Here is a 72,089-nt window from a genome sequence, read left to right as displayed (position 1 = left end):
GCGCGCAGCAGCACCTCGCGAGCCTAAGCACAAGCGCTCAAAGAACTCACAGGATGACAGGTGAGCCCAGACTGGTCCGGCTGGTCCAACAGTTTCCCATATACATACAGTACACAGCTAGTGCGTCTGTAAATTGGCTGATTATCTTCCTCAATGCACACACAACACATACGTTGCACCCACGCATGGGTATTTGAAAATGGTATGAAAATGTTATTATATTGAGGAAATTTGGAAAATACAGTTCTGTTTAATATCTCACTAATGCTGCGTTCACATGGAGTCCGGTAAACGTCAGACGGCATGCCGGACTCCATGTGAACGCAGCATTAGTAGTTAGTTAGTGGACGAGAGAACGCCGGTAAAACTTGGAGGAGCACGGAACCGCCCCGAGTTCAAGTATTTTAATTTTGCCATCTGCCGCGACGGTATCCTCAACCGAACGTGACGTGTGAGTACGAGTATGTTGACGTTGCTATAGCAACGTGGTGACGCGTCTTACCGTTGTGCTGTGCCGTCCGACTGTTTGTTTTTACCGTTCCGTCCAGCGGCATTTGCCGTTTACAGTCTGCCGTTTGCCGGACTCCATGTGAACGTAGCATAACTCTGTCCCTGAAGAGGATGTTAAAGCAGAAGTAAGTGGTCCGGTCGTTTTCGCTAATGCTGCATTCCAGGCAGGCTTTTGAAATCGTAAATTACATCTTCAAGTCACAACTTACGACTTTGTAGCGTTCCAGGCAACCCACTCGTGTTTTTCCGACCTGTTTTACCGGTGAAAGTCACTATAACGGCCACTCGTAACTTCCGACCGGTGAACTCGTACCAGATCGAACTGGTACCACTTCACGGTCGGAAAAATACGAGTTTCCTTGAACGCACCATAACAGTCCTCGTCCCTACGTCACCACATTCACGGCGTTCCTTGGCTGCACACACAGCCCTGCATGCCGTTCTCTCTCCTCATTGGATAAAAACTGTAGGATACGATAAATGTTTTCTCTTCGGCTCAGAGCAGAGCAGAGGGACTGACAGACCCGTGTTTCAGACCAAACACTCTATGTAAGTGATTGCTGTCGGAAGATATAACTATTTAAGACTTATATTAACACAAATATATCACTCACTTCTGCTTTAATGTTAGTCGAGGACATACTATGTTTTTAAATAACATGGTACAGACAAGAGTGCTTTGTTATTTCAAGGACCACATTGATAAGTAGTATTGATAAAAGTAGTAGTTACCATTAAAATCTTAAATATACCCGGCGTCCAGTAGTCTGAGCCTCCATAGCAGCAGGCTGGAGATGAGCACAGCTGGCGCTCAGACACCAGGATGTAGCAGGACAGGTGGAACCAGAGCGAGAGTTTAGGCCCATGGAGAAAGCAGCGTTCGTGGGGTAGAGAGGAAAGGAAATGGGAAGTAGATCAAATCCATTTTTAGTGGGTTAGACAGCCAGGTGTGCTGAAAGGGTGTCAGACAGCAGAGCTGCTGGGTGAGCTATTAGAGAGAGGGAAGCTCAGCAGGAGGCCACTGTGAAGGAAACAGACATGCTGCACTGGACTGGTCAGGGTGCAGCGTGTGATGTACTACGACTCTAAAATCCTGTAGTGCCCAGAGTGAATATCAGAAACAACTTCTGCATCGTGGAATTTTGATTCTGTGATGAAACGTAGAGGAAAATCATCTGTTCTGGCGTCAGGCTCTGCTACTGCTGATTGGTACCAGTGGTTATAATTCCTTTTCTCTTTTTTTTTACACATAATATTGTGAATAACTGAGGAGAATTTAATGGTGCAGCAGCCGAGTTTGGCATGGCGTGAGAGTGTGAAAAAACAAAGCTCAGTCGTGATAACAAACGATGTAACTGGAATAGACCAATATTGATCAAAATAATACTTTATACAATTTATAGGACGTCCTGTTTGCTGTGATAGTAAATAGTGATATCAGCACCACAAACCTTTTGTAACAGCGTGGGGGAGGGGAAACTAACATTCATTACTCTGTCAACAGTTGTCAGGGGACATTCCTGCGATCAATATGCCAGGAGCAGAATTTCTGGAATTTGAGGTTTAAAACAAAATAAGTCCTTTTTAAAGGGATATTTCAACATTTTGGCAAATTTGCCCATTGCCATAATCCCAATACTCTTAGGTGTAGGTTCATTACCTTTAATTGTCGGTGCAAGCTGTTTTTAGATCGGGGGGGGGCAGAGACGTGAGCTTTGCACGGTGTGCAATGTTACATAATTTATACGTTATTATTTCATAGCGTGGTGAATGTGCAGGTTACAACTTGTCCACGAGAGTGTTTTGGAGTTTTTGGATTGTGTGTTTAGTTTGATGAGGGAAACCCGGAAATACCATGCTCCTCCTCCGTTGCGTTAGCTGAGCAGCTTGTGTCGGTGCCCGACCGATCTAAAAATAGTTTGCACCAACAATTAAAGATAACGAATCTACTCTTAAAACTATAGGGATGTTAATAGGCGAATTTGCCAAAATGTTGAAATATCCCTTTAACACCAACAAGAACATACACCTGCACCGTGTTGGTGTTGTTTAATCAACATGTCATTATGTCACACCTGAGGGATTTACTTAAGAGACCATTTGTTTTGAAAACTCCATGAAAAACCCCTGTTTTCCTCTCCTTGTTAGAATAAATGGAGGTAGCACCAAATTCGTTGTTTTGTTTTTTGCTCAGGAGCTTATCAGTAGAAATCTAGGAGCAGTTCTTGGTTGCCACTTCCCCCACAGCTTGTTTGGTTTGTATTTGTTTAGCAAACGAAATGTACTGTAGATACAATCTGTGCCTTGATCCTGCTCTTCCAGACTGTCTTCACTCCAGTTGCTAAGACTTTGTGTGCTTTTCTTTTTTCTCTCTTCCAGTGAGGACTCTGATGAAAAGGTCACTAAACCCAAAAATGATTCAGCAGGTAAGCCAGGTCTGTTTTCTGGTTTAGTCGAGGCTGTTGGCTCAGGTTCTCTGTGAAAACAGCTGGATTTTCATTAGTGGAGACTGAACGTTTGAATGCCGGCTCCCTGACTTCCCTGTGTTATGCTGCCGCAGATGACTTTGGCAGCGATGAAGAAGACAATGACTTTGGAGAGGAGGAGGAGGAAGATGGAGGAAGCGACTATGAAGAAAAAAAGAAAAAGGGAAAGAAAGCCAAGGTGGAGAAGCCCACCAAGAGGGGGCCAAAGAGAAAACGGGCTGCAGGTAACAACACAGTGTCCTCCGTCTACTTGGTGATATGGTCATGTTTTAGCTGGATGAGTTCTGCATGAAACCATTGTGTTTGTGTAAATTGGTTATCTACTTTGACTCACATGTTCTATTCATGACATTTACATGAATCCAGTACTTGTACATTATTAGTGTGCACACATTGACTGAGCAGTTGGAGGACGGTGTCTTTAATCGTACTTTTCCCTGAGCAGTATCATAATTTAGATGGTTCTTTTGAAATTAAACTCCAGGCCAGAATTTGTCCTCTAGATAGTTTTACATTTTCATTCCAAACCTTGAATCCTGGACAACGGGAAGGGATTCTAATTTGATCGTCTTAAAGGGATGTGCATCAATTTTACACATCTTGGTTGGTTTCCAGCCCTTGGGGAGAACTAATGCATATGTTACAAAGTCTTTTGTGGAGCTGTGCAAAGGCTGATAGCTGCCTCAAGTGATGTCTCTCGACTCGAGTCACAGTGGGTCTGAGTGGAAGATACAAAAAAAAAAAAAAAAAATCTGGGAAGTTGAAATAAGTAAGCTAAGAAAACCTCTGCAGCCCACTGCTCATCTCCACTGCAGGCAAGATTCTGGGCTACATATGTGCTGCAAACATAATGCACCTGAATCCTTACTCAAACTGCTGGTGGTGCACTATGGGTAACACAGGTGTCAGGTTTTGACAAGCAAGAAGAAAGGATGAAATGAATCTATGAAGATTTTCCATTGCGAGGCCGTCAGTGTTATAGAAGTCCAAAGCTTAGTTACTGCAGCGATCATACTGTCGCCTCTCTATCATATCACAGTCGACAGCTGCCCCTCCTTTATCTTTGTTTCATTAAATGTGGACTTTTTTATTTTTATTAACAATTTTCTTTCCGTCAAAGAAAATATTTTTTTTTGAAGAATTTAGCTTATCCCATTAACAAAATCATTTTTCAATATAAATGTTGTCATGATTTGTGATTTCTCTAAGTAAGTTTAATTTAATGGGGGCCACAGTAATTAACTGCTAAGAGGAGAAGCTGTGTGGCTCCTCACTAGGGCTGGGCGATAAAACGATAACGATATATATCGCGATATAACTTTACTCAATAGCAATATGAAACATGGTCGATAGAAAGTCGATAGGTTTCATTCATTCATGTTTTGAAACAGCCAATGAAAACGAGAGTTGCGCCGCGCTGAACCAATGGCTGAGCCAGCCAGGTTAGGTTGACACAGCACAGGAAGACTGTACACAACAACATGTGGTGTGTTTGGGCTGCTGCAGCCTGGCGTCAGCAGCGGGGCATCGCCAGTAAAAAAGAGAGAGAGGATGAGTGTTGTCTCGAAAGAAAAAATGGAGGAGAATTAGGACGAGTGACCGCGAAAAGACGTGGTCCGTCATGTTTACATTAACCCCGAGATACAGTACTAGTCTGTAAACAACGCTAAACTTTAACCACGGAGACAGCAGGCAGTCGGAGCGGGTCGAGCTCCGGCCGCCGTCACACATCAAAGGGAGCGCAGTCACGGCGTGGCCGCTCTGCTGCTGCTGCTGCTGCTGCTCACACTGGAGCGACACACAGACAGACTCACCGCAACTGTTGTGCCGACCTAAACACTGGCCACTGGCGAAGCAAGCGCTAACCGCGGCGACTTCTCTTCCTTTTTCTTTTTCCGCCGGGTTTAGGCTGTGAATTATCGCTAATTAACGGGCCACGTCAGGTCCGGGTTTTAATTTTCAGGTCCGTTTATAACTGTAGCAGCAGCAGAGAGATGGAGCAGCTCCTGTATGGGGAGTGTGGCTCTGACCTAACTCCTGTCTGATGTAATGTTAAAGAACGCCTGAACAGTGGAGTGATAATGTCTGTAAAAGACCCAGTGCTGCCTACTGTATATCAGCACTCATGTAATGTCTCTTGTCCAATCAAATAATAATAATTATATTATTATTTATAACTGTATAAATATAATACCAGTTTTATTTATCTGAAACTGTTATTACTCATTGCTTTTATATGTTCATCATCATTACATCTGACATGTTCAATTTTTGACAGAAAATAAATATTTAAATCAGAAATAACCTTCTGATATCTTCAAATCTCACTTGTGAGTATGATGGAACATTTAGGCTTGACAAAAACAGTGACTTGAGTCATATCGTGATATATATCGATATCGACTGATATGAAAAAATGTATCGTGATAGGATTTTTTCTCATATCGCCCAGCCCTACTCCTCACTGTATTCACAACATCATAGCTGCCGTTAACGGTGATCTTTTGAGATATAAGCATCTAACTTGATCCTACACTGGCTTCTCCCACTTCTCCATCTGACTGTGACTGATTGAGTCGTTTGCCTCTTACACTCTCAGACACTGTGACATGCAGCTTTGATTTATTACTGTGCGCGACAGGTACAGCGATTCAGGCCGATCAGTCAATCACTGTCTGAGCAGAGCCAATAAATGTTGATGGCATTTTAACTTTTGTGATTAATCTCGTAATTAATGACAGTGTAAACAATATTTTCTCATTAGATATACATGTCTGCCCTTTAGTCCATGGAAGATTCAGACGGTTATTAATTGTGATTCTGAACTGTTCAACTAAAATTTTACCTTTTTTTTAAATCTGTTTTTATATTTATGAATGCAAATTGACAGACAGAAAATTAGTCTGTTTGCCTTATGATTAGTTCCATCATTTTCAAGCAAAACAGCCAAATATTTGCTCTTTCCAGCTACTTGATGTTGAGAATAACCTTCCTTTTTTTTGTTGGTTGAACAAAACATGGTTTGTTAAGATGTGTCCTTAAGCTCTCAAAACCTGCAGCGAGTATTTCTTACCATATCCTGACTTTTCATTGACTGAACATTTATTTAAAAATGTGATTATTGCTAAGGAAATGGCTGTAACTGTTGGCAAATGTATTATTATCCATGCCTTTTCCCAGCCCTTACATGAAGAAACTGACAAAGAAAAAAGACTTAGACTGTGTGACTGATAGACGTCTTTGTTCATTTTAAGCATAGAAAAGAAGTTAAAGAACAGAATTTTACTGATAGTTAATCACATTTGCATAAATTGATGGCAATGTCACCCACATAATTAACACATGGTTTCTAATACAGAAACCTGCCACAACAAGATGATATATTAACCTGCTTAATCCACAGGCGTTTCATGCTCTCTCTATACTGTTGTCCCGTTCCCCTTCGTCAGTAATGTTACAAAACATTGTGTGACTAATGTGTGCGTTTCGTTGTTTAGATGACAGCGATGACGAGAGGGAAGTGAGTCGAAAGCGTACAGTGCGCCAGGCGGCCTCCAAGGCTGTGTCTAAACAGAGGGAGATCCTGCTGGGCGACGGTGGCAGCGAGGATGAGGAGCATGAAGACCAAGAGGAATCCTACCTGGACCGTACGTACCCATACCCAGCTATCTGTACCTGTCTCCTTATAAAGCAACACTACCCTCAGCAGACACCTTTAGACAAGTTATATATATAGTTATTATATAGTTACACCAGCAGTGATGATGTTTCTGTGAAGCAGGCCACACTTTGAGCCACTTGTGGTGAGTGTTTGCAGGACCATGAATGAAAACATGAAATCCTTTTTGCACTAAAGGTCACTCTAAACCAGTGGTTCTGGACCTGAGTGTTGGGGTCTCAAATATGAAGGTCCTCCCCTCCCCTGAAAGGGGAGAGAAGCACACAGCGTTGATTTTTTTAAACTTTGATTTTTGCTTTTCCCCCCATATAACACAGCACAATTTAGTTCTCCAAAGTCCCTTCATATAAAACAGAATAAAAAAAACAAGTGAACACGTTTAAGAGCCGACAAGCCAGACAGGTAGGACCCACTGCTTCAGAGGAATAATTATAGTATTTGGGGTCCTGATAAAGTGCTCTGGTGAGCAGTTGAGAGCTGACAAAGCTGTCTGACAACATTATTTACACTCAACTGGAAACTGAGCATGACACAGAAACAGACTCACTTGACATGTTTTATCTCAAATTGCTCTACACTCAAGCCAGTGCTACAATTTTGTTGTCGCACAAGTTAATCAATAAGAACACTGTGCTTTTGGCTGCTGGACAGAAGAACGTCTTTGTTGAAATGATTATTATACACCTCCTCTGTGTGCACAGCCGACGAGTCCGGCAGTGATGAGGACTTCATGGTGGAGGACGATGATGACAGCGACTACGGTCGCTCCAAGAAGAGAAGCAAGAAGGTGATTCGACGGGGAAGGACAGACAAGAAAGAGAAGAAAAGCCCCAAACCCCGACTAAAGGCTACAGGTGAGACATCCAGCTATGAAGGAGAAACCCTGCAGTAATATCTACTGTACCTCCATGTCTTTGATTTTTGTCACGATCTTCTACGGAAACATTTTATTCAAAAAATATCAGTAATTTAGCTTGATCAACTTACTGCAGCGTGACATTCAGCAACGCTTCAGGTAGTCTGAGAGAAATAAGTGGAACAGCGTATCCCCAAAAGTAAACAAACAAGTATCAAATGTTCATTTTAGACATGGGGAGGTACGAGAAAGGGATAGTTAAACATTTTGGCAAATTTTCCTATTGCCATAATCCCTATAATCATTGGGGTAGGTTGGTTCATTACCTTTAATTATCGGTGCATGTTGTTTTGAGATCCGCGGAGCAGAGACGTGAGCTGCTCAGCGAACACAATGGAGGTGAACCACTTACGCAAAAATCACTACTCGCTGTCAAAGCTTCCCGGTTTTTCTCAGACGTTTGATTGACGGATGACGGATCCTGATATCATTGGCTAATGAATCGCCTGCATTATCCAATGCGAAAAAAAATCTACCTCACTTTCACCCTGGATTTACTCAAAAGTTGAATTTGCACAGTTGGGCTACATCGTCTGATAGATTAGTGATTACACTAATTGTAAGACCCATAGTGGGTACAATTTCAGTTTTCTTTTCTGAATACCTTTAAACCTTCTATGTCAAATTCAGATAGATTTGCACACTCATATCACTATTCAAGTAGATTGTAATAGTTTCACAGTCTGATTGTACCTATAACCAGCCCATCCATGAAAACCTACCTTTACCAGTGTTGCTAGACTCGAGATTTAAACCAGTATACTGCCGAGTGTAGAGAGAGTTACCTGTAGCAACTGGGTTAAATCAGTGTTGTGTGAACTGGTTTAACAAAGAGTCTGAATGTAGCAGATACTGATATTTAAAAACCCTGTGGCCCAACTTTAACTTGTGAATATAACAATAGGCTCAGTGATTCTTTAGATATTTTTAGTTCCAATGTTCACTTTTATTATCTTGACATTCAGTCAGGTTGATGATGACTGCACTTCAAGTTCAGATTGGTTTTTTTGATGAGGTGTATTAAAAGAATAGTTTGGTGTTTAGGGAAATAGTTTATTTGATTTTCTGTCAAGGGTTAGATGAGAAGATTGATACCACTCTTGAATATGAGGTCAGGTCACCAGCACCAACAAAGCTTAGTAGTCAACATACATACATGGTTTTGTACAGATTGGGAAAAAAAACTGTAAGTAGATAAAAATGAGAACTCACTGCTGTATGCTGTACCTGAGCTTTTCTTGTCAGGGACCAGTTGCCAGGCAACCTGGAGAAAGTTGCTAGCCTGGCTCTGCCTAAAGTTTAAATATACAGCAGCTCCGAAGTTCACCAAGTAACACATTATATCTTAGTGTCTTCTGCACACAAGCACAACTGTAAACATTCAGAGAAGTGTATTATTATATATATTTCTTTAATTAAGTTTTTATTTATTTAAAGAGGAGCTAACTGAGCCAATTGCAATGAGAACTGTTCAAAATCTCTTCAGGGTGATAACCAGTAAAACATGAGCCACCATATGGTTAGAACACAAAAGAGGCAAAATTATAATTTCTAAAAAAATTTTTTTAAAAAGATCATTTCTAAACTGTATAGAGGGTATGCACGTGACGTCACGGTACTCGGAAGTCGCTGCAGAACGCCCACTAAGTGGCAAAAAGACGAGTGGCAGAGCCGCCAAAGTTTAAAATCGACAAACGTAACAAAGCGATTCTCTCCGAGCCCATACCAGTCTGACATGTCTAACTTTGTCAGCATGTACATCATGCATGACCTAACAGAACTGCAAAAAATCTTGCGGGTACGTCTTACTTTGACCGAGTTACATTCAAGAACCTGTTTTTAATGACAGAAATTAAATTCACTCGAGCTGTAATTTTTTTCGATCGATCAGCTGTGTTTACCATTTCAGGTGTCATAGTTATGATGGTCAGACAGATGAATTAGTCCTCTAACACATCCTATGTTAGAGGTTTTTGAGAAAGAAGGAACTCAGGTTTACGTGTCGGGACTCACTGTCATTTCGTCCCTCTGCACAGTAAAAATGAGCCTGTCTGTCACCGTGCTGGTACCGCGGTAACACTGTGTGTGTGTTACAGGATTAGTTAAAACACACAACGTAAACAATGTGACTGTATATACATGTAGATACTGAAGTCGGAGGGCGGAGACCAGTGGTTAGCTTTAGTTTCTGTTAAAATCTAATGCCTGATGGAATAAATAGATTTTGAAATGATTCAATGATTTCTGGCAATGTGTCGGTGTCAGTGGACCAGATGGTTTTGGGGAACTGCTACGGATCATTGTCGAGTCCTTCTGACCTCAATTTTTTTTTGATACTACATGTTTTACCCAATTTCGCCACTCAGTCCAAATGAAAGGGGCGTGTCCCAGGGGACACCCTCTATTTGAGAGTCAAAATCCAACAAAACTCTTTATTTATGGTGTTAAATCTGCAGCATGAAACATCTGCCTCCCCCTGCTGGCAGTGAGAGTAATTACACAAATAGTCCATGCTTAATGACTGACGAGCTCTAGACAGTACCACACGCGTGTTTAGAAAGAGAAATAGTCTGATGATCACCAACTTATGCATGTGTTTGGTTTTGACAGTGACTCCCAGCCCAATGAAAGGAAAGGGGAAGGGCCGCCCCAGCGCCAAGGCCCTGGAGAAGAGCTCACCCAAAGAGGAGGAGGAGGAGGACCCCGAGAGCCCCCTAGAGGAGGAAGAGGAGGAGGCAGAGAAGAAAGAGACCTCCCCCGCCCCCAAGACAACGAAGGAGGCCGCAGGAGGAGAGGAGGAAGAGGAAGACGAGGAGGAGGAGGACGGCTCGGAAGAGGAGGCACCCTCTGGAGAAGACTAGAAGATGGTACCTGTTTGAAGCCCATCCTCCATGTCTCTCTCTCTGTCTCCTCTCTGTTTTTGTTTTCTTTTGTTGCCCTGCATTTAGTTTTTTTTTTTTTTTCCCTGTTTCTTTTTCTCTTTTTTTTCTCTCCCTGGTGGCCTGGCTCAATGGTTTGGACTTGGTGTGCTTTTTCTTGTCTCCCCTTCCCCCATTCCAACTAAGACATTGTGCTCATGTGATCATAGAGCGTAAGGAGTTTTTATTGTCAACATTCAGCCTCACCCACCCTCCTGTCTTCATCGTTTTCTAAAGGTTTCTGCCTTTTTCAAGAGCTCGCTGTGGGTGAGCATCCGTCCTGAGTGTGAACAGATGAGTTCTCTTTTTTCTTTTTTTTCTTTTTCCTCCTCTGGGATTATCAGTGATCTGACACTATTTTTCCCTGTTTACTTTACTGATATCTGTGATCACTGGGAGTGTTGTTCAGAGCGCCCCAGTATCAGTAACTAAAGCGCTGTAATCACAAAGCGATGTTAAGTTAACACATGCAGGATAAAGCCTATGTCCTCCCTCTCTCTCTCTCTGGCACACGTGCTTTTAAACCAGGAATGTGTTTTAACGGAGCTGCGTTACTTAGTTTTTTGTTTTTTTGTTTTGTTTTTTTAAAGAAAAACCTTGAAACGGTTTCAGTTAAGGCAGCATATTTTAAATTTTGTTTTTCAAAGCTTGCCCAACCTCTCTCAGACTGTATCTTGTCCTGACTTCGTGTGTGGCTGTGTGGAGACTGAAGTAAAGCGCATTATTTTGAAAAGTATTCCCCCTCGTAGCTGCTGCTTCTTAGATCAAACAGTCGGAGGTGTGTTACTGGCAGAGTGGTGGGTCACCGCTGAGTGTCCGCTACATGCCAGACTGCCACTGTCACACATTTCAAGCCAACAGGTGTGTGTTTTTATGTACTTGTATAATTTGTATGCCTGTGGGGTACTTCCTGTAAGAGGGTTGTGGCTTTTCTTTTGTCTCGGCCCATCGGCTGCCGATGTGTAACGGTTCCTGTTGTCATATGTTGGGCTTTCTAACGATGCTCCATGCTACGTGAAGCGACCCCTCCCCACCTCCTTTTCTGAACACACCAACACCCCTCCCTGCATGGCTACAGCATCTTCTCAACATTCAACCTGTTGTGCCAGGCACCCCTAAACCTTCGATTTTTGTTTTCTTTATTTTTATTTTATTTTATCTTTTTTTTTTTTTTTTTTCAAGGAATGCGAGATGATTTTTTTGTTTGTTTTCTTTATTGAGGGTTAAAAAAATGAATGTTGTTTTTTCTTGTTGGTTCATTGTTCTAATTCTCTATTCAGATTTTTTTTGTAATGTTTGTTTTTTAAGAAAAGAAATAAAATGTATCATGATTTTAAAGAAAAAATTGACCCTATCCAATCTGTTCTGCCTGATGGTTGCACCAACCATCCCTCCCTGATTTACTCCTGTCCTTACTCCTTTCTTTCTCTTGTCCCTCCCTTTTCTCCCAGTCCCATCAGCTTAATGGTTACTGTTGGTATCCATGTCCATTTGTTTCTTAGAGCTTTTTGTTGCTCACATAAGTACTTCACAAGCTGATACATTTTTAAATCTAGAGTTCAACAGTACTGATGCTAAGAAAAGATCGAAAACGATGAGGTGGGCAGCTCAGTATATATCTGGCATTCATTTGTCTATTAATGCCTTAATTTTCATTGAGTTGAGTTTCAGTAGTGGCTCTGATATTATCACTGGAGGCCTGAGAATGTAATCTGTCCTCATGTTTTAGGTCTTTGCTACAAGCAGCAAATTAGGCTTAGAACAAGTCAACAATTTGTATGATCAGCAGACCATCCAAAGCCATAAACGATCTCAAAACTAGTGACTCGGTGATCAGGTGCAGCACTTGTGAGATTGTCCTTTTTTGCGAAAAGTAGTGTTTGATGTCAAAGCAAAAAAAAAAAAAAAAAAATTGAAAAAGAGTTGCTATTAAGATCTTGGGAACTCAACCTCATTTATTAGACGTTGGTCAGGAGAAATTCTGATTGGTCCCAAGACTGCAACAGAAATCAGTCCTGGATGTGTTACAGGACACACTTGAACCTAGTCCTGGTTCAGAAGCACATTTGATTGTTTTACGACTGTCATTAGCAGGTTAGTGTGTTTTTCTACATTCAGGTCCTAAATTGGCACCCGGTCCTTAATTTCATTTTGAGACGATTGGATACAAATAAAATAAATAAGGAAAAAAATATTGTTTATACCGATTTAAAAGCTCTGAGAGCTCTGTTTGCAGTAGGGTCAGATAATGTCTTGTAGTTCACAGCACTGAGGGCTTGAATGAGGTTCCTCTCCATCATCCCGCAGGAGGCACATGGCATAAGGCTATGAATTTCTCCTTTTTCATCCATTCTACGATTTCTTCTGTTGTACTGTTTTTGATGTTTCTTTTCTATTTACCTTCAGTTGTACTGGCAATGTAAAAATGTAAGCCAAGTTGTGATTCTTACAGAAGACCAAGTGGAGAAGCTTTTGTCACTAGTGTGGAAAAGGAACGCTGAACTCTTGAATCTTTTTGCATGTTGTGGAAAAAGTGCGAACCGATGATGACGATGCTGGTAAATGCAATGGCAATATTGTGGTCTTACAAAAAAAAAAAAAAGTATTAACAACAATGTTGATAATGTTTTGGTTTCCCAGCTTCTAATAAAGGCAACCTACTTTTTATACGGATTTAACTACCTGTTTTGTGACGTTGAGCTCTGTGTGCTGTACGGGTGGCGAGGCAACTGGGAAAGAATTCTGTGCCACAGGTTTTGGTGTTTATTGATCAGCAGTGCTCGCTGTCTGCCACTCAGTGGCGCTGTGTGCAACAGCAACATGCTGAGTTTAACAATCAGTCATCGGATGTAATGAGCAGACTGCAGACATTAACTCAGGAAGTGTTAATACGGGTTTAAAAACAAACACTGCCAGCTGTGACTGGTAAGTGAAATATTTACAAAATTTAAAAAGCCAGTGCTCCCCATGAGAGCTGGGCAGTAGGACACACGTCTTTAAATCTGGACAAATACTCTAAAATTGTTAGGCAACAAGGATTTTCACAAACAAGGAAGGTCACAAACGACCAAAACTCACAGGTATAAAATGATATGAAAGCCCTCCTGTCATCAGTTGCAACAATAAATAATAAATAACAGTTTTGAAAGAGCTGTTTGTAGGTTTTGGCGGTGCTATATTGCCAACGTTAGCATTATTTAAAAGTAATTTAACAGTGCAAGGAGCTTCACCCTTTGTTGCATCCAAGTTAAAATTCATCCCCTAAATAGCTACTTTTTCACAGAAGACTGGATGATGCAGTATTATCAAGTGTCCAGGTATTTAAAGTCAAAGTAACAAGGCCAAAATAACATTTAGCCGACTGAAGTTGAAGTAGAAGAAGTAATAGAAATAGAAGCCTTAGAGACCGTTTTTAGAGAATAAAGGAATTCACTTTATTACTGAACTAATGAAGTTAAAGTAAAGCAGTATTTGGACCACTTTTTCATCTCCAGTACTCACAGGCTCATATTGCAGGGATTAGTCACTGTAATATCCTTTCCCCTCCAGAATTCAAAGGAATAATCAGGTTTTTTAAACGTGGATAAACTTGCTAAATGAGTCCACTCTTCCATTACCAGTTGAGCTTAGAGGGTGGAGCTGCTATATTTGTGGTTTAAAGGTATCACGGCGGGCAGTGTTGTATTTACATCAATGTCACTGGGACCCTATGAATACCCTTGTCTACTGCAGTCATCTATATCGATTATACCCTTTGCCATAGCCAATAAATGCCAGAAAAATCTGTTTTTTGACCAGTGGAAACGTTAGCGCTGCAGTCAGTCCTCAGATGCAGCCTCTAAAGGGGTCCGGCACCTGAATCGGGACATGGTTCATGATTAACTTCCATACTGGAGTTCATTCTTGTGTTTGGAGACTTATAATATCTTTTTGTTTGACCAACGCACAAAAGAGCACAACAGCAAATATCCGGTCTGTGAGATGATGCCTTTATTTACACTCAACTGGAGCTCATAGGAGAGGTGCCACTCTTACAAATGCACTGATCCTCCAACCTCAAACAACAACATTATACAGTTGGATATTTAGGAAACACTTATCTCAATTCACCTGATGACTGATTGTACATTGTTTATGTTAACCCAACAGCAAACAAATTTCAGAGTCAGTGGTGTGAAAGCAGCTGCTTTATTCTCTGTCATTCACTCACTGAAATCTAAAAGCTTATATTTTACAACCTGACTCACCTCATTACAGTGGTTTCCCTCCACAGCCTGTTTAATTAGCAGACTATGACTATGGTTTATGATGGCTTCATAAAACAATTTTCATCATTGTAGTTAGAGTGTGGCTTTTTGGTTCTATGATATATAGGCTATTGTATAGTTTCTGGCCATTAAGAAATGAACCTGGCTTAGATTTATGTTCATATGCTTTTTATAACACATCTATGTGCTGTTGTTCGAAGCAACAAGTGCATCCCACCAGGGTGCATCAGTGTTTGTCGTGACTAATATTAGAGCCACTTTAGTTATTCGTTTCAGACACTACTTTGGGCATTTTCTCCTCGGTCGTGTACACTCTTTTGCAGTGATGCATTGTGGGATATTACAAGTCCACTCTACAGGCTATAATAATTTTCACTATCCATTTCAACAGCACTGCAACTCAGGATACAGTATAGTGGACTAGTATAGTAGGGGGAGATTTTGGACATAGCCGCAAGTTCTTCTCTACCTGAGATCCATCGGCAGCTCAGTGATTTGAACTCACAACCATTCACACATTGGGGATATTATTTAGTGTGTGATACAAGGTGCTGCACACAATATTTCAGATTTTTCAGGCCATTTTAATGCATGAGGTCATAAACTTTGACAAACTGCTGTGACACTATGTGCGCAAGTCAGGGTTAATCTGAGGCCTGAGCTGTTTCTGCTTGCTCTGTGTGCACAGAAGTTATCACAGGAAATTCTCCTGATCAAGTTTTTTTTGGCCGTGATCTGCCTTCAGAGTCTTAGTCCATGAGACGTTTGTCATTTTAACCTCTGTTCTGATTGATCTGGTGATTTTCACAATCACACTCTTCACGCCATCTGGATGAGAAAATATTCCATCTGCAGCACAATAAAAATGTTTTTCACCAGTTTCCCAAGTTCAGACAGCTGCTTTCTTTTGATTCTGAAAGAGAAACAGCTTTGGAGATGGATTCAAAATCTTTCTTAGCAATATGAAGACAATACTCTTTTATCTGGATGGTTCAAGAGTCTGTGTCTCTGAAAATACCTCTAGAGGACTGTCTGTTTTCACAGGTGAATTATTACTTAAGTTATTATTGTCCAATTACTTTAGAGAAATTGATGGTTACCTTTTTGATTTGATTCTAATACACTACAGACACTGGGGCTGTTATCAGAGCAGGGGCATCTGTCTTTATGTGCCAGAGTCTCTCCTAACACCTCTCACACATTTTATACTTACGGCAACCTTTACTGTCCACACTCTTTTTTACATTTTATTTCATTTTTCATCAGATATCACATATATCTTTTTTTTTGTATTAGAGAGTGGTCTCTGGCGCAACTTCACCAACCCACAAGGTGCATGGAGAGTGGAAACACAGTGGAAAATGTTCAAAGGAGCTCCAGCAACACTTTAAAACAACTTTATTTGACCAATGCGTTTCGGCTTGTGGCCTTCATCAGGGCCACAAGCCGAAACGCGTTGGTCAAATAAAGTTGTTTTTTCCATATCACATGGGTCGTTTTTTTGTATTGACATGTATTGTCAAGAGCTGCTGACCCAGCCCCCACACACACTCCCACTGGCCTCCACACTTGAGAGAAAGTGGATGAAATCTCAGCAGAGAAAAAGAGTGACTTCATTCTGCAATGACGACCAAGGGTCACAAAACGAGTTGGGACACCGAATGGTCTGATTTAAACGACTGTTGGAAACCAAATCCTTGAAAATATTTTATTTTTTACAACACACTTTTTTACAGTGAGTTCTGGTGGAAACTGTGCGTGCGTGCGTGCGTGCGTGCGTGCGTGCGTGCGTGCGTGCGTGCGTGTGCGTGCATGTGTGTGTGTGTATAAGGAAAAAAATAATCGTCAGCACCTCTCTACAAATTCAATAAAAAATGTGCGTTATAAAATTCAAAATTTACAGCCGGACTGTTGGATTAGATTCAGTTCATTTTAACACCATGTACTTAACAAATTGCCAGCTGTATTTTCACCTTTTACACTAAATTAGTTCTTTTGCCTTATTACAATAATCAATACAGTTTTAAGTTCTGACACAGTGAATCTCATTCATCATCGATTTGACGAGGGACAGCCAAAAGCGACAAAAAACAACAAAAAAAAACCTTCTTTTTCTCTTTTATTTGCAGGTCTGGCAGCTCAACACATGGTCTCCAGCTCGGGTACCTGTGGAGGCTCAGCTGCTGCTTCAGCCTTCACTTTTTCCATATTAATTTCTTTCATCGTCTCCCCCAGATGTTGTCTGTCTTGTCTTTGGAGTTTGGAGACCCCTCTTGCAGAGCAGTGCTATCGTCCTGGTTCCTGTCAAATTCACAGTGCTGATAGTTTGGGACAACACCTGGTTGCTCTGACTTCCATGCAGTCTGATGGTCATTCAGGCCTTTAAGATCGATTTCTTGTGCTGAAGTTTTATCGTGTTCTTCTCATGATTCTCTTCATCTTGGAGGATTTAAGATGTAACCTCTCTTTGAGGAACACTTGAGCAATCCTCTATTTAAACTCTAACTAACTTAAAGAATTGTTTAGTTATTCCATACGTCACCAATTAAGATTATACTTTTCATCTGGGAGGTAAATTATCTTGTCACACTATTTTGTACTCCTTTATCCTTCTCTCTCAGTGTTTTATCACTTTATCCAGGAACTTGATTGTTCACTGAAGGTGATGACTCAACGCATAAAAGCCTCTCTGTGATCTGGCTAACCTTCATACTAATGAACAAGACTTTACCTGGGGGGAGACTTCAATGATGAGTTGCCTGACATTTTACAGTTTGTGGGTGGAAATCACAGATAAAGAAGTTGTATACTATACATAACAAAGAGTGGGAAAGTGGGTAAAAATAATACAGTTTTACAAATATAAAAGAACATCAGGCACAAACTCCTTTTACTTCTTTTGCATTATTGATCTGTTTACTTCCGAGTAAGTGCGTCTACCGGCCTGACAGTTGAGGACAAGACGACAGAAGTTGTGACTGAAGTTCTTGAATAGCCCAGCAGCCACACTTTTACCATTTACCAAGTATATATTCTACTTAAACTGTTTGTGTTGGGAAACATATTTTTGCATCTTAGTCATTGCACACATATTCACTCACTGCCAGAATCACGTGAACTCTTGCTCTGTAACCATGAAGCCTTTCTCCCAGCAGCAGGCACACAAGCTGTCTGCTGTTTGCCTGAAGCTTTCCGTTCAGTCTGACAGAGTGTCAATCACCTCTGCCCTAAAGATCTGAAATGACAGTGACATGTCACAGCCTCATACAGCTGTAGTACTGTGGTAAAATCTGAGGCATATGATGCGTATTCCAACTGCATGAAGTCAAGCATCTAGCATATTGCCTTTACTTTATTCACCCTGATCACCTCTGTTAATGAGAATTATGAAATAAATAAAAATGCACAATTTACAATTCAAACTTTTTAAAACTAGCATCCTAGCAGTTTACAATAAATGAAATGTATACGATGGCCACAAAGATTCACTGTGAACCAAGACAAAGTGAATCAGCCTGATTAGCAGGTCGGAAAAACTTAATAATTGTACAGAACTTTTGATTTTTATTCTTTGTATGAAAGGATTAGGGTTACTTAAAAAAATAATTAATTAATAATTGGATCCATAAACACATAGAAATGATCTCGGTCACCTATTTAAACTGTAACAATATCTCCTGCAGAAGCTGCTGCTGACAGTGTGGATGGAGGTTTACATGGCCTCCGCCCGCTGCTTCCGCCTGCTGGCATTATTCTGCTCCTCCAGGGTCACCTCCAGCCTCGCCATCCTCCTGCACTGACCATCGCTCCAGAAAGACCATCAGCTGAGAGCATAGCTACACCAGCGCCTACCCAGCGGTTTGCTGGTGTGGTCCCTGCATGGAGAAAAAAAAGCCCCCTGACTGACTGAGACGGAGCTGGTGTCAGAGGAGTGACTGCATTCCTTCAAGGTTTAAAGAGATTCAAGGATTTCCATCCGAGGACGGTAATGAGATGTTAATGGATTCTGTGCTTTCACATGTATTAATCAAACATCGCACAGAATCTACATCCATGTATAAAATTAGTTCCATTTTTTTTAAATACTCTTGTATAGGGAGTGGTGGGGAGAGATACCCTGCTGTGTACTGTTGCTAAGAAACCACACTGGTGTCTTGACACTCCTTGTGTGGTGCATTATGCTGCAGTCTTCTCATCCATATGCTCTGCTTGGCTTCTGGAGGATCATTTACAACCAGTCAGTGACTAAATGAAGCTAATGACCCACCAAAGATAAATCAAGGCATGTTTTCAGCAGTGTATTACATATGTTTACTGCTGCGGTGGTTTTACTGTCTAATTATACTTCATGATCTAAAATCAGTAATGTCATTAAGAAAGACATAAAAACAATACACACCTTGCTTTACTATTGTTGCACTTCTGTTCACAGCTGCCAGATGAATAAATAAGCACATTTATTGTCACCAAGGATGTTCAGACTCTACACGCATGTCAGTTTCTCTCACAAAAGTTGCTCAGAAACGTTGCAGTGGAGGGAAATGTGAGGTTTTATTGGCACTATTTTTGCACAAGCACATGTCTTTCCTAAAGCTTCAGGGTGGAAAATGCTTTACCATGTGGAATATGTCTCTTAAGTGTTGTGAAGGTTGTTGTTTAACATTCAGAAATCAAATACTCGGGGACAATCCAAGTGGTCTAATTCTGACACAATAAACACTAATATACAATTGACCTTGGAAATCGTGCTGTTAAGTTTCATTATGGAACCTGGAAAGATTTCAAAGTAATAACCATAATCAATGTATATATTATACTGTATATAAGAAATACAAAATAAGAAACGTATATTGCTTTGTATATTTTTACTTATAATAATTTGTGTGGGTATTAAGGTTATTAAGGCATGAAAATAATAACTAAAATAATAAAACGTAATGTAGTGTAGTAGAGTTGTAATATTGTTTGGTTTTGAACTGTTCAAATGATTTCTCCATCTCTTATTGGTGAAAAATTCCACCCAACTTTTTGTGGCTCTGATGAACCACCAGAGGGCCCCTGTGTACAACAGCACATCAAGTCAAAGCTTGATGAAGTACAGTAGTGTAAAAAATAAAGTTTCTCCATAAGAACAAGACATAAGGAAATTGTTTGTTTAAGACAATAATACTAATGTCCTCATGGCAATGTGATAATAACTAATTGCTGCTTTATTGAATGTTTCAGTCTGATTTTATCGAGGCAGACTTTTAATAGTATTAAACCACTCATTAAATAAGAGTTCAAGAAGCCTTACAAAGCTTTCTGCTTCATTCTCTCTGCTACATTAAACTCGTACTCTCCTTTAGATAGACAGCAGTTCTCATATATTCTAAAAGTTGGTTCCAATATACGTTTGTTACTTTTTTTCCCAGTGTGACACAACAGTTTCAGACTGTCATCAGCTGTCACCTATGATGACACTGTAAGTATTACCATCATTGTTGGTGTTGTTGTTGCTATTTTTTATTATTATCATAAAACTTAGACTTTTATTAAACTCACTCACTGTGGAGACACACTGTCCACAACATGTCTTAACAAACGCAATTATGGTATGTTTGTGTTTTTATGTCTCTTTGTCTGATAAAAAAAAAACAACCACACTAAAACAATGTTGAGCCACCAACAGTGGAACACCACTGAGCAAGAGCCTGCATGTAAATCAGCTGTCAAAGTCTCTGAGTGGAGGAAGCCAGGAGAAGATGAATACACAACTTGTGACCGCCAAGCCACACATGTTCCTCTTTATCTTGTTACCCCGACATGATCTGTCCCAACACAAATTACCATGTCACTGGGTTTTCTTATTGTCATTGGCAAACAGTGCAGAGTCTGTGGTGGCCCTACAGGCTCTACTCTAACCCTACATGTCAAGATGCCAGTTAGAAAAGGATATTTCACGTGTTAAGTGTTTCCACTGAGGGAAACTGTATCCATCGCACTAGGATTCGAGATTGGGAAGCATTGACTTCCTATAAAAATGTTCACAGTGTAAATTATGTAAACAAACAATTCTTAATGTTATATTACATCTTATGAAATACACACACATTTAAAAGCCTATACATTTTAGATAAACGTTGACAAATACTGCACATAATAAACAATTTTAAGTGTCCATGAAGGTGTATGCGACCAAGTCAAAGTGTAGTTTAAACCAATTTTGAGATATTTGTATATTGTTTCTGTACAGATTTTGAAGAAGGCCTCAGGGCTGAAACGTCATTCTGCATGCTAATGCGTCAGCTCATATGTGTCTCACACTTGGCCTGCTAAAGTGAAAACTAGACAATTATGTAGAGGTTTTTATTTTTACATGATTGTGATGGCTGCACTCGCTGCCACAGATTCATCTGTTTCATTTTCTTAATTAAGTATTATATTGTGCGAGATATAGGATTTGGTTTGACATATGCAGTTTTATTAGCAATCATTACAATTATCTATTTGGCTGCAGAATTTCAATCAACTTTCTTGGCTGGTTTTACTTTATTGGTTTCATATAGGCTAAGTTATTCAATTTCAATTAAGTCACTTCACTTTTCTTTATTTCTTTAGTTATCACTTCCTGAGTGGTGGTCCAGGAATTCCATTTCAATCAGGCATATGATCTGCTTTTAAGTTTCCTTCTGTTAATGCTTTTGTATTATTCCATTTTTATATTTATTTTACTGGCTCAGAATAAAGTATTATTGTGTAGCCTATTATACGGAAAGTATCAACATAAACACAATGCATACAAAAACTCTAAATATAAACATAATCATGAATATAAACACAACAACTCACTGTAACACGAAACTTGAACACAACATCACTTGACACTTTTTTTCTTGTTTGACTCAGCTAAGAAGGTTGTTGGGTGACTGTCCTGGATTTGCATTCACAAGCCTGGTGCTAACACAACAAAGCTGAGGTCTGATGAGTCATCTCTGCATTTATCATAACGTTTAGGTTTGAATGAGCAAAATACATCAACCCCAAAGGAAGAATTTGTGTAAGTCTGAATATTTCTCTGGATAACAGTAGCCTACATTTCAGGCGCTGGGGGAGTAGTGTAAACAGCCTCGTAAAGTAGAGTCTTTCCCAGCACACTGACACATTTCCTCTCCTTGCTGGACAACAGCAGGAAAGAGAAAGGCTGTTGTGACGGAAAGGCTACATATAGTTGTTACAGTAAAAGGTGTTTACATTATTTGGCACTCCCCACTCCCCTGTGTGCGCCATCAAAGGCCACATTTAAGTCGCGCCACAGTGCTCCCTCCATCAACACATGGCAGTCAGAATTTATCGAGCGGCAGCCAATCAGAGCGCTCCTTTTAGGGCGAGCCTCCGCAGCGGCCGGCCAATCAGGAAGGCGGAACAGGACCCGTGCCTCCGAGTTGTGCAGCGATGCAGTCACGTGACGTTAGGAAAAGGAATGCCAACATGGACCCGTGGCAAGGACGGGATGTGAGTGTGCTACGACAATAACACGACGGAAGAAAAAAAAAAAGGAAACACGAAGAAAATACACAAACCCATCGACGGCGCAGCTTCCCTTCACCGAGCCTCCCGCGAACTATACTCACGGTAGGTCGAGCCAAAATGTCCGGGATTCTCCTGCTCGGTTCATCCGGAGAGACGGAGGAGTATAAATAGAACATTTTTTTTTTGACCCAACCGAACTTGAGACTCGTGGATTCCGATGCAGGCGTAGTTGCACCCAGGCGGATTGCCATGTTGTCGACCGCTCCTCCGTTTACAAACACAGTTTTTTAGCTGCTTTCACGGGCCGATTGTTTTCTCGGGGTGACTTTTCTTCACCATATGGCTCTGGGCGCGTCTGCGTGAGCTGTGTTTTTTTTTCCTTTTTTTCTCCTTTCTTTCCTTCTTTTATTTTTTGTGTGCAGCGCCTTGTTCCTGCACTGTGTCAAGTCCGAGGCCCTGCTGCAACATGTGCCTGACGGTGTGACAGCAGCAACAAACATCCTTTACATAAGCGAAGGGGGATTATCTTCCCCTTGTGAGTGGAGGCTGTGTTTTTCAAATGTGGCATTCACGGACCCGATGGAGGCCTGGCTTAGACAGACTCCCTGGCCTATTTAAAGTTGAACTTTTTGCACATTAGAAATAAGCATACTCGAATCATAATCTTTAAATGTTTTCTTCTCATAGCCTTTGCTTCTGCCCCTGTTAATATAAACATATATGGCTAAACAACACATGGGGCCTAATAGTACCAGAGAACTGCTATTCATAAGGGCTCAAAGATCAAAATGACCTTATTATTAAGGTCTGCACTGTCAACAAAGGCTGGTTCTGTATGATTAACTTGATTTCTGCAGGATCTATATAAATGGCTCAGTAAAGGCCTAAGAGCTACATTTTCTTCTTGTGGCCCTCAGACAGGTTAATCTTTGCATGACTGATTGGCCATTCATTTTTGGGGTTGATGTTTTCCTCTTGTTAAAGAGAAAATCCAAGTCTCAATCCAGATTTTCTATTTGGCATGTACACACAGGAATTGAGTTTTGAGTAAAATATCTAAAAGTACAGAACCAAGGGGTTCATAGGGCCGAGCTATACAGTATATTCATGTTATCGTAGATCAAGTTGAGTCACTTTGGTGTCAACTTATTGTGTTATTCTTAGAATTTCTTAGTTCAAAGAAAAGGTGTTATTTATGGTTTGAATTAAGGACAGTGTTTTGTAACAGTAGAACCGTTCACTATTGAACAGTAATCTTATTATGAGGATGATTATGCTATATTTGCTGTATTATATTACTCAGTATCACCAGCGTTGAACCATACCACAAAGGGCAGGTTTATGGTATAGTTAGTGAAATTTTAGTGAAACTTTTTGGTTTAAAAGTGTAGAAGTTAAAAGTTGTCTGTTGCCTGACGAATTGTAAAATACACAGCAAATGAAATTGTCTCTAAGAATCCAACAAAGTAGTTTCCAGTGGGATACACTTGTTTATAGATTATCTCATGGAAGTGTACAGGTTGAGGTCAAGGCCTCACAATATTGTAGAGAGAAACTACCCATTAATGAGAATGAATGTTGTGGTGGCAGATCTGGATCACCTGGACACCTGCAGAATGAGTAGAGCGAGAGGAGAAGCCCAGACGATAAGAGAGACAAATTACAAAATGAATGACATGCCCTGGTGTGGAGAGAGAAACAGAAAGCAGAAGTGCTCAAAGCATCATGGGAGTTCCCCCAGCAGTCTAGACCCTTAGCAGCATGACTAGCGCTGGTTCAGCGTGCACCTGATCCAGCCTTACCCATCATCTTAAAAAAAGAGTGAAAACATGGCAAAAAAAAAAATCTGGGAACAGCAGTAGAGAACGAATCAATTTTACTTTCAGTTGTGAAATAAAATCTTGTTTCAATGTTGCCTCTCTCTGCAGGTTCTGCGATTTCCTCGACATCCTTTTCTGCCGCGCCATCGGGCCTGGATCAATGGTGTCTCTCAGCAGCAGAACGCTGAGTCTGGAGAACGACCTGTTCAGGGACAGCAGCAGCAGCAGCAGCCTCTTCTCCCTCAGCCTGGGAGATGGAGCCTGCAGCGAGCGGGCCAGTTTAGCCTCCTGCGACAGCCCCGAGGCGGGGGACTTGGGGGCCATACACAGCTCCAGCCCCGGGGTGGAGGAGGAGGAGGAAGAAGAGGAGGAAGAGGACGAGGAAGATGGGGCGCGACTGCACGTTTTTCTCGGAGCGGCGGCGGCAGAGGAGGAGGAACCCGCCAGCCAGGAGCCTACGCTGCCAGAGTTCCCCTTTCATCCCTCCTCCCCTTTCTCCCCGACCCTGGAGGACATCGAGGAGTTCTTGAGGGAAAAGATGGAACTGGTCAAAGAGGGGCTGACACCCCCGAAAGAGGAGGCCTCCCCTCTTCCATGCAGCTCCGGTGACTCCGCGTCTCCATCCTCCTCTGCGCTCCTGGCCTCTTCCTCCTCCTCCTCTTCCTCCTCCTCCTCAGAGACTTGCAGTGACCCCGGGACTAGTGCCTCTCAGTGCTCCCCCAGCCCAAACACTCCTCACAGCGAGCAGACCAGCCCCAGCCCGGCTGACTCGTCCCCTTCCGCCCAACTTACCCCTGCACCATCCACCGTAACCCCCCCGGTGCTCCTGGGCGCTCCGCTGGTCCTCCAGCTCCAGCCTCTTCCCGTGGCCCCGCCTCAGCCGCCAGCCGTCTCTCCTCCCGGGACACAAAACGGCATTTGGCTCACTCATCTCATCATGGGGCTCCAGGGTGCTACGGGACAAAATCTGACCCTACTGGCCCCCCAGGTGCCCTCCGCCTCCAACACCACCACCGCCACCATTTTATCCCTAAACAGCGGAGACGCCAAGTCGGCCGACCAGAAGTACGTGAAGATCGCACCTCTGCCCATCACAATGAGGACAGTAGAGATCACAGGTGTGACGGGGGTGGGGGCCCAGGGCAGCGGGCTGTTGAAGGCCATCGCCCCCCGGGTGACCAGAGTTCCACCGACAGAGAGGGTCCACAAGTGCTCCCACCCAGGCTGTGGGAAGATGTACACCAAAAGCAGCCACCTGAAGGCTCACTTCCGCCGGCACACAGGAGAGAAGCCGTACACGTGTAGCTGGCCCGAATGTGGCTGGAGGTGAGTGACAGAGTTTGAACTGGGCCATATTTAACAGTTAAAGCTAAGCTGAGGCAGCGCGGTGGCAGGGACAAAGTGAAAACTAAGCTTAAAGTCATACGCCAACATTTTTTTTTCGTGTCCTGCCTCACTCCCGAGTCGATGACAAGCAGACACCATCCGACCATCGACTGTGCGTGCAGTAACAAGGGAGATAGAGCCGTATCGCCCGTAATTAGCTTAGCTCAGCTCAAACGCTGAAAGTGTATAGGCAGTGTTAGCCTGCCTGCTACCTGAGCCGAAATCAGCTGTCAGAAGCTGATTTAATTTTAGCTCTAAACTCTCTAAATATATCACTTTATCAACATTTCAAACATTTTTAGGCGAGAAAGTAGCCGTTTAGATCAGCAGTGTGTCGTTAATTTGTCTAAATACCAGCTGTTTACAATTTTGTTTGGACCAATTTGGGGCTACTCAAGCTAGCCGTTGTGACCAACGCACTTCCGGTTACTTTCACAAAATAAAACACCCGTTGTCCTTTACATACAGAAGTGCTTTTACTTTGAAATAGGAAGCTAACCTACCCTCGATGTAGCTAGCTTGAACCAAAATAAACCGTCTTTGCTTGAACCCTCCGTTTTGACCGATCTCGTCCCGTTACCGGCATTTGACTGCTCACGATGCCTTACCGGAGAGTTTTGTCAGCTCTGAGACAAAGATCGGTTCGTTTAGAGTTGCTGAAGAGTGTCTTTGATTACTTTAGGTGGAGGCAGGCTAACACTACCTATACACTTCCAGCGTTTGAGCTAAGCTAATTATGGGCGATACGGGCTCTCTCTTGTTACTGCACACACAGTCGAAAGGATGGTGTCTATCTGCTTGTCATGGACTCGGGGAGTGAGGCAAGACACGAAAAAAAAAAATGTTGCCGTATCCCTTTAAGATCAAACAGGGCGGGGCAGTCTGGCCACAATATATCGGAAATCTCTGAATTCTGTTTCGGCACTGATTTTATTCTGAAAGTCCTGAATTTAACTTTAGACTTGTTCTTTTTACCGATTTGATGCGTCTTTGAATCTTTGTGCACTCGCTACAGCTTTTATAACCTCAACACCAACGGACTAGTTAGCAACAACCGAACAATTTAATATATAAACAGTGCATGTTTTAATGAAGCGATCTCTAGATGAAGATTAAAGGAGTAAGTCAAGGCGATAATGTGGCTGTGTTACTTCAGGTACCAACTGAATGTAGGTCAATCCAGGTCGGTTCAGGAAATTCAGTTTACTGTATCTGACAGAGCCAGGGGTATGAGGGTTTCTCAGATGCCAAGATGCTGCTCTGTGGTTAAAATACAATGAGGAAGAGTTTTTCAAGTCTAAAAAAAGGCTAAGCTGACAATAATCTTCTTCTCTGTCAGTGATGTTTATCTAGCCGGAATGTGTGCATACTTGTTTATCAAACTCACTTCCTCGCTGGATGATGGTGACATCAACTCGTACCAACACTTGAGCTACATTCGGTCTTTTTTAACAGACAGATCACTTTTCTTTTCTTTTTGCCTGTTCTATCATTGTGGACAGACTAACTGCAAATGATTTTCTTTCTTAATCTGTTTTTTCACTTCTATTTATTGTTTAGTCAATCACATGTCTAAAAATAGATTTGAAGAAATGCCCTGTCAGTTTTCAGTTGCACAGTTTTCCACAGCCTAGGTCGGATAACATCTCCATGCTCTGCTGTCCAAATGTCTTCAGCGACGGTCACATGGACGACAGATAATTTGCATATTTAAGGCTTTTCAGATCAGCGTAAAATTGAATTTTCCACCTTTGCCCTAAATGACCTTAAACAATTATTCATTTATCAAAACTGCTGATGTTTTGAGTTCGTTTCAGGTCGGTGGTTTGATCGTCTGGCTCCTCGGGTCTGCATGTTGAAGTTTCCTTGCTCGTGCTGCAAGATATGCAAAAAAAAAAAAGTGTTTTAGCAGATGATATGTCGCTCAGAGCATGTCTGTAGAACCACAACACACATTATGTTAACACATTTGTAAAACATTGGACCTTTATCTAAATAAAACTGCAGCCTCGGCATTTTGGATATTAACACTGGGTCGTGTTGCAATTCCAGTCGTATTTCAATCATGCAGCCCGAGTGGCTGGGAGCTGCAAATCGCCTCGGATGGCTGCTAGTGCTCCATCAGCTATAAGTGTGAATGGTTGAAGCTCTGTATGTGCAGAAGAATATGTGTGTAAATGGGTTAATGTATAATCTCTTGAGTGGTTGAGAAGACTAGAAAAGGGCGTTTACAATTACAGTCTATTTACTATGTAATACCACAGCAAGTCAACATTAACCAGCCTCACAGGGATGAGTCATAATAATAAACAGCCAGGAGCTAAAAGGTAACACTTCATTCATATGTTTCCAAAACATTTCATCCTTAACCAAACGGTGCACGTTGGAACAGATTAACCTGAGCAGTCATGTGGGCCTTTGCTGACGAGTGGTTTTAGCTCTTCGGTTATCCTTCTCTTTCCTTGCCAGCGTGAACAAATGTAGGTCACTTCTGTCATTTGTGCACTAAGTGGAGATTGCACCAATCCCCTGGTAATTATGAATCATCATTGTGAATTTTGTGTTTGATAGCTTTATTGCACTCATCCATCATCACATGCATTACAATTGTGAGCAAGTTTGAGCCCCAAAGGTGCAACTAAAATTGTTTCTGTGGGCATAGAGCTTCTGTTTATGAATCAAATGCAGAAAACACAGACACATTTGATTCTGATCACTTCAATGGATCAGAATCAGAATCAGAACTGTTTTATTGCCAAGAGCAGTAAAGGTCAGTTTACAGGACGAGGTCTTGGTGTCAGGTGCAAACATAAAAGTACCAAAAATAGAATAGAATAATAAAATAAAATAAAATAGAATGAATTAAAATATTCTAGTGCAAAAGATATGCATATACTATACAAAAAGGAAATATGCATACCAGATACGACAAATACACATATACTATATAAAAGAATAGAATAAAGATATACAAATACTACTAAATAAGTTATTGTGCAAAATGTTGTAGTGCAGAGTGACTGTCCATAGGTTTAGGGTTATTTAGGGGGAACTGGGGCATTGTTCACTAGGCTGACTGCAGAGGGGAAGAAACTGTTCCTGTGGCGTGAGGTCCTGGTTTTTTTTTTTTTTTGGTTTTGCCAGAGGGAAGGGACTGGAAGATACTGGAAGATACATTGTAGGCTGATAAGAACCCCATCCTCCTGAGTCTGTTTGTAACTGTGTTCCTCCCCTTGTGTCACCAGGTTCTCCAGATCTGACGAACTGTCTCGCCACCGTCGCTCTCACTCCGGCATCAAACCGTACGAGTGCTCGCTGTGCGAAAAGAAGTTTGCCCGCAGCGACCACTTATCCAAACACACCAAGGTCCACCGCAGCTCCAGGCCCAGCAGGATTATCAGGGCTACCGTGTGACGGGCCCATCGGACCCTGCCGTTGAACCCTTCCACCGCACCTGCCTGGGCTCGGCTCTCGTCCGGGGGCGGGGACCGGGTCTCCCTCAGGACTTTTGGTGCTTTGTGAGCAGAACTTACAGAGAACATCTTGAGAGCTGCCAGCTGCCCCTCCCCTCCTCTCCCCTCATCATCATCATCATCACCATCTCCTTATTGTCTCTCTTCCCTGTCGTGTGTATTTTTCATTGCCCCATCTGGGCAACTTGTCTTATACTGAGCTAACAGCCACCTCAGGAAAAACTTGTGGACTTCCTGGCTTAAACACACACACACACACACACACACACACAGACATAAAACAAAACACACAACAGGAGACGGCCTCACAGAGAGTCCCCTTTGTGCAACCCCCGCTTGCACTATCGCCCCTGTTACCAAGCTACCAGGTGCTGTTGAAAAAAGGCAGGTGTTGGCCGAGTGACAGCAATGGGAACGTTTGTAATTATATTATTATTTTGATCCTTCTTTGGCATTCACCCATCTTTGTCAAAGCCAAAATTTCAGGGTCCACAATGGATAAACCTTCCCAACGTGTTTCTTTCTATATTGTTACAAGTGTTACATTGACCCTGAAGCGTTACATTTACGCCATGTGATCTAATCATAAGGCCTGTGATGGACGCGATTCACGCGGCGGAGCGTGACAGCCGTCCCTATGGAGCGACGACCCGACAAAAAGCATTAGAAGTTGCCTGGAAGCACTTGGATGTTCAGAGTTAACGCTTCGCTCTGAACGAACGATACGACCCTGCTGTGACATTGATTCAGTCATACTAGACGTGTGGCTTCGCCGAGATGAGAGAATCTCCTAAACCTCTGTTGTTTTATGACTCCAAACCTGGCCTTTATCGCATTCATCCAACCGTAATCCTTTTTTTTTTTTTTTTCTTTCACTCGCTTGCCTTTTTCTCAGTCCCAGTATGCCCTAATCTCTATCGATGCCTTTTGTCCATATCACAAAACCTCACTTGATCCTGCTGTTGTACTGTTATCATATGACTGCTCTTATTAACTGTGATTCTGAACGGGGAGGGAAGGCGGCGGCTGTGGCAGCGGGCGGGGGGTGGATGCAGATGGGGGGTGGGGTTGCCAAACCAGAAATCCCTGTTCTGTCTCTGTGAGAGCATGAAAACGACACCCGCGGTGCATGACAGTTTATAAGCTGTTTGTTCTCTGAAACTCTCTTGAAAATCATTTGCAGCCGACTTCTGTGGCCTAGAAAACGACTCACACTTAGGCTCAATGGTTCATAAAACGCTCAGTGGTTCTGAAGTGCTGCTCTTTCTGATTTACAGTAGCGGTTACTGTAAACATTTTTTTTTTCCTGTTGGTTATAACAACTGGAAAAGCTAATACTTTAAACAGCTGGAAAGGCAGCTAACATCTATTCAATCCTCTGTGTAAGCATACTCAATATAATGTGTACTGAACATAAAATACAAAGATAACACATGTACAGCTTGTAGCCTTTATATATATATATATACAGTATATATATGTTTTTTTTTAATCAAAGAGGATTTTCAATCAGTGCATTAAGCTATTCAGTCGTGTTTCTGGAGAGATTTCTTTTTTTTTTGGTCTGTTATGTGAGTTTGATTGTAGCGTGATCAATCTGTGGAATGTCAGACTGACTATTGTCTGGGATTTGGAGTCCCACTCGTACCCGTTCACACAAGCTGAATCTGTCGGTCTCAAGTGCACTTGTGTTTGTGGAAAGTGAGAAACAGTTATTGTGCTCTTATGGCAGTTCCATGAAATGTGTCAGAACTGTAGAATTACCACAACAACAGCAACAACAACAACAACAACAAAAAAGCTGATTTACGAGGGAAGGTTAAACTGCACACTCTGCCGTGCAGTTGCTATTATCATTTGATCTCAAGTCTTTGGTGCTTCTTAACCTACCAGTGCTTCACACGAGGAGACTCTAATAATTGAACGCTTCACATAACTGGATTGTCTCTTGCTGAACCAGCGCACACTTACTACCACAAACTGTTAGGCTACTGGCAATCTTAACTTAGCTCAAGCAACAGTGGTGCTTTCGGATGAACTAAAAAAGTAGAGCACTTTTGCATGTAGCAGTGCACAGTCCTTTACATAGCAACCATCCTCATGTTTTATATTATGTCCTTAGCTTTTATGGTTACATTTAGGTTTCATTCTTTAAAAACACCCATGCTTAGTAAATGTAGAAACCCCGTTCAAAGCAGACAGACGGGCAGACGTGTTTATCTGTCTGAACCAGTGCAGCGCTTTGTGTCTGAGCCTCCCCAGGCTGCTTGTACTGACCTACATCCAGACCTGTATTCCCTAATCATCATCCAGTTCTCTCTGTTTCTCTCTCTGCCCTTCCTGTGTATCTGGTTGAAAGCAGGCTGTATTTTCTTTTTTGTATTTTTTTTGTTGATGTTTTTTTTTTTTTGTTTTTTTTTTGAATACCAGAAATGCTATTTTCCTATTTGCTAAATAAAACAAACAAAAAAAAGTTGAATTCCTTGCTTTGTTATTTGAATGATGCTTATTGGAGAGGGTTGGCTCATCTGTTACTCCCAGTATACCATCTTATACAGTATCTGTTATTCAAACACAAAGCAACATTTGCATTTGTAATGATGTTACCGTTTTTGCTGAGTTTGTAAATGGATGAGAGAAGTAAGTAAGATAAGGAAAAGTACTTTTTAGACTTCAAAATCAGTGCTGGGATGTACGTTTACTACAAATGATAAGATGTAATGTGACAAATTTATAAGGAACTATCACACAGCTCTGCATTTCCCCTCTGCGCAACAGAACCATCTTACCATCTTTTAGCTGACTTTTGTTTTCCACCCACGTACACTGTTTTTGTTCATTCTCATCTCTGTTGTCACCTCAAGCAGCAAAAAGTAACTCATCATAATCCGCTGTAGTGACAAACTTAAACTCTAAAAATCTAAACTGAACTAACTTAACTAGACTAAACTATGTGCAAACACCCAATGACAGGCCAAGTTAGTGACTGTGCAGAGAACATAAGTGTTGCATTTTGCAGATAGATCTGCCCAGAATCACAATTTTATTGAATGCTACTTTTACTTAGTGTCTTCTGGATGTGCAAATGCTTGTTGCCAATATGTTGACATGCGTTTTCAGTTTGTTGCACTGTTATAAAGTGGCTTAAGAGCAATTGATACGACTTGGAGTACAATTATGAGGTACTCTGCGGACTGCGGCTACTTCAGGCATTTACATTTTTTACTTTATATTTCTACTTCAATGACATCAAAATATATGGTATTTTATTTATTCATCACAATTTCATAACATTAACATTATATAATTAACATATAACTTAAGAGTGTCAATGTGGCAAACATGTTGGTAAACAGCTGCCTAAATAAGTTGATACAGAACAATATCAGCATTATTTCAAGTCATGTTTCAGAACAGGTACCAAGCCAGTAAACTCTCCTCTTTTGCTTTTTTGGTCATTTTCCATCAGATAAATCACTGTTCTCTAGCCCTTTGCTAACTTTCACAGCTAATTAGCGTTTGGCAGGTTGCAAATCAGAACTTAATTTTCGAAGAACAGAGGCGTTATGATCTGTAAAACCACAGCAATGAGCTAAAAGAGGCTTTGAGGCTCCTTGGACCAGAGGGTAAATGCAGTCAAGTGATTCAAGCAACCTTCTTCACATTGCATTTAGTCATTTGACCCATTATCCATTTAAAAATCATTAGTGCAGGTTTAAGATTTATGACCTATTAATATATTCATAAAATAAATACATCCAAAAACATCCTCTAACCTCAAAATGCTGTCTATGTGTATGCACATTTGAAACACTGATATTTTAGCCACATAAAGCTTTAATACCTAAAACAGTTGCTTTATTGTCATGGCGTGCAGAGTTACCAGCCTGCTCTCCATTGTTGCTCTGACGCCGCCCTTACACTAATTTGCCCAGTGACTGTTTGACTGAAATGACTCCATTCTGTATTTCCTGCAGTGCTGAAAGACAGCAGCGATTACAGCACAGAGTGGGTGGCAGGATAACCACATCAAGGCCGCTCCACTGAGCCTCTGGATAAAAACACGCTGCAGGCTTTCCAATAGTGATCCGACTGCTGCAGCAGTATGGTGTAATACAGTATCTCTTAGTTCAATACTCAAGAAAGCGAGAGAGGAAGGGAAGCTGCACCTTTATCGTCATGCATATCAGGTTGGAATTTCTGGCTGTTGGTGCTTTCTAGTTATGTTTGGCTTGGGAAGGGACCAGAGCACTGAGAGGAAACTGGGACCAGCTTCAAAGCTGAAATCTGTGTTGCCTCCTTTCCTGCCTCTGTCGTTTCACACTGTCGCTAATCTGGAATGAAACTGTTTCAAATGCTGCTCATCTGACTCCTGTTGTGCTGTTCTGATTCACAAATTGTGGCCGAGGCAGGCGTCTGAGAAGAAAACAGGCCAGACAGGGGGAAGAAGGGGGTTTTCTTTTTAGAAATGAAATGTGGCCACAGGCAGTAATGTAATAAGAGCAGCTGACCAACAGTTGTGACCAGAGGTTACTGTAGGACAGAACACTGTGTTGTCTGTAAAAGGAACAGCGCTGCTTTTAAAAAGCTATAGATTCATGCAAATCTGCAACTGTGACAAGAACATCTTCCCAAACACTATATAGAAATGTTTATTGTACTTTAAGTGATAGCTTGAAACAAATACAGTGAACAATAACTCATTTTGACTTGTTCTGCCCCTCCCTCAAACTTATTGTCTTTTTCCCCCCTTTCTCTCTTTGGCCTAGTTGGAGAGTAAATTCATATAAAAGGCATAGAAGCAATTGGAGAAAAGTTTAAAGCTGCACTGATCAGAACTGTGTGCATTGGTAATGGATCACTGTGTAATTTGAAAGAAATAGAGACGAGAGAGATGAACTCACAAAGCGCTATCTGCTGTTTTTCTCAGAGATGTTATAAGAGATAAGAGATATTAAAAAGGAGGACATGTCCTGTCCCGCCACAAAACACCCAGTTGTCTGCTTATCAATCAGAGCTGATATCTATGTGCAGGGATGTTAGTAAACCTGTGGGAAAAGGGACATTTTTCTCAAACCTTTGGAGTGTCTTGATCAGATTTGTCTGGTGATTCAATACATTCAAATCTCTCCCCATTCATTTAGATAGGGGCCTGGTCTTGCATTAATGTACCCATGAGGACTTTGGCTCTATAAAGCATTTTCTGCTTGTTGTTTTGGTTTTCCAACCCACATAAATTTAGTTTCCATCCGCTCTCATCAACCAAAATGCCCATTGCAACTTCTCACAACCCAAAGTCAGGTATATTAGCACAGATGTCTAATTTTGTTCAACCAATTTGTTAATTTTATTTATGAAAAATAGAATTTGATTAACAGAAGTTGCCATCTACTCAAAAATAAATACTAGTTAAGAGAAAATATTAGTCAACCATAATAATTTCAAAAGGTGATAGGTGAAAAATACTATTGTTGTGACTTCTGTTGCCCCTACATTCCAGAAAAGTGCTGCTTTAAGACTGCTTTTACCTTAGAAAAAAACAAAACAGGTACAGATCTGACAGAATCCAGATATTTACATTAAACAACATTAAAGTGACTGAGAAATATTCAAAAGCTGTAAGGACAGTGGTTTCTAGCCTAATCGTTCCCATTGATTAACATCCTGCAAGTTATTAACAACACAAAGTGAGGATAAGTGAAATGTATATTTCTTCCTCTGAGTCTCTCAACCAGCAAGTCAATCCAGCACCACCACTAAATAATCACCCTCAGGTCTTATAGCTACTGTATGCAAATTACTAAGAGCTAAACAGTCATATTTTTATTAAATCTCTATTATTAAAACATGATTTTAAAACATGAGTTCAGAGATATTCTTAATCTGTGTTCATTGCAGGCAACAACACATGTAGCTACAGTAAATTCAGCTGAAATTTGTAGTGTGACGCTGTGGTATGCTGCCACTTGGTGGCTCATCTGAAAACATACACTAACCCTAACCCTTCTTCTGTAGAGGAGACTAGAAGAAAGCAGTCTGCGGTAAATGGTAATGTTGAACATTTCCAACATGTTGAAATGTCACTGAAGGACAGTAAGGAAACATCCAACATTGAGACATGCAGTGATTAATCAGAAAATAGTAATAATGATATGAATGGAGCTGTGACAGTCTCACAATATTTGGATCAATCAGTAGCCTACATTTGTGTACAGTTTAAACCAGTTAACTTGATTACCTGAATACTCAGAAATGCCACGAAGAGAAAAAGTGTTTTAGACAAACGTTAGATTTAGACTATATATTAGATATATTAGATTTATATTGATATTGACAGCTGCAGAAATCACACTGGCTCTGGAATGATTTATTTTGCAATGTGGGAATTTCGAAAGGTGGTACAAATAGATGGAGCCTTGCTATTGTTTGTCATGGGTAAACAAACTTTACAGCTTTAGAGTAAGTCTGGTTTATAAAGGTGCTTCTCAGAACCATCTTGTTATATAAAAGAGTAAATAAGTAATAAAGTCCTTCCCTGCTTATGGTCATGTGGCTCTTATTGTGAAGACAAGCTCCAAAATAACTCTTATATTCTAGAGACATAGGCTTTTATTTTGCAATAGATGGGAGCTACATATTAGGTAGCCTACATTACAATGTGAAAAGCCATTATATAAAGAAAATGAAGTCTGTTGGGGTTATAGCCTAAGCCTAAATCTGCCCTACAGAGCTTCAGTCAAAATTGTTTTGACTGAGGCGTGTTGAAATCACTTTCTTATCAAATTCTTCATGGATGCTCAGTAATCATAGTGAAGAGATTTATGTAAACCACGGGAATAATAAACAGTAAATCGTGTGAGTGAGAGATATCGCATGCATTTTTATCTGGAGGGAATTTCGTAGCCGTGTGGTGGAGTAATAACAACTTGATAAACACATCAACCAAAAGAAAGACGAGAGGAAGTGACCTCAGTGTGAGTTTTAATGGCACATTTGCGCTATCGGGAGCATCGGAATTTTTACAGTGTTACACAACCGAGCAAACAAGTGGGAATTTTGTCTTATTGGAGGCTCTCGGTTGTAGCGCGTAAGGTTTAACATCATACGAACTGCATCAACAAGCTAAACGATTTGGGTTAAGTATTAACTTAACTTGCGGTATTAGCTTAATAAAAAAAATTGATTTAGAAGTGCAGAGTTTTCAGCGTTAATGTTATGGTAATGGGACTACTGCATTGTACCACTTGAGCTCTTGTTCGTATTGCATACCAAAACAATTACTTTACTACTGTAGAGTTTTTTTTGTTTTTGTTTTTGTTTTGCAACAAAACAACAATTATTGTGTCACAAAAAAACAAGTGAGCCGAGCAAAAGCCCACTGAGTGGCGCGACAGCTCTAGAGTATGAGGAGTACGAGGGACTGTGAACGCATCATTATTTCCTGTTCAAAGGATATATCGTCACTACAAGCCAAAGGCAGTTTAATGTATTCTCTGGTCGGGTATTTGCATGGCACTTTATCTGTAACTTGTTTCCTGAGCTATGTCAGTATAGAAAAAAGCTTTCCAGCAATGTTTGGGGAATATCTGGACGCGTTTCGACGACTTGGAAATTCAGCGGGCTCAACGAGCGAGGTAATGTTAGCAAACAAGCTAACGTGAAGCTAAGCTCACGGCTAACTCACAGTTAGCTGACAGATACAGTAAATGCCTTGATTTGTTGTTTGTCTCCTGCAGTGAGTGTTCACGCACAGGATACAAAAACACGACAGTAGTGGCATTTTAGCTCCACCCCGCCGCGACTTTGCATATTTTGGGAATTAACTTGACTGCAAGTTCGTGTTGACAGTAACGAAACTTAAAATCATCCATCAACAAGTGGTCTTTTATTTTTTGCTGTGTGGGTGCCAGTGCTGTGTGATGATAGTACAAACCAGTCCCGTCACAGCGCATTACTAATATAACCCATGTTCTGTGACTGATGTGCCATAGCTGGCGTTATCTCATTGCGGTGTAGTAGATAACGTTTTACGGCTAATGTCTGATGTTACATAACGATCATTGGTAATCTTTTTTTTTCCCTCGCAGCAGATTTGACACTGCCCACCCCCTCTCTGTTTTACCATGACAGTCTGGGACAGATTGTGTGTGTGTCTATGTGTGTGTTGTGTGTCTCAAACCCAGCAGGTCTGGATGAGTCAGGGCAGATTTACTCTTCCATAAGAAGCTTACTCACACAAACACACACATGTTGACAGAAACTGACAGGGCAGTGAGCAGAATAGCTAAATAACCTATAAAACAGAGAGAGCAGTATTTTAGAAGTCATGTAAGAGTGGTGGGTGCCAACTGACTCCAACTTGTGTGTGGCTCTCCAAAAATATAATATCATTGTCAGAAATCAGCAACAGTAGTGGTTTTTGTAAATTAAGACTAACTTTATCTGACATTTGCATGTACGGTATGTCACTGCTAAACAACCCCCATTTGCAAACTTGCATAGAATTGGAGCTTCTTTAGTGATGCCACTCATTTGTTAGTCACTTGGAGTAAAAAGCATCTGTCACATAAGTAAATGTAATGTGAATGGATTATTGAGAGTGGGCTCTAAGCGTGGTCTCGTAGGCTTTTAATAAAAGCATGACGGGTGAGCATGGATGACAGACAGGCGGTGTTTTACCAAGACAAGTGGAATCGCTGTGCTTTTCAATAGCAGCGATCTCAAATGTTTACAGTTAATGGACTAACAAGATTATAAAAATGTTGGTTATGTCACAGGCAGTGCTTTATAGACAATCGGGAATGGCTGGGATCATACCACATAATCTTCAACGAGTAGTTCAACAAAATATATCACAGCGTTTGTGGCAACGCCAGTGGAACCTTTGAAAGGTTAAGGTTGACTGACTGAATGAGAGACTAATGCAAACATATAATTTGTCATTCATGACTTTAAATGTATATGTTGGTTAGAGTGGTGTAATTATCCTGGTATGTCTTGTCTAACTGTTAATGTATGACTAATGCATAAGCAGTTGTTTCAATGGCTTCATGTCAACAGATGAGATTAAAATGTGATGACATAAAAATCTTATATAAAATCATAATTGAAAAAGAAGCACGCATGAACTGCATCCGCAGACCTTGACCTCAGGCCATTCAGACAGCAGTAGTCTAAACCACTGCTTTCTTTTTCTTTCACTTTCAAGTACATTCATGTATATTCTAGTCCACAGCTGCATGTAATGTCTGTTGCTGTAAATGAGAGACATACTAAGAGCAACAACCTGGTGATGCAAATGCAGGGGAAAAAAGTTGTTTTCCAAAAAATGAGAATGACATTAGGGTATGAGATTTTCAGATAATGCCTCCTCCGTATACATGTTTGGACAGACTGAAGAGCCTTTGTGAAAAGCATAATGTTGTCCGCCTCTTTGTTCATGGCCTTCCCAACCTGTGTGGATGTAAAAAACAGAACAAAACACACACTGCACCTTCATGGGAAGTAGTTTTCATCCTCTTTCATCTCTTGCACAGCTTCAGGGTGACGGGATGCAGAGAGAGCTGGACAAAAGTGCTTAAGCTGTTGTGAAGGCAGGGGCTCTGCTCTCTGTGAGATACTTTTATCATCATGCAGTATTTGATGGTTCTTCTTGAATGTCCATATTACATACTCAGTCTTGTATATTTTATTTGGGCTCTCAGTCTCTTTTGTTGGTTACTCGCAGCATGAACACTCTGATCAAACATCTGTATTTATCTGCCGGAAGTCGTTTCCCTTTTGAAAAGAGCAACCTGTCACTTTCCTCTGGACAGCACGTTATTAGTGACCCTTCAGAAGTGCACCCAGCTGTGGATGACAGGTTGACAGGGCTGTAATTCATGCACAAGTTTATGTTGACCTGTTTGAGCCACTCAAGTAGGACGCAGCAGTTATCTATGCAAGTGTTAGGCCTGTGCCAGCTACAGATTGGATCAGAGTACATCCGTCAATAGATAGGACATGTTTTTTTTTTTTACTTATTCTGTCAGGTTAGAGTTCTTTCCGAGTTAAATCTGCATGTAGTAATCATGGCAGTGACAAGGCATCATCATCTACAGTATATATACCTAAAATGATCGAATATTGTATCACTCCTGACAGGTGGAACAAATAGGCTATGCAATTGTCTATCAAGAATCTCTTATACGTGCCCACACAAGTGCAAACACCTGTGTTGGTGTACCACCACAGCCTTTAATCTATGCATACGATGTGATGCTGAAAAAACCTGCAAAGACTGCAGCAAAGCCCCTAAAAACATCAAAGAAAGTGCCAGATGTGGGTCTGTACCTGAGCTCAAAGAGCAACACAGTAAAAACACACGCATACAAAGTCAGCTTTTTCAGTTTCTGAATTCAGTGTTGTCCACATTCACACCACTTCAAAGCAATTAAAGCTACACACTATACAGTATGTGATATTGAAAGTCATCAGACTGCTTTTCTGCTCGCACTACACAAACTGTTATCTGGAATTTTAGAAAGTGTGAAAGTGAAAGTGTGGTTCAGTGATCAGATGTTGCTTTGCCCTTTATCCTGGAGCTTTTCTATGCGATCCCCAAAGACTGTCAGTTGCAAATCAGGATTAAACTCATGACATACAGTAGTGTGAATTTAATATGACTCCAGAATAGATGATTACCTGAGAAATGTAATAAATAGCCACCTGGTTGCAACCAGAGTTCACCATCATTTTTCAGCCTGGGTTTCTGGAAAACACAGACCTCTGTCACATGTATTTAGGCAAGCAAGAACAAATTCTTATTTACAAGTGCAGCCTGAAGCATAGCTGCTCAGGCTCCTGATTGGCCTGCATAATGAAATAAGCAGGTTGCAATATCCAATTAAATGTTGGCAATGATAATAAGTTTAACGACCCTACGGTATCAGAAATACAAAATGCGATTAGGGTTGCAACTAGTCATTAATTACCCTAATATCTTTGATTAATTGGTAAATAATTTGTTTCATATTCATCAGCAAACAGCAAAAATGGCAACTTAAGTTTCGAGAACTTATGATGATGGCCTATGTCTTGTTTTGCCATGGGATCAATTAAAAATATGCAAAAACAATGAATTTATTATCACAGAAAACTTATTTTTGAAATGAATTTATTTCAAGCATTCCTGCCAAGAGTAATTAAACGATCTATGCTCTGTTGTGATTATACAAGCAGATACCAGTGCCTTATGTCAGGTTTACAGTTCTTGCATGATGTTTTGTGAATGGCCCCTGGTTTTACATCCTCACACTGTGAAAGGGGGGTTTTATGTTTTTTAATTGGCCATGGTGTTCTGCAGACCTTGTCAGATGTGGAACAAGATGTTTGGCCTTGAGGATTAGTCAGTAGCCACATCACAGTGCCACAATTTATAGGCTCCAACAAGATTTTTTTTTATAATTGGATGCAGTCTTTGCCTTTGACCAGACAAGGACAGGCCCACACTTTACCTGTGAACAGCCTTAGTCCTCAGAAAGCTGCCACATTTACTCTGAGCTGTGTAATAGTACAACTTATTTTTCAATAAGTCATTTATGCACACCCCAGCTCACCAAGGAGTGAAGAATGTGGACATTTACCGTGAAACTCGGATCCGAATTCACCATGAAGGGAGCAACATGAAAGGTGTTTAACTTCATTCAGCTGTTAATGAAACCTGCTCTTGAGTTTATTCAGCTTGCTGTACGTTGGCATTATTATCCTGGAATGACGGAACCAGATGAGGGAACAGTGTTTGCAGCAAAAAGTGCACCTGGTCCTCCAAAATGAACTAACCATTTACAGATATCAGATTTCTGCTCATACTTTTAGGTGTCCATCGAGTTTCTTTAGCTTTTTCAAATGAAAGTGGGGATGTTGGGGCCAGTCTCACCACTTTCTAACCATAATGTAGAGTGTTAGTAAGACTGACACATACACTACATTTGGTCTTAACATCTGTGTGCTGCTGCTCTTTTCGCACATACTGCATGTTGTTCAAGCACAAATAAATTCTTTGATTGACTGATTGAGGGAGGCAAACAGATGCAGCGAGAACTAATTTACAACACTTCATCACAACATAACTGTCAAAACAAATTGAACAGACTTACAGAAGTGTGCCCAAGGGGGATATTTCTCGCAATTTTGTGGATGCCCTCCATATTGTAATACGATGAGCAGCAGTTCCTTGAATCATTCTGATCATTTTCCTCCTCTCTGTCCTCTATGCTTCTTTTCCACCAGTGAGAGACATGGACAACTCTGTCACCTTGTGGCAGTTCCTTCTCCAGCTCCTTTTGGATTCCAGTAATGAGCAGCTCATCTGCTGGACCAATGAGGAAGGGGAGTTCAAGCTGCTGCAGGCCGAAGAGGTGGCCCGGTTATGGGGAGCTCGTAAGAACAAGCCCAACATGAATTATGACAAACTCAGCAGGGCCCTCAGATACTACTACGACAAGGTAAATGCATGTGAAGTCTTCTACTGCAGTGGCTCAAGCTGGCTGTGGCAGCTTGTTTTTTGTTGTTGTTTTTTTTCTTCAGTTGTTTGGACACGCGTCCTAATCCTAATGTAAACTATAATCACATGATCTCTTTTCAGGTCTTCAAATATCACAGCCTTTTTGGTTCTTTCCAATTTCATATTCTCTTTATCAGCAGAATACAGGTGGGGTAAAACACACGCCCCTGGCCTAAATGCTTGTTTACCATCCAGTAGCTATACTGCTTGACCTTCGAGGCTCACAAGGGGGCTGGAGCCAATCCCAACTCGCATTGGGCGAGAAGCAGTGAACACAGGCCTATCACAGGGCTGACATTGAGAAAAACAAGTCACACTCACATTCACAGCCACAGGCAGTTTGAAGTCCAGGGTGTCACCTGTTAGACCAGGGTACTTGCTGTAAGGTGAGGGTTCTCCCACTGCACAACAACACCTTCACATAACAAAGTACTGTTACGTTTAAATAATATTCCTTCTTTCTTTCAACTACTTTTGAGGGTTGCCTCTCCATTTCCTGTCTCTCTCTCTACTGTGCTGTCCATCAAAGGTGAAAAAGCCCCAAAAAATGTATTTAAAAAAAAAAATTGCATTGGAGCACCTTATTGTATTATTGAAGAAAGCGTGGATGTGTGCGCATTCCTTCAGTTTTTACATGACTATACAAGACATAATTTTAATTTAATAGACCAACTGTAAATGGTGAATTATTGGATATATATCTTATGTTGATATACAGTATTTCAGTGGTGTTAAAAACAACAACATACCTTAACCATAACCATAACTTAAAATTGAAATCTAATAACTTAATAATAACATGTAATGATGGTGTGAATCTGCATAGAGTTGAACAATTCAAATATTTAGGATTATGGCTTGACTCAGAACTTACTTTCAAACCTCATATTGACTTCATTCTTCGTAAAATCAACTTTGGTATCAGTGTTTTATTTCGATCCAAGAACTGTTTTACACTTAATGTTCGAAGGAAACTTGCCCTACAACTTATTCTACCTTTTTTTGATTATGCTGATGTAGTAGTATATCTAAACGCATCTAAAACCAGTCTTCTACCCCTCAACACAGCATATAATCGTCTCTGTAGATTTGCTCTTGGTTGTTCTTTTTACACTCATCACTGTATCATGTATAATGCACTCAACTGGCCCACCCTCAGTATAAGAAGACATAATCACTGGTTACAGTTTATTTTTAAATGTATACATTGCAATTATCCTGCTTATTTACAACAATTTTTGATTCCATATTCTACGACATACCATTTACGGCACTCATCTCAGTACTTCTTCCTTACCCCCACAGTGAACAAAACAATTGGTAAAAGAGCATTCATGTACAAAGCGCCTTCAGACTGGAATAATCTTCCTTTAAATTTACGCTCATTGACCTCTTTTCATAGGTTTAAATATTCTGTGTCTTCTTATTTTGAGTTAAATTGCACATGTTTCAGATGATTTATATCATTTTTCTTTTTTCTTGTAACACACTGTAATTTTTTATTTGAATATTATGTTATTATTTTACATTTCTCTTAGTTTATTTAGGCTATTGCTATGGCCATTTGCGGCCATCGAGAGGTTGTGTCCATTTTTGTACTCATTTCTTTTATGTCTGTGTTGATGTCTGTTGTCTTTGTTGTTGTATGTTTGTAGATTGTTGATTGTGTCTTGTCTCTTTTTGGTTTGTAATGTATATTAGGACCCCCTCGAAAACGAGAGGATTCCTCTCAAGGGGTTTATCCTATTAAATAAAATTTCTGAATGAATACCGAGCCAAAGCGAAAACCGTGATATGAACCGAATCATTTCACTCCTAGTATGTATAGAGGGAGAGATGTTTCATTGTCATAATTACACAAATGACATTGCATAACGTGTGTTTTGTAAAGCAGCAGCTGGAAGGTTTGGAGAGGGCTGCCTCCTCCAACAGCTGCACAAAAGTCTGAAACAGAAAATTTCAAAACCCAACTTAATTGCGATCTGAGAATGTTTGAAGTCTGCTGCCCAGTAACATGCAGAGAGGGAGAGCGCTGTCTGTCTCCCACTCTGCTTGTGGTTTGGCAGAAGCACTGCCTGACCCTGTGGGCGTGCTGGGCAGGGCGGCTCTGGTATGTTTGGCTGCAGCATTAGTGGCTGCTCGCTTGGTACAGACAGGAAGGACAGAGCTGTCCCATGCACAAGACTTCTCTGTGGTCTCACTTTTCTATTTTTTGCTGCTGCTGCTGCTTAAGTAGAGGCAGAACACTACTTGAGGGAAAGTTGTTTCTACTCTTTGCTTCCTGCCCATGTGATGTCACTCTTTTTTTCTTTTTTACCTTTTTATGTTATTCACCAAGCGTGGACTAACATATCTTGCTTTTCTTTGTCTTACAGAACATCATAAAGAAAGTAAACGGACAGAAGTTTGTCTATCGCTTTGTGTCATATCCTGACATCCTGAAAGGAGATGTTGCTAACCGAACAGAGGGTGGGGATGTTGGTGCGGGGGGCATTCCTCCCCTCGCAAGAAGGGACAGCACCCTACAAGAGGGTGAGCCTGGCGACAGAGCCAAGTTAGGAGGTGGTACAGCAGCCATGGGCCTGAACAGCAAGCAGTCGAACCGCAACGACTACATCCACTCCGGCCTGTACACCTCCTTCACACTCAATTCCCTGCAAAATGGACGCCAGCTCTTCAAGTCCATCAAAATGGAGAACCCAGCAGAAAAGATGGCTGACAAGCGGGGTCTCACTGCCACGGGCCAGAGCCAGGAAGCCTTGCCTCCGTCACAGCAGCCAACTGCTTTGCCATCTGTCATCAAGTTTGGCATCACCCCTCCGAAGCCAGCACCAGCACCGCATCCTCAGGTTGCCATAGAGCCGACCCTGATGTCCAACCACTTAGAACCTCTGCAAGCTCCGCCCTCGAGGGCCGAAGACATCAGCACACACTCCTCCTCCTCCCTGCCACCCCAGGCCGTCTACTCGTTTGATCACATCCGCCCGTCAGAGCCAACGTTCAGCTTGCCGGACCTGACGTCAACCAGCCCGTCCCCCAGCCTAGTGCCTGACTCGTCCCAGGAGCTGGTTATCGACAGCGACATGGAGTCAGGATCATCTCAGCCTGCAGATTCCCAGGCACCAGAGCCCAATGATGCTCATGCACATGAGAAGGCTAGTACATGATAATGACACATTTATTTTCATAGGCAGGCTCTTAGTAATAACCACTGGGGTCACACTGAACAACAATTATTTAACCAAAGTGCTAGAACAGAGTTGCTTTTGTGCATACTGGTGGAAATATGATCAGATCACCATTTCTATAAGTAGTTATTGATTCATTATCACTATCCACAAGTTTCCGAACGTGATCTATGGTCAAAACCGGAAGCCGGTTTTGCCTGTTTTGGTGGAATTGTACGTTTACGTTTCCATGGTTGTCATTCGTTTTCGTATTTGCGGTAAACACATGGATCTATAACGCTGGCTTTTAACACGGATGTCAATTTGTGTGATATCCATTGTTAAAAGCTGGTGTGATGATCCATGCGTTTTACAGATTTTCATTGAAAAAAAAAAAAAAATCTGTGCATTTACCGCGACCACCGAAACCATGGAAACGTAAACATAAAATTCCACCGGAAGAGCAAAACTGGCTTACGTTTTTGACGTTCGAAAAAAGGTGGATATATCTGCTGTTATATAAATAATTAGTTGGCATGCATCTAGCCGAAAGAGGTAAAAAGAGGAAAAAATTAAACCCTGTAGTTACCATTACCCTCCTTGTAATCTTTGACATATTTGTCAGAGGATCTTTAGTGTTTGTTGCAGATTAATATCAAAATGTCTATGGCTTTCAGTTTTTTCCGAATGATATGAACATATCAAATGACATAGGTTTTCTGAGTTAAAAGGCAAGTGTAAAGTGATGAAGTAAACATACAGTATGTGTCATTGACAAGTCATCATCCGTCCCTCTATGTGCAGCAGGTGGACCATGGCATCAGTCTGTCTGGAGATGAGATCAGTTTGGTGGACGCTGAAACCAGCTCATCGTCAGTGAGCAGCTGCACCACACTCAGCATCCATAGCTCAGGAAAGCCACGCAAACCACCGAAAATCCTGCAAATCAGCCCGCCAACTCTGCTGGTCACCGCCTCCGACTTCTCCCCCATGAACCTCTGCAGCCCCTCACTACCTACTGCCTCTCTCACACCAGCAATGCTACAGGTGAGGAAGTGCTCCCTTGTTTATGGGGCTCTGTAGTGAGTTTATGTAGTGAGTATCTTAGATCACACACAAACACATTTTTCAAACACACATAACTTGTACCACTTTGTAAGATACATTTTATTTAGTAGCAACAGTGAAGTCTGGGTTTACAGCACTTTTTTGATAATGTCATTGTCAACACTGTGATCAGATTGATAAACACTAACAGTTGATGCAACAGAATGATCCTATTCACTGTTGTGTGAATTTTTTATTTTTTTTTTGGCAACATCCACTTACAGCTCAAAATGCCATGCAATAGAAAAAATCATTTGTGTGAAGCACACAACATATTGCCCTGGAGCTGACTGTGAAGTTGTTATCAGTACAACAGAAGGTTTATTTTTATGTGGAACATTCACATTTACAAAACTGAGCACAAAAAACACACTTCAGGTGCAGAGACAGAAAACAAGGAGGGTGCACGGCAGTAGAGAGTGATGATGCAATAGAGACTAGACTAATGATGGCAGTAATCTAGATTAGCTCTTTCAGACAGTAATTTTAAAAGAAAGAAAGAAAAACAAATCAGAAAATAGTTACCCTCTGAGTGAATTTTAACCCTTAGGGCCCATTCTAATGTTACTTATATATATATTATACTTATACATAAAATATTAAACATTAATATGATATTTATTGAGCTAATTTTTCTACCAACATCCAATTTAATTATTGATATCAAATACAAATTAATTTTTTAAAGATTTGAACCCTTTAAATGCCAGGTTTTTGTCATGATACCATACCATGTTTTCAGATTAAAAAACAAAACAAAAAGATTAATTATTTTCAGTATACTACATGCATAGTAGATTTTTTTTTGTTTTGGATTATTGCAGCCTGGGATAAGGCAAATATTAGCAGCAGCACTGACATGTATTTATAATATTCTGCGTAGTGTCAAATACTCACCCCATGGATGTCTTATAATAGATCCATGACTCACAGTCATACTGATAAGTGCAAAAATGCGTGTTTGGGTAGCTATAAAAAAAAAATGAAATACGGTATATTATTTCCAACATTTTTTGGCTTAATCTTTAAAACAACATCAGTCTTAATCATACACATTAAATGTTCGCTATTTATTAAAAAAAATAAGAATTTAACCATTTGAATGCCAAGTTTTTCAGATGAACACTTCTCAAGGTTAAAGGTTAGGGGAGAGGGAACAAATTGTGACAGCGCCATCTATGGTAAATGGCATGTTTTTTCTTCACATGCCCAGTATATGAAGCCATCTGGTGGAGAGTTGTAAAAATTATCAGTTTTAAGGCAAAAGGTCAGATTGACACAAATAAATGTACAATGCTTTAATGGAAGTGAGATCAAAAATTGCAGTTTGAAGCAGTAAGAGTGTAACTCTTGTTTGTACAGAGTGTATTTTACACTTGCTGTAGGAGCTGAGTGGGAAATTACAAGATCAACTAAAAATACACAATCCTGCCAAGTTCCATGCCATATGTATAACAGCCAAAACAACAAAAAATGAAGAATGAAAAGCACGTAAGCACGTAAAATGCGCACAATCATCCCTAAGGATTAAACATCATGGAATTCCAAAAGTAAGATGAAATGTAAACAGATAGTACTATATATCAGGCTGTAGACTTAACATCCTGTTTATTTGGTGGCAGTAGGCTATAATCTAACCTTACATTGTTAATTTTGCTGAGATTTCACAAACTACACAGCAACAACAGCATTGTCATATGACTGGATAGCGTTAATATGCATATACAGTAGAACCTTTTAGCATCAGTGATGGTGACCAGCAGGTGGCAGCAGTGTAGCAGTAATCTGCGGCGCCATACTGCAGCTTGGTCTTGTTTTTGTGGTGATTAATTGTTCGTGGTGATGCTGTTTGCAGACCACATGACTGCGTGTGCTAGTGTATAGAATTATTCAACTCTATTAGATCTGCTGGTCCACACAGTGTTGCGTTCATTCTGCCCCTTTGTACCAGGTCACGTCAGGTCAGATTTGGTCATGGGATACAGAACTCACGCCGCCGTTTAGCTCACAAAGACATGAGCTCATGAGTTTTTCCTCAGTCGATGTGAGGGTCTAAGGACAGAGGATGTTGCTACGATGCCATGTAAAGCCCTTTGAGACAAACTGTTTGTAAAAACGGGCTATACAAATAAAATTGCCTTGCCTTGCCTTGCCTTGCCTCTGCTTTCTGGTTTCTCTCCTGTCAGTGATTGTCGAAAAGCAGTGCCTCTTCACCATATGGGAGGCTTACAGTTGAGTTGACTTCTTGATGGTCCACGCAGATGAATATGTCAGAAAAGATTCCACAAAACCTGATAATACAATTGTTATAAGTGATTGAGGATCTAGTGCAGCAGAGGCCTGTACTACGAAGCAGGATTTGAGCTTATCCAGGTAACTTCAGGGTTAACGCTGGGTTTTCCGTACTACGAAGGTGGTTCACTTCTTACTGGGATACATCTCCACGGTAACTTATGCTGAACGGCTAACCTGGTCCGGAGCAGGTTACGTTCCAGATTGAGATCACCAGGTGGAAAAGCTCCGCCTCCTGACCAATCATTCTCTTGGAAAATGACATCACTGTTGTTAGTGGGACAGTGAGCACAGGACACAGTTCGATCAGCTGACAGAGGTTTGTCAGTCCCTCCAATGAAAAATTAAAATAAAACTTATATTTTATGACCCTGCTTTGTAGTACAGGCCCCAGGTCCTTTTTGATTGTATTTACACAAACCTTGTGACAGCGTGGCACACTTGTGCACAGACACAAGCAGCAGCAATGTGGGAAGTATTGTTATTGTTATTGTCTGTATCTGACAATTTAACCTTTAGTATCTGTTCCATCTGGAAGAAAAGTACATTTGTTAAAAGCAGCACAGGCTCCAACATCCAAGTCCATAAGTCCATTATCAGATAGAAATAGCTGCTAACATCACCAGTTATTCTGCAGATCCATGTTCGATCAACACCACCAGATACTCATCTCATCTCATCTCATCATCATTCAGTTGCTGAAGAAATCACAGATTGGAACCACACTCGTAGTAGTTTTGAAATGTCTTTAACATTTTCATTCTGGATCCCTATCTATTAAATAACTGTTATTGGACATTGAGGGTAAAATATAAACCTATCATGAGGTATTTCTCTCCCTAGTACATTAAATCTGTAAAAATCGACATTGGTCCCATTGGTCTGTCCTGTTTATTTTCCTCTTCAGACTCCCACTCTGTTGCTGACTCCCAGTCCTCTGCTGTCGAACATCCACTTCTGGAGCACACTCAGTCCAGTCGCTCCACTCAGCCCGGCCACACGACGCCAGGGAGCCCATCTGTTCCAGGTCAGTACATTAGAGTGTAGTACACATGTACTAGCGTTTAGTCGCTCTGTCTGCATTTGTCTTAACCCTCCGTTCTGCTCTGTTGCAGTTTCCGTCTGTCCTCACCCCCCAGTTCCAGATCCCTGTACACAGTATGGATGGGACCAACACCCCAGGCCCGATTTCACCAGACCCTCAAAAGACATAGGATTAGTCGCCAATATTTGGACCCAGGCGGCCAGACACTTTCCCCCCTTCAGCTCCGTCTCCTGCTCCCACATTCAGGACAGTAATGTGGAAGCTCTGTCATTGCCATTCCCCATCACTCTGGTGCTTTAAAGTCCACTGCCACATAACTCACACTACAATGTGCTGTGTGGAGGGAGGACATGGAGAGATGTTGGCAGTCCAGGATAGATGGATGAGGGTAACATGCTCATGTCGGTTCCATAAAACGTACCCCCCCCCCGAAGATACTCTTCTGCACTTAAACAGTGATGCCGTCGTTCTGTTTTGCACTTTTGAATTCATTTTGTCTGGCTTTTCGGGCTCCTCAGTCACAACAATTCAAAGGAGGAAGGGATTTCCATGGCAACAGTGTTTGCATGTGGATTGGACCCTCAGCAGCCACAATCTGCTTCATATTTGGACACAGACCAGTGGGATTGCAGATATCCTTTCCCTATTGTGTGCAACTGTGTTACTGCCAAAAAAAATAAGACGTTTTTCATTTTCTGTTATTAGTTCCCATCCTGTTTTCTCCTCTGCTGACAGCAATTCTGTTCCTTTTTTCGCCTCTCTTCCTGTACTTATACTCTTGTTTAAGGGAAATGCTTTAACCTGACAACCATGCATGTTGAACTGCAGCTCTTTTGTCTCCTACCCAGCTCTTAGCCTGAATTCAAATGTCAAGCATTGCCTCAGCTGCTCTGAAATGTTGGCTAACTAAAGCCCATATCCAACATGACTTTTACCTTGACTGTCTTATCGTGATGTGGCCATAATCCGAGCTGATCCTTGAATAACGCCTCTACGTTAAAACTATTGTAATGTGTGTGTAGACAGTAGAACTGCCCTGAAAGCCGGTGTGCCCTGGTCTGATTGGGAATGAAAGAAAGTGAAGCCATAACTGTTTCTGAGTCTCTGCAAGCTACAAATCACAAATCCTGTATGTCTTACTGCTCTGATGTTGCCTTTTTGAACTGCAAAGGCAGCCCAACTTTGCTTATCATGCTAGAGAAAGTTGGTAATTTTAAGTTCTAGTGAAATGGTAAATTTTCAATATTTAAACATTTTGTGGAATACACTTTGCTTTCTGTTTTAGAGTTATGTGAGATTAACAGATTCAATACTTTAATCTATACAAAACCTTAAGTGTCAAAATGTTATGAGATGTGGGCTTTAAATTTACTGTCTCACCCTGTTTCCAGTCGGTATGCTAAGAAAACAACTGCTGTATATTTACAGTACATAAAAAAAGTGTATTCCCCAACATGTCTAGAACTACTACTACTACGTCCTAATGGAACTAAAATCAGACTGACATGTTCCTCCTTAAGCATAATCACAGCACACTATGAAAGCATGTTCACTGTCCACAGGTCAGCTCAGTTTTCTTTGTTGGAAATGAATGGACTTTGTTGATTTACTGCTCCTAGTGTCAATGCAGTTATTTAAACCTAGACTGAACCTATGAATCTTAGCAGCTAGACTCTTCAGAGGTTTAGCCTTCACCTTTATCTTGCTTTAGCAATCTGAAATTCATCAACCTTTAATCCTGTGGATGGTAAAAAAAACAAAAAAAACTTTAAGCACCTTCCTTTTCCCCCTGAACCTGTTCCTCTTTATTATCAGCCATGAGAGGTTTGCACCTGTTTTGTATACGACGACTCTGAAGCCATAAGTCTGAGAGACAGACTCGAGGTAGATCCCACCTTTCTATGCTATTGAACATGGATATTGTACATGACGCTTGTTTACACGATACTTTACCTAAGTGTCATCTTCTAACCCAGGGATGGATGACCAGTGAATTTTGTAGGGGGGGAATTTATGCTCACTTTTATTCAACTAAGACACAACAACCCCCCCACCCAACCCCCCTAACCTGCAGTCCATCAGATTGATGTACGGTGCCTTACCACAGCCAAGCCCAAGTTTCTCTCCCAAAAGTGGATGGAGCTTTATCATTTAAAAGTTAGTATAGATCTAACGGTATACGACAGCGTTCCTGTTTGTTTTTATGCCATATCTTTGCGTAGACCAAACCAGAGCCCCAGAAGTTCAGAGTTCAACTTCACAGGGATGTTTTGTGTGCGAGTGCACTGCAGCTCATATTGTCTGCCACAGCTCATGCACTGCAGGACCTCAAACATGCTGCAGTGTTCTTCAGGTTGCATTACTGTACATACAGACAGCAACATGGGTTAATATGCACAGCATATTAAGAACATAACTGAATCAGGCCAAGTCAATCCAACCTGCTTATAAATGTTTGTGATAACAGATTTACTCAGAAAATATATATATATATATAAATATAAAACCTGTTTATCATTTTTGTGTAATCTTTTATTTTCCTGTAACACCAATAAAATTTTAAGATTAATTTCTATTTTTGTAATGGCCAGATAGTTAGGTGTCTGCTATTTTGGGTTCTCTGGTTTAATGTTCTCTTTGTGCATGTGTTTCTTTGTTGTTTTCCTCTTATGGAGTTGGGAGGTGACTGCTCCTTGGTGGCATTGGCTTTTATTTTGGGAATCAAAGCCTTATGGGGAGAAATCTAAATCTATGTTTTATATGTAAAGTGTTTTGATATAGTGTTGATATTGTACATGCAGATGTTGTGATGAAACGTTTGCACTTCAAATTTGGGGGTTCCTGTAGTATTGGATTCTGTCGCTTTTCTATGACTCAGATTTCCTCTTTGATGACTCGTTGACGTTTGCTAACTGAAAAATGTATATTTTCCCAAAGGGAGGATACAATTATGCACTTAGTATTTTATACCACAAAACAGAGTTAAATTTAATCTTCTACAGTACATATCGAATAATTTACAATAATTTGTAATTAGGCACTACCACACAATATTTATTTATTTGAAATTATAGTCAAGCCCAATAGAATTGGTTGCTTATATTGCATTTTTGCATGAACTTTAATAAAGGTTTAAATAGCTGATAAATGACCTCAAAGCCCATTTAAAAACTTTTCTCCATTAAGTCATCTTGGACTTGTCATTTGCATATTTCTTCATTTGTATCTTCTGATGTTTTTCCTTCGACTTACCTTGAATTGTAAAATATTGTTTGAAAATGAAATGACACAGTTCTTGCTTTGTTCTGTCCAGTTCTCTATTTGTTTGACGCTTTTTCAAATGTTTACAAGCTACTTGTCTTAAGTGGCATATTGATGTATGAGAGGTGTAGAGGAAGTGTTTATAATGGATGGGTGAGACCAATAAAAGATGTTTAACTTGCCACATCTTCTCTTTCTTCTCTTTCCAACAGTATGTTGTGTTGTCAATGTTTGACCCTCTGCCACCCAGTAAACCACAAAACCACCTACTACACAGATGAGTCATATTTCTATAGAAAATAATTCATTCATCTTCACCACACATTCACATTTGTACTGAAAAGTTATTAATCATTAAAGTGTAATTTGAATCATACAACAGAGTTATAATTTGCTGCAGGAAGTATTTGTGCCAAAAACAATCATTCAAGTATTGTATATGCATTGAACTGCTTGTTGATCATAAGGTCGACTCTGTAGGAAGGCCAGCATGAAGCTCATCCTGGCAAATAAAAAGCAAAGTTAGGGAATGTCAGTTTTCCCTGAGATTGTTCTCACGCAGTTTTTTCACTGTCCTCGCTGCACTGCACTGTCCCTCAGCGAGCCTCGGATCATGAGCCTCCTGTCTGTGGCTTCTCTTTCATGTCCGTGTTTTTGAATGAGTCTGAGGGGAAAAACAAGATTGATTGATTAAAAGAGGACCGACATACTGCAGGCTGTTGATTAAGTTCAAACACCAGCCAAAAAAATATTACATTTACACAAAATATGAAATTTAACACCCTGATCTCAAAGACTCTGATAGGAGGCATTTGAAATGTCGGAGTTACTCCCTCAAATCAGATCAGATAAAAACCCTGCCACCATTACTGTCCACCACCGAATGTGGTCTGACTGAGTGATCTCGAATGTCCTTAATGCATCTTGAGTGTGTTTACCTCTGTGCTTAGAACTGAACCCTTTAACTGAACTGAATATCCCACCTTTTCCCAGGATGTCGAAGAACCTATGGTGGCCTCCAGGCAAAAGACCTTTTCTGGAGTGTTCACTTTGTTCTGGATTACAGTAAAACCATAGCAGTACAACATGACAGGCTGCATGTGCAGGGACCCACTCTCTATATACTGTAGGTTTAGTAGAGCTCATTCTAAGTTAATAAACACACAATTCTTAGTTCCAGGTGATTATATATGAAAACCTATGAATATAGCTGCATGAATACATGTGCTTATTTGCTAAAGTTTGTGTGGTGGTTATTCACAGCTTCCATAATGACTGCCATGGCAGCAGAAACTAAACTCTGCCAGTAGACAATCTTAAAATAGGTAAAGGGAATGTGTCAACTCAAAGCTGACCTCCCCCACCTACTATATCTCACAACACTGACACAAACATTTCTTTCAATGATAACCCACACCCTGATTCACACTATGTGCGCTGACGTGTATTGTTTGTGTTGCTGCCTGTTTTGCTTCACCACAGCATCTATTATTAAATCACATTTCATGCTTCGCCATACAATGCCATGTGACATCAGCGTTCCTGAAAAGGTACATCCTTTTTCTTTCAGATATACTGATTTTTTTATGATTGGAGTTTCATTCTCTCATGATATGTGCTGCCTACCTGATCTGTGTTTACCTGTATGGCAGTCTCTGTGGATGTGCTGAACATAGAGGAACAGGAGGAAAAGGCAGAAGCCGATGAAGGAGGATATTGTACAACACAACAGGAAAGCGTAACTGCCCCAACTGTGGATAACCTGCACACAAAAGTACACACGCACACACAGAGTAGTTTTTAATCTCTTCAATCGACCCTGGAATGTGGCAACATAACTGGTAGCCACAGGTAGTAGCGTTTCCGCTTCATTCACTCCAACACAGGTCACTGCCACCAGATTAATGCTTGGACACCCTGCTGCAGGCGGATTCTGAATGTTGCTGAAAGTACACAGCAGGGTTTCCATACATTTCTGTTTTAATTACCATGAAATATTGCATTGGTGATACATAAAAGCCTGTCCCAAAATAATGACAGACAGATAAGACAGACACAGTAAAGCAAATCGAATGAAATGATTTATCAAAAAAAAAAAAAAAAAACGTTGACAAAAAAATCAAAAGATCAGAAGAACTATTGTGCAAACAAAGGACACATTCACACACAGTCATGAAATACTTCTTACCGATCCAACAAGCAGCTGTAACATCATCTCTCCTGTGCTGGCACTGGTCACCAGGACAGTTGTGGCACAACCTTTGACATGAAAGAGACAACATATTGTCTTAAAAAAGCCAGCAGAAATTGTTACAGAGGACTGCAAATTATTTATTCATCAACACATAAAGTGAAAATGTAAATTGATGCTAAAATACAATTAGAAAATAAGTGCACATTACATGCAACAATGATACATAATAAGTCAAAAATATTAAAACGAATGAATGATTTATATTAGATTTATTTTAGTTGATCAAGTTATATTTAATTCAGTTATATTCAAATAAATGTTATAATTTAATAAAGAAAAGTCTGATTAGACATTTATACATGAAGCTGAATAGATTAAATCAAGTAGTTTCATTTAAACATTTTAATTAATAAATAAATACATGTAAAGAATCTATGTTATTATCTGTATTATCTATTGACTTTTTTGGCAAATATCTTACAGTTTATCAATCTTGTATTTGTTTATTTCAGCATTTGTTTATAAATGTACATTTAAATGTTACTGAGCATTTGAGTGTGATTGAGCACTATAACAAGTTAGTCTATAAAGTATATGAAGTCCAAGATGAGTTGATATTGATAGTATGCATGTCACAAATTGTGAAAGAGTGTGTCTGTCTTTCTAACCTTTGTAGTCTAGTATGTCCTCTGTGAAAGCCAGCATGGAGGGAAACACACTACTGATGCACAGTCCCAAGACACAGGTACCAATGAAGAGAAAAACACAGCTTGTGTAGAAAATCAACAGCATGCACTGCATCAGTATGACTCCCACCTGAAACATAAAGATACAGTGTGTGAGTAAATGCACAAGTCTATGTATTTGTAAAACCTGCAGAAACTGATTTTGACACCCTAAACAGTAGGTTTGCCAATTTGAATTCGGTGAGAACATATTAAATCCATAATATGCAAGATGGTAAGCAGCAGAATACGGTAGATACAGAAATACTGGAAACTATGGGTGAGTCTGGAGTTAGATATTAAGATATTTAGGGATACCAGGTTAAGTGATCAACACGTAAAGAAACGTGTTATTTAGTCACAATTCCACATTTTCCCAAATTGCGCAATTTTGGCTCACAAATGAAGGCCAAGGACTGATTTTACAGAAAATATTTAATGTGGCACAATAATTTCATACTATTGTTTTGATTTAAAAACTATGGATTTTAAGAAACCACCTTGCTCTACCCGATGTGGCACATGCCAATTAATTGATTACAGTAATGAATCAATGATTCCCTTACTGGTGATTCTTGTTGTAACAACAAGGAAGTGAAATTAGAAACATGCTTTTTTTCCATTCTTTATATTGTTGACATAGGGGCTTTGCTCAATGCTTTGGAAACAGGATACATCAGCTCAGATGAGAGAGGATTGTAGGAATCACAACAGGGACACCTGCAAACGATGGTTGTGGAACCGAAAGGTAAACCACTAGCACTAATTTCCTGTGGTGAGAAGACAGAGGTCTGCAGGAATAACAACAGACACCTTTCCTTAAAGTTTGGAGCTGTGGACTTGATTCAGTCTGAAGCCCTTGTCTGTTGTGATTCCTACAGACTTCTGTCTTCTCACCACAGGAAATTAGTGCTAGCGGTTTACCTTTCGGTTTACCCTTCAGACTAAATTAAGTCCACAGCTCCAAACTTTAAGGAAAGGTGTCAAGTCAAAGAGCATGTTATGCCGAAACCCGGGATCGAACCAAGGACCTTTAGATCTTCAGTCTAACGCTCTCCCAACTGAGCTATTTCGGCAAAGAAAAGCTATTAAGGAGTCTGTCAGGCTGGAAACTCAATGACTTTCCCATTATCCAAAGCCTAATACAAAGTGAAAAAAGGACAAGAAATGCCAGGGACGCCTGCAAACGAAGGGTGTCGTACCGAAAGGTAAACCACTAGCACTAATTTCCTGTGGTGAGAAGATCAGAAGACAGAGTTCTGTAGGAATCACAATAGGCAAGGACTTCAGACTAAATCGAGTCCACAGCTACAAACTATAAGGAAAGGTGTCAAGTCAAAGACCTTCCTTTGCCGAAAACCGATTCAGTCTGACGCCTTCCCAACTGAAAAACTGAAAAACACACAGGGAGGCTGTGAGAAGAAGTAATAAGAGGCCCAGGTGGAGGACCACACACGTGCCCATCCTCTTTCCCTGAATATGAAGTGAAATAGATACCTCCATCCAACTACAGTTGAAACAGGCCACTGAGGATCCTCAATTTCCTCATTGTCTTTCAGATCCTTTCTCGAACTGTGGTGGTCATCATGGAGTGTACTAGTATGTACTGTATATAACATGCATTTCCCCCTTCATACAGTGCATGACACACAGCTGTGACCTTTGCCCATATCTGCACCGAGAATCTTACTTGATGGGTCACAAGCTGCACTGCAGAGATAATAACATCTGCGATTTGATTTCAGGACACCTTTCCCTATGGGCTCTCCCTAAAGGTTGGTAAATTGGTATTACTTATAGGGGGAGGGCTGTACTTGCTGCTTGGGTAGAGATTTGATTTGAGTTTTTTTTTACATTTTAAAGAGAGACCAGTTCAAAATTCAGCCACATGATACTGGAACAATTGACACGCTGGTAATATGCCAGTAAAGATGATAATTTATATTAGTAATGACCATAAATCTACACTACGGAAATTGAACTCAAAGATACTGAGCAACCCCAAAGTGAAAGAAGAACTGAAAAGGGAGGCAGAAACTTTGAGGAGAACATTAATGGAGAAGTATCCCCACCTACAATGTCAGAAAGCAGTACTCAGCTGGAAATGTTCTTCACCATCACAAACAAGAGAAGCTCAATGATTTATTCAGCCACAAGGTCATAAGGAAGGAGTAGAGCCAGATAATAAAGAAGCTATTAAAAAACTTGAAAAATTGAAGTTATTTTCTATTTTGTTATATCTATTATAACTTTTCAATTTCCTGTCAAATATGTGACCAGCAATTCATTGAATGGGATAGGTTCATCTCTTGATATATCCGAGTGGGTCAGAAGAGTAAATGCAATCAGAAAAAGAGAAAGGCGGTATGGTGTAGTAAAATTTCAAGGTTTGCTAAGCTAAGAGTTTTGGTGTCTTCATTCACAATTCATGGCATGGAGGAAGGAAAAGAAAGAGGAAGGCTCGCTAGAACCACCATTACAATCTATCCCAAACAGGACAAACACTGACTTTAAAACATGAAGGAGTAAAGAGCTAGGCAGTCCAAAGAAATTTGACGCTAGCAGTCAGACCTGAGAGAGGAGGCAAATTCCAGTAAATTAGCTGTGGATGCAATGCACTTTAAAAAGAGTAAACGTCTCAAAAGCAAATTCAAAGAACTGCCACAGGGACAGCAGAAGCTGTTCAAGAAGCCCATTCAGACTAAGGAGGAATATAAGTCATGTAATAAATGTCTCCCCCTGCATCACAATGTCCAGCTAAAAATTTGGATTGCCACAACTGCGGTAAACATGGTCATTATGGAAGAGTGTGCAGATCTGCCAGCTCAGTTAATGCAGTAGCTGAGGACACAGGAGAACTGCATGGTGCGCTACTGCAGCAGGAATGAAACAAAGAAATAAACAAAAGGCTTATATTTAGTTTAAACTTTATATTTTTATATTTATATTTATATTTAGTAGCGTCAGCAGTGGATGCAGCTCTTCGGTTGTTATCAGAGAGACCACACTCTCACATGTGCCATCATAAATATTATCACATATGAAAAAAAAAAAACAGTTGTGTGTAGTGTGAACACTTACAGTAAGTGCACTGTTGCAGCCCGCAATTAGGGGAAAAAAAATCATATCCGCAGCTGTATGCCCCCCCCCTCCCCCCAAAAAAGATATGATATGAATTTAGTGTCTATAATGTTTTTTAAGAGACTGAAATGATTTGTCAATTATTATTATTAATATATATGATTATTAAAAACATCATAAAAGATAAGAAAATAATTCTTATTCAAATCATATAATGTCATACAACTGCAGAACAAAAGAAAACGCTATAATCGGTTATTTTTGCAGAAGTCTCAGCACCTAAAAGTGCTTAAGTATACTCCTGACTGTTCTTAGATTTTGTTCTTAGTTAAGAACAAATTCTGGATAAGAAAACATTCATGAATGCCACAATCTTCGTAAAAACTTCGTAAGTAGGACTTAAGAACAAATTTGTTCTTAAGAACGGTTCGTGAATGAGGCCCAATGACTTTTGAGGACAGTGAGGGTCCATGGATGGCTGATATGGTGTTTGTTGTATAGATGTTTAGCCGTAATGAACCACGGGAGACACTGGTTGTGCTCAGTGCTAAGAACTTTACTTTTGTTCCGCATATCAACAACAGGTGTAACTGCAATACTGGGTTACAACTCATGCCTACGGAACTCAGTCAGGGCGTGTGCCTCACTACATTACAGCTGACATCAATGTGAAAGGCAAAAAAGCAACCTTTACGATAAGATACTGGAGCTGATGTATCAGCCATTCCTGAGCATGTGTTTGCAGGCAGGGGGGTTACTTATGGTTACTTAACCAAAAGTCTCTTGAAATATCAAACAAAGAGAACTATTCCCTTCACTGTAATGTTGAATATTGTATTCATTGTATGTATTTGTCATTTAAAAGTGTGTTCATACTGTACCAGACTGAAGATGAGCAGCCTAGGTGCTTCATATTTGTAGGACAGGTAGATAAAAGCCAGTCTTCCTGCTGTGATGGATGCCCAGAATATACTGTCCAGATAGCCTGCAGTCTTATGACCCATCAGCAGCGGAGGGGAGACTGCGTAAGTGTAGACAAAACCAGCATAAGAGCCCTGTGGGACAAGGAAAACAATGAGAGGTTTGCACCAAGCTAATTCTAGTCAAAGTTTAGTCTGACATTAAGTTTTTTTTTGTTGTTTTTTTTACACAAACAGGCTTAGTGTATCAGTAACGTATCAGCTTGGTGTTTCCCATACATTCATTTATTTATGGTGGCCCGCCACAAATAAATTATGTCCGCCACGAATAGATTTTTCTGCTTTTGGCTCGACCAACGCAATATCATTCTGTATCTGTGCATCTCCGCACAGACAAGTGGGCATGCATGACGGATCTGTCAAAAACTGAGCAGTTTTTTTTTTAGAACATTCACCATAGGTTTAATGTTCTGAGGGAGAGCTGACCTAGCCAAGATGGCGGCTGTGTGGCGATGCCGTGTCATTGGGCCGCAGCGTCAGGGGAGTCATCTAGTCTTCTTATACAGTATATCTATGGTGTTTAATGTGTATAACATTACCAGGAAGTCTTACTATAATTCCATCAGTGATGAAGAGGATGGCTCCCCCTAGAGCATGGAGGATGAAGAAAGTAGCAGGGCGTCCACGGAGTTTGGCAAAGTTACAGCAAGCAGTCCCACTCCCATGTCCTGGAGGGACAGGGATACTGAAAGGTTTGCCACTTTATTTGTATAGTTTGGTCTCAGACATACACACAGTGAGATGCATTACCTTGGCCAGAGTCCCCAGTGGTGCCTGTGCTAGAAACAGAGCCCCTGTCCAGGAGGCGAGGACTCTTGTTGAAGCAAGGCAGCAACCTCTGATGGTACATCAACACAAGCACTGCTGTCGGCACAGGGAGCTGTCAGAGGGAGGGCAAAAAGTGACTTTTGTAAACCCACCAACAGTCATCACTTCCTCTCAGTTGATTCAATTTGTGAACCCTCCTCTCATAAAAATAGAAGCCATGCTGTCTTATCTCATCCTCTGCTGGGAACAAATCAATTTCAAATAGAAAAACTCAGCTGTATTTGTTTTCTTCTTTCTCAGGCTCATAGTGTGTGAACAGAACTGGAAACTCAATTGTGAGTGGCGCCGAGCAAAAACACTGTTTAAAATTATATTATCTTATTAAATTCAATTTAGGTCATTTGTGATATGAAATTGTGCATGGTCATGGGATACGCACATATAATTATGAACCAACAAAATGATTATTATTATTTTCACAAAGCCCAACAAGAAAAAATGTTGATGTCAATGGTAATGTAACAAGTTTTGTTTTTTCTTAATGGCCTACAGGTCTGAGACCAAATGATTTCAGTTTGTAATTTCCACACACCCCAAGTGCAAACGTAGCTTAGAGTTTTTGGTAACAGCAGATGATGGAATATACAAATGTTTGATTCATTCTATCATAAAGAACTTGTTAAATGTAGAAATGGCAATGTCAGGCTGCTGCCGGCCCCATAGGGACATACGTATATCTATCAAGCCAATCACGTGGCTGCAACTAAATGCATTTTGGCATGTAGACGTGGTTGAGATTAAAGTGATTTTGTGAATGTGGCATGGTTGTTGGTGCCAGGCAGGTTGGTCTGAGTTAATCAGAACATGCTCATCTACTGGGATTTCTACACATAACCATCTTGAGGGTTTACAGAGAATGATCACTCATAAGAAGAGAAAATATCCAGTAAGTGGCAGTTCTCAGGGAGAAAATGGCTTGATGATACCAGAGGTCAGCGGAGAATGACCAGGCTGGTTTAAAGAAATCCTGGAAAAACAGTTCGAACAGGCTACATTTTGAAAATACACAATTCAAAAGTCCAAGCAACTTCAGACCTCTCTCCGAAGCCACACCTTCAGAGCACAGAAACACGCAATGCTTGTTCTTTTCTGCCATAACGTTGCTGCAACTGTCTTGCTGAATTTAGCAAGGTAGCAGAAGCTTTTCCATCTTGAAGAGGGGTACGTGCAGAGGGGGGAGGGAGGGGCAGATGGCAGTTTGATAGATGCATCACGATCCAATGAATTTGTTTGTGGCATTCAAAATGATTGGATGATATTTTTACGGGATTGTCAGTTTCACAGGTGACTGACATTTTTCATTTTTGTGAAAAGGCATTTGATTAATCGGTTGCAATCGGGGTGTGAAGAGGACTTCAAACAATATAGTAAAAAGATCTCCTCCCCTCCCTACCTTTATGCTGATATAAAGACAACAGTGACTGGTTGAAACCAAGGTATGCAGAAGAGCATCTCTGAACACACAAAACATATTGAACCTTGAAGCAGATGGGCTACAGCAGCAGAAGACCACACCTATTACCACTCCTATCAGCTAAGAATAGTATATTTGCATCGTCTCACAAAAATGTAAATAGCAGATTAAACAAGGCATGAAAGCATGGGTCCACCCTGCCTTATCTCGATGGCTCAAAGTGGTGTCTATGTGTTTATGACTGTTTACAGTGTAGCCATCTTCGCATGGCTAGTTCCAGCAGGATCACATGTTGCAAAGCTCCAATCATTGGTTTCTTGAACATGACAATGAGCTCTCTGTACTCAAATGGCCTCCACCATCACCAGATCTCAGTCCAATAGAGAACATTTGGGATGTGGTGGATTGAAAGATTCTCATCACAGAGCTGTCGAATCTGCAGAAACTGTGTGTACTATCATGTCGACTATCATGTCGACTATCATGGACCAAAACTTCTGGGGAAGGTCTCCAAACCAGTATTAGCAAGTTGTTCCTAATAAAGTAGCTGGTTAGTGTAAATGTAAATGGAGGCTGCTCTTGCTAAATACCAATTCAGAAATTTCATGTCATAATCAGTCATCAAACAGCTTTACCTTGCTTCCTATCAAACCTTAACAGAGAGTTCCTGTCACTTTCCCATCCACAAGTAATGCATGTTTGATCCAATATAGGCTATTAGACTGAATAAGTCATAGCCTACTAGTGTGAATTGTACACATTTCTGCAGCATCATTATGAAACCATGAACTCACGTTGATAAGGGCCATGATCCAGAATGCATAGGATACCCTGGTGATGACGACACCCTCAGTGTGCAGAGAATACTGGGAAATGTTGTGCAGTGCTGTTCCATGCCCGGCGAGACTGCTGCGGAGGTGCTGCAGGTCCAAGGAGGAGGATGAGTTGGCGGTCCAGTTGGTTCTCAGAACACAGCTGTCATCTGACAGGAATGGATCAACCACCAGAGGACTGACCAGCGCTCCCAGGCCAGTGAAGAAATGCAAGGCCTGAGGAGAAACATTGACAAAGATCCAGTTTAGAGTTAATACATCAGTGAAGTTTTCCTCTGCGTTGCTAACCCTCCGCCTGGCCATGTGCATTTGTTTTTAACGAAGCCGGCGAAAAATCAATCAATGGAGCGGTGGATAACGTTATATAACATATACAATGTTACGACCTGTATATCTGTGTAGTCAAAAGATTACGGGTTATGGAGCGCGTTTGTGTTGCGGTGCGCAGAGACAAGAGCTGGGACACCGGGCCGGCGGCCAGGTACTACACTGATGTTGCAAGGTTGGCTTTCAGCCATGAGACGCCAGGTGAAGGCAGAGAGCCTCCGTTCTCACTCCTAACAAGTTGCAAGTCATGTAGTTAACTATCATAAGTACTCCAGAGCTTTTTAATTAGGGTAAAAATGTAGCATAATCACGGGAAAATCCTGCTTAGTTCCTCTTTAACTGTCATGCAAACATACTTAGTAGTGTTTAAAATTGCCAAGTACTAATGAATCTTTGTCAAACATTAACCAAACTGTATACTAAACCAGTGTCACCAGTTAAACTTACTTCAGCAATAAAGTAAATAAACCTGAACAGACTGTAATATTTTACTGTGTTATTTTTTCAGATTTTTAAGCTTTTTATATATTCATGCGAACAGCCACAGTTGTTTTCGTGCTTAACATAAAAATACAAACACAGAGACATTCACTGCTGCCCCTCTCCCGACCGTAACCCTCCACTGACCTGCAGGAAGATGGCCGAGTCCTTCTGGTAGAGTTTCACCAGCTGCAGGTTGGCAATAGTGTCAATCACCCCCATGGCTGTGCCAGCGAGTGCCATGGCGACGGACAAAAGCCCCACATGGTAACATAGCGGTATAATGGCAAATACCAGTGAGATGATGAGAGTGGAGGACAAGAGCGCTGACAAGGAGCACACAGGTCTGGAGAAGACACAGGGTCAAAACAAACACCCACAACATTATTTAGTGTATTCAGTTCACAATGACAAATATCCAGTCATTGAGAAGTGCAAATTGAGGCATCAGTTTTGTGCTTTTGTCTTAAACATATTCTAAATATTTACTTACATACAACTCTCTTATTGTAATGAAGACTACTGTAACTCAGCCCGGGCCAGACGGGTATTTCCAGCTTGTTGTTGGTGCAGTTAAAGTCACCTTGATGGTCTGCTGTTCAAATAACTTTTATTTACCCAGTTAGTTTATCACAGGCCTCATGCCCTCGGTACACCTACACAATATCTTCCCCTTGCAAGATTAATGTGCCAACTTTCCGCTCTCCAGTTCACCTTGTCCTATATACAGTAACTTTTAGAAAAGCTGTGAAGCATGTGATGAACTAAAGCAGCTGACCATGTAGAAACATAGTCGACTTTGTTTAACATGACAATTTTTTAATCCAGTTTGCTGTGTTACAGATTGTAATAATATTATACTGTATGGGGCAGCTGTCAGGTGGTTCTTGCTAAACTGTAAGAGTATGTCAACTTGTGTGATGAAATACTCCCTTTAATGAGCATAATAAAGTAGTTCAGAGAGAACAGAGATGATATGTGTTTGTGTTTCTCATCAGAGGTTCAGCTGACACAGTCTCCAAGTTGGAGAAATGTGATGGTGGTTGAGTGACGCACATTTTACACAAGAGAAAAGGTAATGAGATAAAGAGCCTTTATAGAGAGCAAAGTTTTTCCTAAGCAAAGACAATGTGTTAAAAATACTGTTCCATGTATCACACACGAGATAAAAATCATACCTAGGTGTTGACCAAGTTAAAACATGTCTATCCACTTCACACCAACAGGTCATGGTTTGGTGGCTGCTCAAAGGGTGAGGTCTGGCGCAGTCCTGTCTTCCATTTGAATATTACCGATTTGCCAGGCAAATTTACAATTCAGTCTAACTGTCCAGGGCCGAACTCTCAATGCCATCATCAAAATACTCCATATCCATAGATTTAAACAGTCCTGTTAGGAGAGGTTTAATTTCTGTAAATGTCATCTCCTCAGGGTTTTGTCCTCAGTGGGACAAGGTCATAGTACATGATCAAACAGCTCTTGTCTGGAGTTAGACTGGATTCTGGACATGTGGATAGTTTAGCCCATTTTCTGGTTAGAAAACATTTCTTTGACTTAAGAATGCACACATTGCATGTAAATGTTTCTCTTTTCCTATATCCCTATTGTTTTTTTCTAAAATCTAATATAACGTATATGTGATCCCTTCCTAAAAAATTAGAACTAAAACTGAGCTAAAACCTTTGAATATGACAATGTAGAAAATAAGCATAAAAGGACGCTATTACAGTAATAAAGGGTGTTTTTCATCTTACATTGTTGTGAATGTTATGAATTAAAGCAGATATCAGCTTCACGGCCGTTTCGGCTAATGCTGCGTTCAAGGCAGGCTTTTGAAACCGTAAGTTACAGCTTCAAGTCACAACTACGACTTGGTAGCGTTCCAGGTAACCCGTAGCTCGTGTTTTTACCATCCTGTTGTCTGTGAAAGTTCCCTATAACGGCCACTCGTAACTTCCGACCCGTGAACTCGTACCAGATCGAACTGGTATGACTTCACAGGAAGGAAAAACACAAAGTACGAGTTTCTTTGAACGCACCATGAGTTAGCAGCCCCCGCCCTTGTCAGGCATCAATTGGTCCTCGTGCTACGTCACCACATTCACGCGCATCCCTTGGCTGCACACACAGCCCTTCATGCCGTTCTCTCTCCTCATTGGATAACACTTGTATCCCACAAGGAAAATTTTCTCCTCGGGTTACAGCAGAGCAGAGTGACGGAGAGACTCGTGTTTAGGCTGAAATACTTCATGTAAGTGATTGCTGACGGAAAATAGGACTATTTAGGACTTATATTAACAAAAACATTCCACTGATATCTGCTTTAAAGCTAAAGCTATTCAGTTTATGGTCACATGAGTACAAAGCAGCAACTCCTAAATATTTAAAGAACAGTAACTATGAAATATTCAGTATTTTTGCATGAGAAATTACTCAATAACTAATCACCAGTTTAATGCTGCAGGGTAAGCTTTAGTAAAAGCAGATTTGAAAAGCACCTGTGGGATTAGTGAGAAAGTCACTCAAATAAGGAACCTGCATGAAAAGGAGTAGTGAAAGTTGACATGTACATTACCTGCTGTAATGAAGGAAAAATATGAATTAACTGATTTAAGAAAGGGATAAAAATAATAGGGTTAGGGTTACTGGCAGCCGCAAATACTTAGCATGGAGGAAATTGGTATATGACCTTGTATTGTGGTCTGTGAGACCATGCAGAGGTAACTTGCTATTTTCTTTAGCTTCATCCAGAAGTTCAAAACAATTTAACCAAATAAATTAGGATAATTGGTGTAAATTAGATAAAACAATGTCAGGCATGTTTGCAGCTGCTGAAGGGGCCAAAACACATGCTGTTTAATTACCCTTAAAATATTTAGCTGTAGGCTATTCAGCCTACAAAATGTAATAACTACACAGTAGCTATATTCTGGTGTGTGGGAAGTCAATGTTAAGTAGTTATAGGGATATTACATTCCTTCAGATGTGAAAAGTTGAATGAAATCACTGTTGAATGCCACTAACAAAGAGATGTGACTGTGTAAAAATGAAACATCCCCCTCACTTTAACGCTCACTAACTAGACTCACGTTTTCTTACAGAGTCCTCCCATGCTGCTGCCCACCAGCAGGAAGAACTGCTGGGAGAAGAAGACCCAGGTGATCTGCTGCAGGGTGGAGTGGGTCTGACACCTCAGGTCCAGGATGGTCGGTCCCAGGAAGGCGATGCACAGGCCGAAGCTGAAGAACACGCTCCAGTAGGTGAGGGTTTGGTGCCAGTGGCGCCTGAGCAGAGACCAGATCCGCTCGTCCAGCAGCATGGTGTCGGTCTGAGGGGAAGCTGGAAGTCCTGGGAGCTGCGGAGACCAGACAGCTGCTGCCAGCTGCTCATTCACACTGTCGGAGTGGAGCTGTATCACACCGGGAAAACAAAGTGTCACCGGAGAGAGTAAACAGAGCTCAGGAGTTACTCCGCCAGGGCACTTTCCGCCTGAGTGCCAGTTATCCTGTTGACGGACGTGATGCTGATTGGATGATATCGCAAGGTCCCGCCCTCTATCAGGCTGGTTTCAGATCGCTTTTCTCTGAGATGTGGGTGTTTTTTTTCTCAGCACGTTATAAAGTTTTGATGAATGTAAATTACATAGAGCAGCTGCTAACGGCTGAAGAGTTTAATAATGTAAGATCTTGGTCAACAAGATACTTTTTTTTATTATTATTTTTCCACTGATTTACTAACAAACACAAGCTGAGTGCTTTCTTTCTTTCTTTCTTTCTTTCTTTCTTTCTTTCTTTTACTGTTTACTGGGTTGTGTTTAAACTTAGTTGATCAATCCACATTCGTTTAGATTTATATTATGTTGTTTATTATACTAATTTTATATCAATTAATTATTCATTTGATATTATTATAATTATATCTATGTATTATGTCATACATTATAATATGATGATGGGGGTTAATGGGGTTAATATGTATTTAAAAATTAATATTTAACAGATTTTGCTTCTTCATTTGGTCAGGGACTGGTTGAATGATCTGTGTGGATCTGAATGTAGAAACTTCTTAAACCTTTGACATGTGGACCAGTAATCACTCTGATCCTTCTGATGCCTAGATTTAGCACTAGACTGTTATATGCACTGATACTCTGTCTAATGTCATTCTGCAGTCAATCCACTATTTGAGTAAATCAAAAGCTCAATTGTGTGTTCAGTGGATGTTTTTAAAGAGGTGGCGGCAGAGGTTGGAGTTTCACAATGTAGATACTGCAATTAGTAATGTCAACAGTTTTGATATGTATGTGTATTTTAGCACCTCAAGACAGACCAACCAGCTACTGTTTATCAATGAAGACAAAGTGTTCAATAATCAAGGTGTTGGATTTTTTTCATTTATATCTTGTTTTGAAAACAGAATATAATAAGAAAATTGAATGAAGTAAATTGAATTAATTTGCTTGTGCTGTAACAGTTGTGGGAAGTACAAGTCAGTGGCCATATAAAATAAAAAACAAAACTGTGTTTCAGTCTACCTACAGTGAAAGCTTTTCTGACTTTCTCTGCTGAGAATGTGGTTGTCCAATGGCACCACCTTGTGTCCAAGAGACACTGTACATTGCAGCCTTTGCATTTCATGAACTCAAGAACTATACTTACAAATAATGGAAGTTGCCAAAAAAAAAAGACATTGAATAGTTGAGTGTTTTCCAGAGTTTTAATAGTATATATATATATTTATTAATTAATCAATTATTCAATCAATTTTATGCCCCTTGGCAGTCACAGTACATTCAATTTCTCATTTTATAACAGTGTAGACAAATCACACAAAATATTACATCTCATACAAAATCTAAACTTATCTTTTATAAAACATTTAGACATCATCTGTAGGTTTTTTCTTCATTTTATTTTGAAGTGCTCTATTGTGTGTTTTTTTTTAATACAGCATAAAACTCACTGTGTAAGATGAAAACATCTGCTAAAATACATATATATTATTTCTTTTTCATACAGTATTTAATAAAATAGCTTCATTTACCACAACTAAACACAAAATAATACTTCTGCCACTGAGGGGAGGGAGGGGGAGGTTTGGAAGTGTAACACCCACAGATGTACATCTCTCTGAAGTCCCTGGAGGTTTGCCCTGAATTTCTTTCTTCTGGCTGCCGTAACCTTCACTTGTGATCACTGACTGGTGATCAGAAAATATTATCCTTCCATCAGCTTGATTCACTTTTAGAGGTAGAAAATCTTTCAGCAGCCATTTCACATTCATTGGCATTCATCTCCTCAATCATTGAGAAACATAAACCCCCTTTGACCATCACAAAATAAACTCTTCAACTCTGTCTAGTGCTGGATTGCTTTAGGGGCTCAGTGCTCGGCTTAAGGACAGCTCAACACACCCAGCATCTGAGAGTCAAACCAACAACTCTCTGATTACAAGCTTCTCTACCTCTGACTTCCCTTAACAGTCTCAACTATCAATCATTTGCTACGTTATGACCTTTACAAATCTGTGGTTCCAATTATCTAGTGGTGCTAAATGAAGACCAAACGCTGGACTTGTTGAAGACATTTTGTATCTCATCTGAAAGGTTTCCTCAGTTCACACTGAGTGGTTGGCAGTAGAGAAATGTATCCTCTGTAGGGTCGATCTTACATTGAGAGTTGTTAAAAGTTCACATGTGGATCATTCCATTTCACTTTATGTCAACACACTGCACAAGTTGCATGTGTATTGTTTCTGTTTTCTGGGATTCAATCATTAACTGACTAGTATGCGTTTTGATGGATGGTGGATGGTAGGTCAATGTCACAAAGCCACAATAGGGTACTTAAGTCATGGCTACAGAAAAGAACATTGGAGAACATGTGCAGTTACATAATTGCAGAGGTTTTGATGCATGCACATTTGAGAAGCCTGCAGGATGTGCTTGAAAGTCACAAGTGCCCAACCCCTATACCCCTAAACCTAATCCTCTCGGCAAAAATGTTTGTACCTCTTCTTAGGAGACAAGGAGACAAGATGTGTTAAGGGCCGGCTGAGATTTCTGACGTGTGTTTTTTCTGAACATGGCCAGATGCAGTGTGTCCAAATCCAGTGTTGCAAGGGGGTGTAGATGACGGGGTTTTCAAAGATGCCTGGTGATCTGACAAGCACTTTAGTTTGAAGCGTACTGACCTTTTGGAGGAAAAAGCAATCATGTGAAAGTTGTTTTACTGCCATTCTTATTAAAGTGCATGTCGAACAGTTGTTGAATAACTGTTCTTGTTTTTTCTTTTCTCATGATTTTCACATTTTGTCTTGTTATCAGTGATGGTCGACTTTTCCTCATAAGTGTGTGAGTGTGGCCACTGGCCAGTCAAAACAACTATTAACCCCTTCAGCTACAAATGGGGTGACTGACAGAGTGCGCCACAAAAAACTATTATTTTCTAGCGTAACCCAGCTCTTTTAGTCACATAAGAGTTGTTACAGTCATGTAAGTCAATGTGTGAATGGGTCTCCAACTGAGGGGAAGTCGGGATGGCATAGAAGCTGTCTGAATGGCAGCATACTTGATCCTTTTGTTGAGAGATAGTTGACCTCATTCACGGCCCCATCCGTTCCAAACCACCTGTAACGTCTAGTCATATTTGCACATTTTGCAATTCTAAAAGAGCAGAGTCTTGACCTACAAAGGAGGAACCTCCACAATAACTTTGACAATTCTCAATGTGTGAATGACTCCACAGTGGTTAATGCCTGGGAAAGGGCCAGTCTAATTCAGTTTGAGTTCTTGTAAGAACATCTCATTTTTCTGAGCTTACTCAGTTCACACTCAACTAACAACTGGCCAGGAAAGCAGAAACCTGCCTCTTTTTCTATTATTCACACAACTGCTCTGTCATCTTTCATATCTACAAAGTTCAACACCATGAATGCTTTCATGGAGAGATTACCCTCCGTTTTGTGATTACTGCATTTTATCTAGTTTGAGGCCTCACTTCAGCCTGGACTTCACATAAATCAGTCACGACTTATTTTCAAAACTCTACAGCAAGTCCAGTTGCTTTTCACTCAGCGTGTCTTGATGGCTTATGACCTGCATCAATTGCAATTTTCACACGCATACAATGGATCAAACTATGATTATGTACAAAAGAATCGACATGACCAGTCCAACATTAATCTCACTACACCAAATTATAAAACAATATTTGGTCCATTTACTATATAACTCAATGTCAAGAAATATGTAAATCAATCCAACTTCTTTATTTATCTACAGATATATGTCTGCTGATCTTAAAGCACAGCACAATTTCAGTGACTGGAAGAATGAAGGTGATAGGAAGCCACTATTGTATTCTGCACAGACTTTTAGTGTCTATTTCATATTGCACCATTAATTTAACAGACATCTTGATCACACCCCAAAGGCCATTCATTTGGCCCCATCCCCTTGTCATTGGCTTACATAAGAACGCCTCCCCGGGGGCCTGACATGACAGGAAAGGAGTTTGGGCAGATTCAGGAGAGAGGAGAGTGTATCCTCGCCACAAGCACTCATCACTGTTGTGACGGCAGATCATTTCATCATCTAGGGCACAAGCATAACCTCTGGGCACAACCCAATCAGTCAACAGAACTGTGAAGGGCAAGTTTGAACATTTCTACATGTGTATCTGTTAACAGATAAATGGACTCTTCATTATATCTATTTTCATACACCGGCTTTTGTGGATCTACAGCTGAAAGCTGCTCCCTGGCAATAGGTGCAATAGAGCTGAGCAAAACATAAGGGGTAATGGTGAATCATACTGAGAGTAATTTGCTACGAGAACATACTTGTAAGACACACTTCCCCACACCGTTTTGGTACAATATGGGGTCATATTTTGAAACCATGTTAGGTAGGACACAAAGGTAAGGGAGCAGGCTTCAGAGGACACTTCTGGTTTGTGCAAATAGGAGACTAAGAAACACATATACACTCATAGTGAGTTATTTATAGACACAAAGCAAATGCCTCCTAATACGTTGGCTACACTAGATCAAATAAAGATTCTTCACAAGCCAAAACATCATGCACAGTTTACTAAGGCAACTTCAAAAACTGGAGTGAAAGTCAGCTGTTAACACTGTATGGAACAACAACAAAAAAAAAAACCCACACTGTGCTGCAGCATGGGGCTGCTGTAGCAAGGCAAATCTGTCGACATGAATCTATTTAAGTTTTATGTCCATGAAGGAGTCAGATCCTGTGGTAGCAGGTTGAATGTTTGCCTCGTGTGAGCAGAGGTACCGTTAATGAACAGTGTGTTGCTACTATTTCAATGTCTGGACTCTGTGTGTATTTACAACTTCAAGACTGTCAGGTCACAGAACATACTGTAAACCCATAGCTGCCTTACTGGGGGAACCTTCTTACGTTGTATCACAGATAAATGTGATTCAGTTTTAAATTAGGCCAGATAATGAGCGTGCTATCATGTCCAGGAAGAAAAAAAAACATTGCTACCTAACACATTAGCTCCATTCCTTTTGCATTAGCTTACATACACTACGAGGTTGAATTTTCATTGTTTGTTTGAGAGGTCTGTAGGCTCATGATAACATTTTAATTAGCCTGTTAGTTCCCAAAGGATTAAATGTGCTATCGCTTTGTAAAAGACAAACACTGCAAATTTGTTACTTAGCAAATTCCTAGTTCCGCATAGGAGGCATTTCATAAGCTAACTCCAGTATTTTCAGATATTTTATTCTGAATTCTTAAATAATGTTGCTCCTGGTAGAATAGGGAAGACTTTTAGTTTTACCATTTAGATATTCATGCTGGGTCATAGAAA

At 40.6% G+C, this 72,089-nt stretch overlaps 4 protein-coding genes across 8 annotated transcripts in view; 3 read left to right on the top strand and 1 right to left on the bottom strand.

Moving 5' to 3' along the window:
- nucks1a (nuclear casein kinase and cyclin-dependent kinase substrate 1a) overlaps positions 1-13,158 on the top strand; it is a 19,287-nt gene extending 6,129 nt beyond the window's left edge. For 2 of the 4 annotated variants that reach the window (XM_083972660.1, XM_083972659.1), the window contains exons 3-8: positions 1-60; positions 2,890-2,936; positions 3,071-3,220; positions 6,494-6,643; positions 7,377-7,529; positions 10,202-13,158. The exon at positions 1-60 is cut by the window's left edge. In XM_083972660.1, the coding sequence (XP_083828786.1) occupies positions 1-60; positions 2,890-2,936; positions 3,071-3,220; positions 6,494-6,643; positions 7,377-7,529; positions 10,202-10,452 (811 nt within the window). In that variant the 3' untranslated portion in view covers positions 10,453-13,158. Of the gene's footprint in view, positions 61-2,889; positions 2,946-3,070; positions 3,221-6,493; positions 6,644-7,376; positions 7,530-10,201 lie in introns of all 4 variants that reach the window. The other 2 variants (XM_083972658.1, XM_083972657.1) reach the window with 1 other exon arrangement.
- Positions 13,159-22,152: 8,994 nt separating this feature from the next.
- Positions 22,153-29,171, top strand: LOC310985935 (uncharacterized protein). The gene is made up of 3 exons (XM_083971615.1): positions 22,153-22,391; positions 24,218-25,435; positions 28,741-29,171. The coding sequence occupies exons 2-3, from the start codon at positions 24,270-24,272 to the stop codon at positions 28,907-28,909; spliced, it is 1,335 nt and encodes a 444-aa protein (XP_083827741.1). The 5' UTR covers positions 22,153-22,391; positions 24,218-24,269; the 3' UTR covers positions 28,910-29,171.
- A 3,836-nt stretch (positions 29,172-33,007) lies between these two features.
- Positions 33,008-52,556, top strand: elk4 (ETS transcription factor ELK4). Of its 2 annotated transcripts, none has more exons than XM_083971118.1 (6): positions 33,008-33,158; positions 41,239-41,453; positions 43,888-44,667; positions 45,487-45,726; positions 48,986-49,105; positions 49,194-52,556. In XM_083971118.1, exons 2-6 carry the CDS (start codon positions 41,247-41,249, stop codon positions 49,290-49,292), a joined length of 1,446 nt encoding a protein of 481 aa, XP_083827244.1. In that variant the 5' UTR covers positions 33,008-33,158; positions 41,239-41,246; the 3' UTR covers positions 49,293-52,556. The 2 variants fall into 2 exon arrangements, with proteins under 2 accessions (XP_083827244.1, XP_083827245.1); XM_083971119.1 differs by lacking the exon at positions 33,008-33,158 and adding an exon at positions 36,408-36,602.
- Positions 52,557-52,995: 439 nt separating this feature from the next.
- On the bottom strand, positions 52,996-66,565 carry mfsd4aa (major facilitator superfamily domain containing 4Aa; the record flags this gene model as incomplete). Its single annotated transcript, XM_083972458.1, has 10 exons — positions 52,996-53,048; positions 54,026-54,146; positions 54,573-54,643; positions 55,247-55,394; positions 59,266-59,439; positions 59,917-60,032; positions 60,115-60,244; positions 62,401-62,655; positions 63,394-63,592; positions 66,336-66,565. The coding sequence occupies 10 exons, from the start codon at positions 66,563-66,565 to the stop codon at positions 52,996-52,998; spliced, it is 1,497 nt and encodes a 498-aa protein (XP_083828584.1).
- Positions 66,566-72,089: the final 5,524 nt, after the last annotated feature.

Source organism: Trachurus trachurus, assembly GCF_905171665.1.
Source record: "Trachurus trachurus genome assembly, chromosome: 5".
Taxonomy (NCBI): domain Eukaryota; kingdom Metazoa; phylum Chordata; class Actinopteri; order Carangiformes; family Carangidae; genus Trachurus; species Trachurus trachurus.
The sequence above is the reverse complement of the archived record's forward strand: the minus strand, read 5'-3'. Positions and strand labels throughout refer to the sequence as shown.

Bases quoted from the DNA above. Each gene is read 5' to 3' on its own strand.
- LOC310985935 (XM_083971615.1), top strand. From the start codon at position 24,270: ATGGTGTCTCTCAGCAGCAGAACGCTGAGTCTGGAGAACGACCTGTTC. The intron at 25,436-28,740 runs GTGAGTGACAGA...TTGTGTCACCAG, and splicing joins TGGCCCGAATGTGGCTGGAG to GTTCTCCAGATCTGACGAAC.
- elk4 (XM_083971118.1), top strand. From the start codon at position 41,247: ATGGACAACTCTGTCACCTTGTGGCAGTTCCTTCTCCAGCTCCTTTTG. The intron at 41,454-43,887 runs GTAAATGCATGT...TTTGTCTTACAG, and splicing joins TCAGATACTACTACGACAAG to AACATCATAAAGAAAGTAAA. The intron at 45,727-48,985 runs GTGAGGAAGTGC...TTTCCTCTTCAG, and splicing joins TCACACCAGCAATGCTACAG to ACTCCCACTCTGTTGCTGAC.